General features: G+C 40.3%; 1 protein-coding gene across 3 annotated transcripts; it reads left to right on the forward strand.

The window, feature by feature from the left end:
- Positions 1–5,642: 5,642 nt before the first annotated feature.
- LOC121464323 (zinc finger protein 431-like) lies at positions 5,643–34,390 on the forward strand. Of its 3 annotated transcripts, XM_041677215.1 has the most exons (5): positions 5,646–5,760; positions 25,596–25,705; positions 29,979–30,105; positions 30,308–30,368; positions 31,532–34,390. In XM_041677215.1, exons 2-5 carry the CDS (start codon positions 25,667–25,669, stop codon positions 33,075–33,077), a joined length of 1,773 nt encoding a protein of 590 aa, XP_041533149.1. In that variant the 5' UTR covers positions 5,646–5,760; positions 25,596–25,666; the 3' UTR covers positions 33,078–34,390. The 3 variants fall into 3 exon arrangements, with proteins under 3 accessions (XP_041533150.1, XP_041533149.1, XP_041533151.1); XM_041677216.1 differs by lacking the exon at positions 25,596–25,705 and having other exon boundaries at positions 5,643–5,760; XM_041677217.1 differs by lacking the exon at positions 31,532–34,390 and having other exon boundaries at positions 30,308–30,372.
- Positions 34,391–72,089: the final 37,699 nt, after the last annotated feature.

The following is a 72,089-nucleotide window of genomic DNA, read 5'->3' on the forward strand; positions in this document are numbered from 1 at the left end:
TCACAGAGATCCACCTGCCTCTGCCTCCCAAGTGCTGGGATTAAAGGCATGTGCCACCACCGCCCGGCCCATTATTTTTTTTAATGTGCTTACAAAACACATCAAAAATAAACCAGCGATAATTTGAGTCAGGATAGAAGATGTTCTCTTTGGGGAAAATGGTTGTAAAAAGGTGTTCGTGTCACACCAAATGTCTTAGTTAGGGCTTCTGTTGCTATGAAGAGATACTATGAAGCCTGTCCTGGATATTCAGTGTTACTGCATTGGACAAAAGTACACTAGGTATAAGTGACAGTTCAGTTTTTAACCTTTATAGTAGTGTCTAGGTTTTCATTTGTTAATTCATTCATCATTTTTTAAAAAAATACAGCAAATTAAAATATGATAAGATGAAGCAAAAATTATCATCAAAGTTGACAAAACAAACTAATAGTGGGCAAAGATTCCAAGAGAAGTCACAGGGATCAGAGGCACACTCACTCACACACTCTGGAATCCCATAAAAGCATTAAATTGGAACCAATAATATGTACTTGGAGGACCTAGTGTAGAACCCTGTAGGCCCTGTCCATGCTGCTTCAGTCTTTGTGAATCCATAAAAGCTTTCCTCATGTTTATTTAGAGAGCATTGTTTTCTTAGTGTCCACCATTCCCTCAGGCTCATAAACTATTTTTCAACTCCTCTTCCATGGCGTTCCCTGAGCTCTGGGGGCTTGGATTTCATGGACATACCCCATTTTTTAGGGCTGAGTGTTCCAAGGGTTCTCACTCTCTGTGCAATATCTGGCTGTGGGTCTTTGTGTTTGTTCCCATCTGCTGCAGGAGGAAGATTCTCTGATGATGGCTGACCAAAAAAATTATAAGTGAGTATATTGTAATATTTCCTGGTAGCTGCCTCCTTGATGGAGAGACTAAAAATGACCATCTAAGTCCTCTAGAAACCTGGGGAATTTAGTATGTAAGTGGAAAGTGGTCCAGCTGGTTGGCTAAAGGCTACCACACGAAGAGAAAGAGATTTGGTCGGTCATCCTCATCAACTCAGACCACAAAACCCAATATGGACAAGTTCAACAGAAACACCTGGATTAAAGTCCCAGAATCTGACAGCCTCAGTACCTCCTGTCCTAAGTGCAGGACAAATGATACTTCTCTCTTAAAGCTGAAAGAGTAGAGGAGAGCTGATAGAAATGAACAGGAAAGGCACTTCCTCATGCTGAAAAGAGTCACCACAACAGGACCAAGAATAGGAGAACACTAAACACAGTTGGAGCAACTCGCTTGCTCATGCATAAGCTAAGTCACTTCAGGTGGGATATCATTGGATTGACAGAGTTGTATTGGACAGGAACACAGTGAATGCAAGATTATAAACTCAGATTGAGAGGGGAAAGACACAGCAGTTGTAGCTTTAGTGCTATCCAGTTTGGCCCCAAAATGCATGCTCAGGTACAGACATGTAAATGACTGAATTATATCAACCAGATTTCAGACAATGACATACCCAGTAACTATCATACAGGCTATGTGCCAACAACAGAAGCAGAAGATGATGTCATCAACAGTTTCTACACAGATCTACAGAACGAGGTCAGCAGGGTGCATAAGAATGATACTAATGATTATGGGTGACTTCAAGGTAAGAGTGAGATCTGGAGAAAGAATGGACTATAGTGTCATGGGAACATGTGGATTCAGATAAAGGAATGACAGAGGGAAATGGCCACTTGACCTCTGCTAGGAAATGATTTGTACATATCCAACACAAAATTCAAGTAGGCCAAACCATCAAGATGCTCGATGTGTGAATCCCCTGACAAATGCACATATAGTAAAATTGATTACATTCTGGTCAGCAGAAAACTCTTGTCTGGTATGGGATGTCCTTTTGTATATGTGTTGCTTTTATTGGTTGATGAATAAAGCTGTTGAGGGCAATAGCTTAGCAGAGTAAAGCCAGGCAAGAAATCAGAACAGAGAGAGAGAGAGAGAGAGAGAGAGAGAGAGAGAGAGAGAAAGAAAGAAAGAAAGTAGGTGGAGTCAGAGAGATACCATATAGCTGCTGAAGGAGACAGATGCTGGATGGAACCTTACCTGTAGGCTCCAATCTCAAGGCAATACATAGATTAGTAGAAATGGGTAAAAGCTAGCAAGGAATATGACTAAGCTATTGACCAAACAGTATTGTAATTAATATTGTTTCTGTGTGATTGTTTTGGTCTGGGAGGCTGGGAAATGAAAGAGCAGTCTCTGCCTAAAAAAATGGCCCCACAACATGGGCCAACTACATCCACGTAAAAACTGAGAGAGCTTGGGAAGAAATTCTAGACATACACACACACACACACACACACAGAGAGAGAGAGAGAGAGAGAGAGAGAGAGAGAGAGAGAGAGAGAGAGAGTTAAACACAACTTCTTGGTAGCTGCAGATTTTTTTCAGAAAAAAACAGAGGCATGGCTCTTTTTAAGAGAAGGCTTCCTGACTCAGCACTAGCAATAAAAAATGTATGGCTTCTTTAAGAGTCAGCTTTCTGGTTCATGCCAGCAGGAATGGCTCTGGCCTTTTTAAGAGGTCTTACTACAGAGCACTTGGGGTTTGTGAGCAGAGTGCTAAAACCTGCTGTGTTCTTGGAGCTGAGGAGGTGAGCATGGCTTGCAGAACTGGTGGTGAATGTACCTCTGCCATGTTAGACTGGGTGGAGACAAAAGGCAAAGCAGCCTTTTTCCTTGCTATGCCTGTTTAGCATTAAAAACAAAACAAACAAAACAAAGAAAAAACAGTGCTCTTGGTCAGAAAATGAACACAGATATGCAATAAAGACAGATTCAGACAATAAAAGACCTCTGAATGGATCACAGTGTTGGATAAATGCATGTAGGCTTGGGAGAGAGGGGATAAAAAATAAGGTTACAAAAAGAGGTAAATGGTTTTTAAAAAACAAAGTCTTTAAAAAGACAGTAAAAGTAATATTAAAGAGTACAGACAGTCATAGATTAAAGGAGTAAAGAAAAATAAGTCACATAAAGATGGAATATACACAGAGAGTCTAGATTATGTATATCATTGTGTCTTCTTTGACTTTTTTGACTGCAGGGAGATATTTGATTCTGGAGGCTGCTAAGCTAAACCAACATATATATTTTATATGAAATTACTTGGTGCAGATGAGAAGGAAACATGGAACAAGCAAAATAAAACACACTTAGGAGTTTATTAGAGGGGTTCTTACAGGCCTGGGGATCAGTGTGCAGAGAGAAAGAGAGGGAGATGGAGCATCCAGCTAGCACATGTGCACAGGGGGTTGCTGTGACTACGCCACATGCTGAAGACGCAGATGACGGGCGACTCACACATGCACACAAGGGTTTAGCTGTGTCATACATGGATGTAACCACACATGCGCATGGGTCATGCAGGGCCCTTTGTGACCAAGGGCCAGGCCACACATGCCTGCCTTTAGAACCTGGAAGTGCAGCCTTATCTATGGCTGAATAATTACAATCTTGACTTCAAAATTTGGTTCTAAGGATATGTTGCTTTGGAAAAGAAGTTCTGCTTTTGTTTCCACAGAAGATGAGAACCTGTGGATTCCTTCCAGGCTAATGTGGTTTGATGGAACAAGACCTCTCAAAAGGTCTCCATGAACCCGTAAAAACATTTCACCCAACAAAGAGCAGGAAGCAGTTTGAAGAGAACAACACTCAAATTCCCAAAATGAGTGTTTATAATGTTTATTTTCATTTAAAGGTGGTTGATTATAAGTGGTCAATGGTCACAGTCAATTTCTATAACAAACAAACGAACAAAAAAACACAAGGGAGATATGATATAGAGGTGAATAGTTTGCACTGGTATGGATCTTGGTCTATTAATAATTATTTAAGGTTGATTTTGTTACACTGTGTATATGCATTTCTGCTCTTGTTTAAAGAATTCTGTTTGGGCAGCTCATTTAAAATGTAATGTATAATTAAGAAATACAGATTAATAGATAGCCTGTCATTTGAGCCACCTGCTTTTTCGAGTGCTTCTGTCCTTCCAGGTGGTCCTGATAGGTGTACAGCCCTGCACAGACCTTGCAGTAGTGCATGAAAGGTGACTTATGGCCCTCTTTGAACTTTGGCAGCCAGTCCAGGGATGGCGGCACATCACTAGTAAAGCTGGGGGTCTCAGGGTCCCGAGGCCTGGTGGTCCAGGTCCACTGTTGCTTCTGCAGGACCCACTGGGACTTTGGTAGGTGGTCCGAGCAGTGGGAACTTGGGCCTGGCTGGCAGAGTGAGGCTGTAGCTGGCTGCTCCAGTGTGTCCTCACAATTCCTGATCCCCTTTGACTCTCCGGAGGCAGCAGGCAGGTGGATGCAGCAGTAGCCACGGGGAGAGGCCCCTGGGGCCAGCTGTTGATGTGGGGTCCTGGCTACCACGCAACTGGGAACACCTATATCCCACTGGCACTCCTCCTTTGGGTGCAGGCGCTGGCTGGCAGTGCTCTCTGTTCCAGGAGTAGACTGCTTTGTGTAACTGGCCCCAGCCGCTGGGACTCGGAAAGCCGAGGATGGCTGGGGGCTGTATGTGTGGTCAGCACCCCGTGCGAGGCCTGAAGAGTCACTGGCTGCTATGTCCACATCTTCCCCAAGCTCACTTTGAGCCTGAGGTCATGCTGGGTGTGGACTTGCCAGGGCTGCTGGCGCAGCTGGTGCATAATGCTGCTGCTGCCGGTGTATGTCCTTGGCTACCTGGGGTTGATCTTCAGTTGGGTGCTGCTGGTGCTTGGTCTTCTTGTTTGGTGCCACGGGGAGCCACGGCCTCAAGGCCAGCATCCTGTGCTATGCACTGGTGCTGTTGGAGGATGAGGAGTGATCAGTGCACCTGGGGGGTGAGCGCCTGCAATCTGTCCACCTGGGTTCATTTTCCAGACACCGAAAGAATAAAATGGCTAAATAAGATGGTAAAGCACATGTGGCCCTTTATTTGTCAAATTATAGAGACGTTCATTCAAGAAACCATAGAACAAACTGTGCGGCGAGCAAATGCCCACCTCAGCACCTTCAGTTTCACAAAAATGAACATGGGTCAACAGCCCTTTAGAGTCAAGAAAACTTCGAATGCAATGGAACCATCATCCAGCCTTCTGATGGGAGACAGAGCTGTTATTACGTTTTCTTATCTGATTGCTGCATTTGTCTCCTGGTTCTCTGAAGTACCTGTGACTCACAGGTCAAAAGTACCTTCACTTCACCTGAAGCCAGAAAACAAACATATCCTTTTGTGTCCTAAAATCTCTCTTTAAAATTGTTAATATTCTGGGCGCCCTTCCACTTGTGTGACAGGAAATCACTCCACTCCACATTTGAGGAAAGGGTCCTGCAAGCTAATCACAAAGTGTCCAGGAGGAAAATGCAGAGTGCCTGTGGAGCGCAGGAAGATAGCACAGTCAGAAACTGGAGCCAAGAGCAAGTGCTATTGAAATGCGTATCTCTGCAGATTTGGAAAAGATCTGGGTCTGGGGTGGAAGGCGAGCTCAGGACCCGCTGTGCTGTGTTTTTAAGAACAATGTAACTCTAAGGGAGGTGCTCTCAACACTAGCCAATCAGGGCCTCCAGGCCGAACTGCCAGTCAGAAGTAGTGCAGGGCACTTCCGGGAGCCAGGTTGCCGGTTTGGCTTTGTAGAGGAGCTGGTGCCAGTGTTTTCGTGTGCTGCGCTGCGAGTGCTGCTGCAGACTGCTGTGAGGGGGCCATGGGCGACCTGGGAAACCACGACATGGTGAGGGAGGGGCTGCTGTCCCCAGATGGAAAGAGCGAATGGGAAGTGCGGGAGCCGGTGTGGCGGGTCCTCCCCGGGACAGGACCTGGTTAGGAATCTGCAGTCAGATTCCCTGTCCTGTGAGTTCCCACGCGGTCTGTGAGAGTCCTTGGACTCAGGCACAGGCCTCTGAATAATTTTGCTTAGTGGGTTGCATCTATTCAGAGCATTGTGAGCACGGAGCTGTGTGTAGAAAAGTATTTGTAGTTAACAACTAATTTTCGGTGCTTCTGTGGAAGACAGGTTGCCAAACCTGGAGAGGCCTACTTTCTCCTGTATCTTCTAGACGTTAAGCACTTTGCATTTAACCTTTATGTGTAAGATCATTCACAGTTAATTTTGTGGAGGTCGTAAAAGGTATGCACTACACTACTTAGCTGATGTAGAGGAGTAGAATTGATGATATAAAGAAATTACTAATGCTTAGTAGATGGTAAATTTCACACGGTAGAATTTAGCTAAGGGAATGTTGCCCCTAAAACACCCCAAAGATAGAGATGCTAAGACTTTTTTTTTTTTTTTTTTTAACCAGGACTGTCCCGATATTTGGCTCCAAACCATTAGAAAGAAGCCACCCCTGATTTACAGTCACTAGGCCCATCTCTGTATCAAAGAACAGTCCTCTAACAAGCTGCTCAAGGTGGCATTACTGGGTCATAATCAACCTTAAGGGCTGGTGTGCCTTAAAGCTCCGGTTTTCTTCTTGAGAAAAGCAGAGTTCTGAGTGATGGGAAACATGACACCAGGTGACAAGTACTCAAAAGATAAAACACTATTGTGTTGAGGACTGGTTTGGGATGATCACATAGGCCCTCAAGCAGGGAGGTGGAACATTCTTGGAAGAGAGAATAACAGCCTGGGGCCAAGGCCTTGGGAATTTTCCTGTGAGGCCTTGGTACACTGATAATAAAACAGAGCACCTCTAAAATGAGGAATACAGAGGTGTTAATGGTCTGGGACAGGGCCTTTGTGGAGGGTTGCTTCTGATCCCTAGAACCCAAGATTTCCCACCAAGTGGAGCTATGGTTATCAGTCCCAAGGCACTGTCATCTTAGTATTGTTCTTGAGATACCCTGTGTTCCTGTTGTGCAGAATTGTTTGGTTAGCCTCCTCCTGAAATCGTCCCATTGTGTGATAGTTTCTGCTGACTTCATAGAAATTCCCCATTTCCTTCCACTGTCCCCCTCCTGGAAGTAGTGTGCAAGAAGGTATTCTTCTTACAAAGATTACTTGGCATGAAACAAAGCTAGTGTAAGACCTCCCACCCTAGCTCCTATCTTTTCTACCTTCTGCTTGCTCTGTCTTTCCCATTCACTGACACCTTTACCTCAGGACCCAGTCACTGAAGAATGACCTGTCGTATCAAGTCACTGGTGTACTTCAGAAATAATTCTGGCAATACCTTTGCTGTGTAACTCCTATCTGCTAGACTTGCAGTCTCCTTTCCCTCTTTAATAATTGTTCAAAACATAACCTGGAGCGTGAACCTAAAAGAAACTTAAGGATGATAGCATGTGTGGAATGCAAAATCTGTCTAGGCTGGCTCCTTTTTGAGCATTAGCCAAAGATAGATAAATGCTCTCATTAAAGAGAATTTTCTTTATTAATCTCCTAAGTGTCTGGAGTAATTTCTCCCTGGGAAGGCATATTAATTCTAGAAGAACTGAACTCCCACCCTTTTGGAAAATGCATTTCTGAGACAAGCTCTCTTCGTTGACTCAGGTGGCCTTCATTTCAGACTGTTCCATTCTAGGCCAGTGACCTTGTTGTCCTTTATATTCTCCCTCCAAAATTCTTAAATGACCATACCACCTCAGAATTTTAATTTTTTTCATTTGTGTAATGTAGTTGACTGTTCATTGCACTTAGAGGAAAAGAATTTGCATGTGGAACATTTCTGCCTTCAGACCAGAGTTGGAGGAATAGTTTATTGTGTACACTGTAGGGGGGCGGAGTCATCGTTTTAAAAAGTCACTTATAGGTATCAGTTTTTCTTAACATTTGCTTTATGTACATTATTGCTCTTATTTGTTTCTGTTCTCCAATGTTTCTTGGTCATTAAGAATTTTATTCCTTTTTTCTCAAGTGTTATCAATTTATTTAATTCTGTTTAGAGCAATATTACCCATAGCTATGAAGTTGAGAATTGAGAATTGCTTTGAACAAACACCTAATCTTGCCTCTGCTGCCCAGTGCTGGAAAGACAGTGCTGCAACTCCTTCCAGGTTGTGCCTGGACAGCTCAGGGAGAAGGATAAGAGACACCAGTGAATATGTGTCCTCCAATATCTCTGATTTTTACTGGGGAGTTGATTTCATTGATCAACTTTGAAGCTGGTGTAATCACAGTATAGAAAGAGAGGGGCGGGAAGGAGGGGGAGAGCTTTCTTGCTTTGGCAGTATTTGATATTAGCAATGTGGAGTCAGGTAATCAATTTTAGATGCTCCAAAAATGTCCTGGCTGGCCATTTCTTGAGGGCCACAGACCAAGGCAATCAAGAATCTAGGTAAAGGACTGAACTTATCGTGTAACCAAATTATTGCAGTTACCTTAGTTCAACCAAAGTAGAGAATCTTTGTAAAAAGTTGTGGCCCTGCCTAAAAGTACTGTTATTTTCCAGATTTAAGATGTACAGGCTGAGAGAAAAGCTTGCGTAATCATTGCTGTTCTCTCATACAAATTCCTAGTCTCTGGAGTACACGGCCCTAAAGCCTGTTTCAAATTCTCCAATAATTATTTGAGATAAAAACTACATCATACCCATAGTCTCTTTCTTGCCTCTGAGCCCTATCATGACTCCTCATTGCTTTTAATTCATGGCCTGTTTGTTGCCTTAACAACAATCAGTGTTTGAATGTGAGCTATGTTTGGCTGCAGGATTTCCCAGCTAAGAAGCAATGGGTTGGCTACATTGAACAGTGAGTATATAATAGAATGTGCACAAAAAAAGACCTTGTACTTGGCCGAAGAATAGGAAGTGTACTTGGAGAATGGAAGAATGTCAATTAAGATACAAACTTTCAAGTTGGGTGGTAGTGGCACATGCCTTTAATCCCAGCATGCAGGAGGCAGAGGCAGGTGGATCTCTGTGAGTTTGAGGCCAGCCTGGTCTACAAGAGCTAGTCCCAGGATAGGTTCCAAAGCTACAGAGAAACCCTGTCTCAAAATACAAAACAACAACAACAAAAAAAAAATTAAAAACTTTCTAGACTAGAGCCCTGTTTGCTGGGCTGGAAGAGTAGAGCTGGGAAGGTCTGTGCTGTGTGTGTCATTTGATCTCTGTTCACCCAGTATGGTAGCTGCTAATATTCTGAGGCCCAGCTGGGTGGCCCTAGCTTCTTCTTTTCATGATTCTTCTATGTTTCTGCTGTAGGGAGTTGTAAGGAAGATCACAAGCCATGCCATGGTGAATGTGGGGTTTCCAGAGCAGGTCTGCTGCATTGTCATTTCTACTGAGACGTCAATTGGCCATGAGCCAGACTGTGATTCTGTTGGTCTTCTGCTAACCTTGGCAGTGGCCCTTGTCCTCTAAGCATTCCTGTGTGGAATTTCCTGGGCAGGGGGAGGCACAGAAGCTTTGGCATGGGAGGATATGATGCATGTAATATCACTGTCCAGGGTGCAGTTGTTGCTTGTGGTGTGTGATTGGAAAATGATGGTCTAATTTCTAGACGTTCTGAATATTGCATTCCACTGTTAGGTTTGGCTTATAAGTGTTACAAATAGTTTAGCACCTGATAGAAAGAGGTGATGTGGATCATCCTTCAGCAAACCACCATGGTGTGATTCAGTGAAGTTCAGTTCCAGAGGACAAAGGGGGGTTTCTGATCTGCAGAGATTTCTCAAGCGTCCATGGTGCTGGGCAGGTAGATAGGGCAGATTTCACCTCTTGTGCAATAATCCATTTGGCAAGAAGCAGATTTTAAATTATTCTTCTCTGTTGTTTTGCTATTGGGCATCAGTAGGGATGGGTTTACCTGAAACTACAAGGAGCTATAGGGGGCTATAAATCCATAGCAAGAAATCACCTCCGTGATGTGGGAGTGTCATATATCAATCTGTTGATTTCATTGGTTAAGTAATAAACAAACTGCTTGGGCTCATAGCTTAGAACATAGGTGGGTGGAGTAAACAGAGCAGAATGCTGGGAGGAAGAGGAAGTGAGCTCAGACTCAACAGCTCTCCTCTCAGGAGCAGACGCCTCAGAAGAGACACCATGCCCGCTCCCGGGCAGACACACGCGATGAAGCTCCGACCCAGGATGGATGTAGGCTAGAATCTTCCCGGTAAGACCGGCGCTCACAGATTATTAGAGATGGGTTGATCGGGATATCAGAATTAGCCAGTAAGGGCTAGAGCTAAAGGGCCAAGCAGTGTTTAAATGAATACAGTTTCCGCGTAATTATTTTGGGTAAAGCTAGCGGGGTGGCAGGAAGCACCTCGCCATTCCTACTACTACAAATTTTCCGGATATCAGAATTAGCCAGTAAGGGCTAGAGCTAAAGGGCCAAGCGGTGTTTAAATGAATACAATTTGTGTGTTGTTATTTCGGGGCATAAGATAGCCAGGCGGCCGGGGTGCTGGGGATGCAGCCCCGCCGCTCCTAATAGGACAGAACGGCACCCAACGCTCCTAATTACTACACCTCCATTTGCAGAGAGAGTCCTAGAGCATGGGGCTTCTGTCTTTAGAAGAAATATCAGTAGCTGGAGGATTAGGAACATAACAGTTAAAGGGTCATTTTGAGTTAACTTTGTGGAAGTTGTGAAGTCTATTTTTATTTAATTTCTATACAGATAGAATCATAGGGAGCTGACTGACATTAGTTCAGATCACACTTTTCCTGACTGAGTTTCCTTTGGTCTTATGATTAAAAGTTGACTATATTTTCCTGTCTTTGTTCTTGGCTTTTTCTCTCCATGCCCTTTTTTCTTTCACAAATATTCTACACATTCTTGATTGTTGTAGTATTGTGGTAAGTATAGAAGTCATACTGTGTCAATCTCTGTACTATTTTTTCACAATCCCTTTGAACATTCTGAGTGTTTCCACTGTTATTGAACAATCGGCTTTCCTATTATAAATTGTTGGGAAATTTCTTTGGATTGCATTCAAATCATGCTGCAAATTTACTGTACACAGCATCCTATTTTGATGCATCATAGTCCCAAGGATCATTTATTTATTTATTTATTTATTTATTTATTTAGGTTTTGTTCTTGTTGTTCTTAATCTGTGAGACTTTTGGTTTATTGGGTAAAAAGTGCTATATGTCTTGGCAGGTGGCTCAGCACATATTCTTCTTGGGATGACCTGAGTTCAGATACCAACACTCAAATTGGGGATCTCATAACTATCTCCTAGTCACCTTTTATTCTCTATCTTTTTTTATTGATTTTTATTGAGCTCTACATTTTTCTCTGCTCCCCTCCCTCCCCCTTCAACACTCCCCCAAGGTCCCTATGCTCCCAATTTACTCAGGAGATCTTGTCTTTTTCGACTTCCTATTTCCCATGTAGATGTTTAAACATAAAGCAAAGAAAACAAACCACAATCCCAGAGAATTTAGACAACAATGAGGACACTAAGAGAGACTTACATAGATCTAATCTACATGGGAAATAGGAATAAAAGGGGATTAGGAGATAGTATTCAGGTACATTGGGTTATTCCACATTTTTTGTATTTGTTGAGATTTGTTTTTTTACTGAGTATGTGGTCAACTTTTGAGAAGGTTCCATGAGATGCTGAGAAGAAGGTATATTCTTTCCTGTTTGGATGGATTTTCTATAGATGTCTGTTAAGTCCATTTGATTCATAACATCTGTTAATTCTTTTATTTCTCTATTCATTTTTTTGTCTGACTGACCTGTTCAGTGGTGAGAGGGGAATGTTGAAGTCTCCCACTATTAGTGTGTGGGGTTTAATGTATGATTTAAGCTTTAGAAGTGTTTCTTTTATATATGAGGGTGCCCTTTTATTTGGGGCATAAATGTTCAGTACTGAGATTTCCTCTTGATGGATTTTTCCTGTGACTAATATAAAATGGCCTTCTTTGTCTCTTTTGACTGATTTTAGCTGGAAGTCTATTTTGTTAGATATTAGGATAGCTACATCAGCTTGTTTCTTAGGTCCATTTGATTGGTATTTTTTTTCCCAACCCGTTACTCTGAGGCGATGTCTGTCTTTGAGGTTGAGGTATGTTTTTTATATGCAGAAAAAGAATGGATTCTGTTTCCATATCCAGTCTGTTAGCTTGTGTCTTTTTATAGATGAGTTGTGTCCATTTACATTAAGGGATATTAATGACCAGTGATTACTATCTCCTGTTAATTTAGTTTTCATTGTTGGTGACGTTAACTTGTGCATTTTTTCCTTCTTTGGGATTTGCTGCTATGAGACCATTAATTGTCTGTGTTTTTGTTGTTGTAGCCAACTTCCTTGGGTTGGAGTTTTCCTTCTAGTACTTTGTGTAGGGCTGGGTTTGTGGCTAGGAATTAGTGAAATCTAGATTTGTCATGGAATACCTTGTTTTGTCCTTCTATGGTGATTGAAAGTTTTGCTGAGTATAGTAGTCTGGGCTGGCATCTGTGGTCTCTTAATGTCTGCATAATACTTGACTACGACCTTCTGGCTTTCATTGTCTCCAGTGAGAAGTCAGGTGTAATTCTGATAGGTCTACCTTTATATGTTACTTGGTCTTTTTCCTTTGCAGCTCTTAATATTCTTTCTTTATGTTTAGTGTTTTGGTTATTATTATTATTAGGTTTTACTGATGTTATATTGTGTTCTTACCTTTTCTACTTATCTTTTCCTCTAATAGGTGTGGTTGGGATGCCTGAGATTCTGTTGAATAATCTTCTAGGTGCCAGTGAATCCAAAGCTCAGATGGTTGTTCCTTGTGGTACAGTCGGTGTCACAGTTCTAGTTACCCCATTGGTTACTCCGTGTTCCTGGAGATAGCTCAGTGCTCCTGTACTTTGCTCTGCTCCCTTGGAGTTTGCTGTCTCAGGCCTACTTTGGCCTAAGTTGCTGACTTTGCCCTGTTTCTGTAAATTCTGGTCTGGAACCCCTCCTGCAATAGTACCTGACTTGGAGTTGGACCTGGAACAGTTTCTGGCTCCAGCCTACTTCCTCAGAGGTCCCAGGCTTGGGTGTACCTGGGATAGCAGAGGACCTGTTTACTCCCTCAGAGGTCCCAGACCCATGCTTAGCCCTGCTGATATTCTAGGTTCCTGCCTATTTCCTTTGATGTCCTAGACCAATGCTCAGATCCACAGAGGTCCTGGCTCAGGCCTACTCCCTCTGAGGACTCAGACTCATGCCTGGCCCCACTGAGATCTCTGGTTCCTGCCTATTCCCTGGGAGATCCCATGTTCACTCACGCCTGTTTTCCTTCCAGTTCCTGCAGTTGTTAAGTCCCAAAGAAATCACACAGAGGTCTATACTAACTATAAACTGATAGGCCCTTTAGCTCAGGCTTCTTATTAACCCTCATAACTTATATTAGCCCATTCTTGTCTATGTTAGCCACGTGGCTTGGTACCTTTTTCAGTGAGGCAGTTACATCTTGCTTGCTCTGTGACCAGGTCAGGACTGCAGAGAAAGTTTTCCTCTTTCGAGAATTCTCCTGTTCTCCTTGACACACCTCTACTTCCTGTCTGGTTGTACCGCCTATACTTCGTGCCTGGCTATTGGGCAATCAGCATTTATTTAAAATAGTTGACAGAATATAGACCATTTTCCCACACCACACACCCAGACTGGCAGAGGTCCTGGCTCAGGCCTAGCTCCTGCCCAGACCCACCAGGGTCCTGGCTTAGGTCTACTCCCTTGAAATACATACACACACACACACACACACACACACACACATATATACGCACACACACACACACATATATACGCACACACACACACTTCATATACTACATATATATATGTATATATATGTAGGTCTGTCTTTGTATCATGTTTTATTATTATTATTTTTAATGTTATATTTTGGTTTTTCAAGACAGGGTTTCTTTTTAGCTTTGGAACATGTTCTGGAGCTCGTTCTGTAGACCAGGCTGGCCTCGAACTCAGAGATTTGCCTGTCTTCCTCCTGAGTGCTAGGATTAAAGGCATGTGCAACCAATGCCTGGCTGTGTCTTTTTTTCCCCCAGTGTTGCCATCTATGTTGTTGATTTTATTCTGGAAAATGATGGACCTTCACCAATTTTTCATTCAGAAAATTTCTTGTTATGTGTTCCTTGAGTTTTTGTTGGTTTGGGACTTTCTGTGGAGAGACAGCTTTAGCTTTCTCTTCTTGATCTTAGAGGCTTGCTTCTTCCCATTTCCTGGTGTATCTGTGTTTTCCAGACGTTACTATCTTCATGTTTGGGTTTTTGCTGCTTAAGTGATTGATATCATTAATATCCTGTCTTTGGATATTTAAACCTCTTGTCTATTATTTCTCTCTTTCCTAATGAGACTCAGCTGTCAGTGTCACACATAGCTGAGGGTCATATGAGGGGACATCAATTGAGGGAGTGGCTAGATCAGAATATCTGGTTGCTGTTTCTGAGAGAGACTGTGTTGGTTATGATTGATGTGAGGAGGCTCTTCCCCTGAGTTGGTAATATCTCTAAGCAAGTGAGCCTGGACTGGATAAGAGAACTGGCTGAGCCTGAGACAGTGACAGAGCAAGAGAGAAAGCCAGGAAACAATGTTTGCCCATGTTTTGCCTTCAGTTATTTGCTTGATTTTCTATCCTATAAGCTCCTACAAGGAGGGGTTGTAACCTAGGGGTACCCACCAAATAAATCTGTTCATTACCTGGATTGCTTTGGGTTAGAGAATTTTATGACAGCAACAGAGAAGAAAGTTGGAACAAAAAAATGGTACCTCAAATGTTATTTTGTTGCTGCAAAGGACCTGGGAATATTGACTTTTGGAGGAATGTTGAAGATATTAGGACTTTAGAAGGCAAAAAACATAGAAAGCTGTTCACAGAGCTTAATCAGCTGTTCTGGTAGGACCTAGAAGATTGGAATGTTGAGAGTAATGGCAGACAGTGGAGGTCAAAGTCATAGGATTTTAGTGGGCAATAGGCTCTGCAGGGAACCGTGGATTTGACCTGGCTTACCTGCCTTGAGAGATATTTATCATAGATGTTTCCAGGTTAAACTCCATGGCTCCTGGGGCATAGTGTGCCTTCCAGTGTCTGAGAGAGTGATGTAACCCAATGGCAGTGAAGCATTCAGGTTGCTTTGTGTTTTTATGATTCGTTAGTAGTCAAGGAAGCATGGAAGGTTAATGGTACAGTTGGTATTAGACATTAATTTTGTGTACTGTGTATACCTTGCAAACTTCCTTGTGTCGTGGCAACTACGATTGTATTGATTCTGGAAATTGTTATTATGTTCTGTTTCTGATAAGGGTATAAAACATGTGGCTGCTGTCAATAAAACAATCAGAGCCTCCTCCCCTTGCTGTGGCCACTCTAACCAGAGACTGGCTCCATTCCTCATGGCTTTATCAGGTGACCATTTCCTGGTAAATAAGCACAGGCGCTTATAATACTCCACAAATACAGGTCATTTGTGTTATATTTTGGCCCCAAATTTTTCTTATTCTCTCCATGTCCCAACAAAGTGAGTAAAACAGTATTAAAGAGTAATGGGCTGATTTCTTAGAGAAAATATTGCTTCTGTTAGATGGTAATTACTGATAACTCATGGAGGTCTACAGTGAAAAACAAGTGGACTTAGAAAGAAATGAAAAGTCTGTGTTTTGTAGAGAAAGACAGAAGTAGGTAGTTTCAGATGGCAGTCAAGTGGTGAAAAAGAGGCAGGAATTTTCAAGAAGATTAGCACCATTAAAGAGAAGATACTTGCTCTGAATTAGAAGCCTAGGAAGGTGTCCCATTGGTGAGACTCCATTCAGCTAAGTCTTTAATTTATGGAAGGAGTAGGCAAAGTAGGCTTCCTAGTCCTGGGAAGCAACTTCATATAGAACCTGCAACAACTGTAGTCCACACTTGGTAAGGTCCATCAAAACATGGCAAAATCACCTATATTGTATTGATTCTGGAAATGAGAAAGTTGCGAAATGGGAAGGTCTTGAATTCTTCTTCTGTGGTCAGTTCATCACTAATATACCCATCTGTGTTTGGCAGAGTCAGAGCCTCAGTAAGGGAAGTGTGAGAGTTCAATATATGAAGCTGTGAAGATGAAAGTGGGTTGAATTTGAGACCACAGGATGTTCAGATAACCAAACTATGAGACATCTGCCGTGGAAAGCTGCATATGGGGTGTGAAAGTAACAAAAGAGAGATATGAAAAGTTGCAGAGATAGAGCCACTTCCCTTTAGAAAAACATAAATCTCTCATAGATATCAACTAGGCGTAGGTTTCTCAGTTAGGGTTTCTATTGTTGTGATGAAATCCCATGACCAAAAGTCAAGTTAGGGAGAAAAGTGTTTATTTGGTTGGCACTTCCAAATTGATGTTCATTACTAAAGGAAGTCAGGACAGAAACACAAACAGGCAGGATCCTGGAGGTGTAGGAGCTGATAGAAATGCCACTGAGGAATGCTGCTTACTGGCTTACTTCAAATGACTTGCTCAGCTTCCCTTTTATAGACTGCAGAATCACCAGCACACGGATGGCACTACTCGCAATGGTCTGGGCCCTCCTCCACTGAACAGTAATTGAGAAAATGCCTCACTACTGGATCTCATGAAGGCATTTCCTCAGTTGAGGCTCCTACCTCTGTGATGTCTCTAACTTGGTGTCAAATGACCCAAAACCAACCCATGCACGTGGTATAACAAGTTACAGTAAGACTAGGCACAGTCCATCATATCAAGGCCAGATAAGGCTACCATTTAAGATGAAAAGGGTCCCAGAGCAGGTAAATGAGCCAAAGACACCCTACACACATACTCCCACTTTTAGGTGTCCTACAAAAATACCAAGGTATGTGGTTATATACAGAGAACTTAGTACAGACCCCTACATGATCCATGATTGATGCTTCAGTTTATGTGAGCACTTATGACTGGGTTACTGAATTCTGTGGGGTGTGTTCTCCTTGTGTCCTCAATCCCTCTGACAGCTACAGTTCTTCCTCCCCCCTTATCAGCATGGGTTCCTGAGCTCCTTTTAATATTTGGCCATGGGTCGCTGCATCTGCTTCCATCAGTTTTTGAATTAGACTTTTCTGAATAAAATTGAGCTAGGTACAATTCTATATGTATAGCAGAATATCATTAGAAATCATTTCATTGACTTTTTTTTCATTTTTTCTTTCTTTTATTCTTTTTGCTAGTCTTTGGTTTTATCCTAGATCTCTGGGCTATTGAGCTTCAGATTCTTGGACATCCAAGCAATGTTTGGCATGGGCTCCTGCTTTTGGTTTTTTTTGTTTGTTTGTTTTTTTTTTTTTTTTTTTTTTTTTTTTCCGAGTCAGGGTTTCTCTGTGGTTTTGGAGCCTGTCCTGGAACTAGCTCTTGTAGACCAGGCTGGTCTCGAACTCACAGATGGGCCTAAAGTTAGACCTATTATTGTTTATCCACTCCCACAAGTTCTGAGCCACCAATAAACTGCTTCTTGCAAATAGGACTTAATTGTAGGTTGAAGGTTTTGTGGCTGGGTTGGTTTCCCAGTCCCAATACTGAAAACCTTGCCTGATTAGAGAAGGCTATTCAGACTCGTTATCCCCCTTTCCTGGGAGTCCTGACTATTGTTATTTTCATAGAGTCTAAGGAGTATCTGAACAGCTAGCTTTACTGCTTCTTTTAGAATTAGAAAGAAATGGTTCAGTCAATAAGACTTATATTACAGAGGCTGCACTGGGTTTTCATATCGACTTCTAAATGTCTCCTAATTCCAGTAGTTTTCCCCACACTCTCTCCCTTCATCCCTAAATGTAGCCTGCTTTCCCTTATTCCCATGCCCACCCATTCTCAGTCTATCCAGAAAATCCATCCTATTTCCTCTTTCCAGGGAGATCCTTGTGTTCCCCTGAGCCCTCCTTTTAATTAGCCTCTCAGGGACTATGGATTGTAGGATAAATATCTTTTACTTTACAGCTAATATCTACTTATGAGTTTATACTGTGTTTGTCTTTTTGGGTCTCAGTTATCTCACGCAGGATGATATTTTTCTTACCTATTGAAAATATTTATTTATTTATTATGTATACAGCATTCTGCCTTTATGTCTCCTTGCAGGTCAGAAGGCACCAGATCTCATTACAGATGGTTGTAAGCCTGAACATGTGGTTGCTGGAAATTGAACTTAGGCCTTCCGGAAGAGCAGCCAGTGCTCCTAACCTCTGAGCCATCTCTAAGTCCAGGATCATTTTTTTTTTCTAGTTTCATCCATTTTTCTGCAAATGATGTCCATATTTTAATAACTGAGTAATACTCTATTATATCAATACAGTACATTTTCTTTATTCATTCTTTGGTTGAGGGGCATCTAAATTGGTTCCATTTTCTGGATATTACAAATAAAGCTGCTATGAACATAGTTGAGAATGTGTCTTTTGGGTTGGATGGAGCATCCTTTGCATATGTGCCCAAGAGTGCTATAGCAGCATTTTGGGGTAGATCTATTCCCAGTTTTCTGAGGAACTGCCATTTTGATTTCCATAGTGGCTATACAAATTTGTTAAAGTTATTTTCCATATGGGAACCAGAGTGCTGTAGTTAAAGTATTGTAAATCTCATTCTATTCTGAGGATTAAGAGTTTTTCAGTCACTTGAAATTCTTAGCCCTGCTCTACTCTCCTGAAGAGAATCTTGCTGCTGTTGTTTTGTTATCTAGCCCAGGTTGGCCACCAATTTATGGCAGTTTTTATCCCAGCTTCTGAGTTCTGGGGTGCATGCCATGTACTCCTCTGAATAGTTAAAAATTACTGAGAGGTCTGAAGACCTTGGTTCACTGCTTCTTGTAGAATTAAAAGGGAAAAAGATTCAGCCAATGAGAGGTTGCAGAGACTGAGGGCATTTGTTCACATGCATTGTGCCACTCATACATTTGCAGGGGTTGATATGGAGAATTTAAAAACAGAAGGTCAACATGTGTAGAGTAATGGTAACCAAATTTGGCTGCCTATCAGGATTTTAAGAAGAGCTTACTAAAGCTTACTCAACAAGATCTGAGTTAATTTTAATCATAACGGTCAGGAGATGGAGGCTAGAAAGTGGAATTTTTTGTAGGTATTAGTAATTTGCAACTCTAGAGAGAGTTTCACAGTAGGAGGAAGTCTAAAGTGTTTCAAACTGGTGTTAGCAACTGCATAGACCAATGGATGTAGTGAATTTGGGTAACTGTAGCCACTATTGCTTTATAATATTACTTTACGCACTAAATTTTCCCCAATCATGAAGTTGACTTAGGTTGGTTCAATAATAAACTTGAGTTAGTTCTTGTATGTTTCAAAAGCGGTCACACAAGACAAGTATATTTAGATTGACTTTAGGTGCCAGCAATTATTCTATAAAGTTTATTTAATATGTATTTATGAGATCTTGAGATTGACTCATCAGATCAAAACATGTTACTGTTCACATGTAGAAACCATGGTAGAATAAAACCAAATCCTGAAAGTTGTCCATTGACCAGTACACATTAGGTATAGCATGTAACTGCACTCACACACACGTCAGATACTCATATCACACACGCCTTTCTTTCTCTCTCACACCCACATACACAAAATACATACAACATACACACAATGCATACATCACACATAAATATACATACAAATACCAACATTTACCCAAACAGAAACACAAACAAACATAGACACACAAATATACACACATCACACAAGCATATATCACACAAACCCAGATACACACTCATACACACAAAAACATATACACATATACACAAACATACACCCACAAAGAAACTTTCAAAAACCATATTGGTATTTAAAGAACACTTAGGTGGCAACTGGCAGTGAGGAACAAGTAGAGAGTGGGTTAGATAGAAATAAGGAGAATCTGGCTTGCCTCAGAAGGACAAAAGGGGGTAGGGAGGAGGCAAAAACCAGAATTACTGTCATTATTATACCAACATAAAAGGCATTTCAAACAAAGTTTGGCTTGGACAATGCCGACGTCATTTCGGAGAGTCCGCCATTTAATAAACAGACGAATATTTGTTGAAGGTGCAGATCCCCCCCCCCATTTTGTATTTCTGAATTTCCTTAGCAGAAATCAGGTATCCATGTGTGTTCCGATTTATGTTTGGGTCTTTAATTCCATTCCATTGTTTTCTTCCAATGCCATGCAGTTCTTTTATTGTTCAGGATTATTTTAAATATGTTTGTTTGTTTTTTTTTGTTATTCCATAGGAAAATAGGAACTGTCCTTTGCAGGTCTTTAAACTTGTCTGTTTTACTGCAAATACAATGAATGTAGTTTTTTTATTGTTCAAGGTTGCTTTAGCTGTTCTGTTTTTTGTTGTTGTTATTTATATGAAGCTATAAACGGTCCTTTCAAGGTCTTTAAACATTTGTGTTGGAATTTTGATGGGGATTGTTGAAACATGATTAATAAATCTCAGGGTCAGAAATTTGGGTTCAATTTGAAGATCCGAAAAAGCAAATCAGCCAGCATTGGCTCTTACCTTGACCTCAGTCTGAAATGGCAATCCTGCCTCTGGAATCTCAAAAGGAATCTACCCATCTGAGAGCTATCTCCACCCATCTTAGATTTTTCTCTAGGGCTGGGATTAAAGGTGTGTGTTACCATTACCTGGTCGAAAAGGCTAATTAGTGGAACTGTTTTACTCTCAGATCTTCAGGCAGTCTTTATTTATTAAAATACATTTGAAATGCCACTACAGGTTGTGGTGAATCTTTAGGTTGCTGTTGATAGGATAACCTTTTTACTGTGTTAATCTTACTGGTCCATGAGCATGGGAGATCTTTACATCTCCTGATATCGTCTTCAATTTCTTTCTTCAAATACCCGAAGCTTTTATCACACAAGTGTTTCAATTGCTTTGTTAGAGTTACTTGAGTGTATTTTATTATTATCATTATTTAAGGCTATTGTAAAGGGTGTTGTTTCCCTTATTGCTTTTTCAGTCTGTCATTTTTTTAGAGGAGGGTTACTCATTTTTTTTAATTACTCTTGTACCTAGTCACTTTCTTAAAATGTTTATCAGCTGGAGTTCCTTTGTTGATTTTTTTTTAAGAGTTACTTATGTACTATCATCATCTTCTAATAAGGATATTTTGACTTCTTCCTTTCCAAATTATATCCTACTGATATGTTTCAGTTGTTTATTTGCTCTAACTAAATCTTCAAGTACTCTATTTCATAGAAATAGAGAAAGTTGACAGCCTTGTCTTGTTCCAAATTTTAGTGGAATTACTTTGAGTTTGTTTCCATTTAATCTGTTCTTATCTATAAGCTTGCTTTAAATTTCCTTCATTGTGTTTATGTATGAACCTTGCATCCCTAATCTCTCCAAGACTTTTATTATGTATCATTTTTTTTCAGCATCTAGTAGGAAGAGACTTTTTTTTCAGTTTATTTTTATGATGGATTACTTTTTACTGATTTTTGTATTGCTTCTCTGGGATGAAGCCTACTCAATTGGTTTAGATAATCTTTTTCATGTGTTTTTGGAATCTGTTGGCAAGCATTTTATTGAGTATTTGTGAATATGTTCATGAGGGAAAATGATCTGTAATTCTCTTTTTATTTATCACAACACCAAAAATCTGTGCTGAATTAGGTTAATAATCTCAAGGTCATCCAGCAAGGGGCTACAACCCATTGAATACCTAAAATTGGAATTCCCAGAGTCTGTCAACCTGATTGCAAATGCCCAATTGTTAAGGACCAATCCAGAAACCTAACTTTCCACTGCCCCCTGTCTCAGGCTTAACATATCTGATGTAGCAACATCTGTTATAAGTTATCTGTAATGATTTAAAAACAAGAACCTTAATTTATGGGTATCTGTGTAATTGTGGCATCATAAAATGAATTGGATAATGTTCCTTCTGTTTCTATTTCATGGAATAATTTGAGGCGTATTGGTTTCAACTCTTCTTTGAAAAATCTGGTAAAATACAGGGCTAAAACCATCTGGCCCTGCTTTTGGGGGCGGATTTGTAATGACTTGTTGCAGGGCTGAAACCATCTGGCCCTGCTTTTGGGGGAGGGGATTTGTAATGACTTGTTGCATTTCACAGGGGCTATAGTTCTATTTAAAGTTTTATATGATATTGATTGGAGTTTGGTAAGTGGTACTTAACCAAGAAAATTATCCATTTCTTTTATAATTTGGTGGGGTACAGGTTTTTAAAATATGTAGTTATAATTCTTCAGTTTTCCTCATTGTCTGTTCTTATGCTTCCCCTTTTCAATTTTGATTTTATTAATTAGGATATTCTTTCTCTGTCTCTTAGTTTGGATAAGGGTTTGTCTGTCTTGTTGATTTTTCTCAAAGAACCAAATCCATGTTTCATTGATTCTTTGTATTTTTCTTTGTTTCTATTTTGTGAATTTTAGCCCTTAGTTTGATAGTTTCTTCCTGTCTACTCTTGTTGGGTATGCTTACTTTGTTTTGTTCTAGAGCTTTTATGTTTGCTCTTAAGTTGCTAGTATAAGGTGTCTCATTTTTTTCTGTATTTATGTAAGCCCTCAGTGCTATGAAGTTTCCTTATATCACCACTTTCATTGTGTCCCCCAAGTTTGGTTATGTTGTGTATGCATTTTCATTGAATTCTAAACAGTGTTTAATTTCCTTCCTTTATTTCTGTCTTGATCCACTTTCTTCAGTAAAGAGTTGTTCAGTTTCCATAAGTATGTAAGCTTTCTATTGTTTCTGGGTTTTTTTTTTTTAATATTGAACTGTAATCCATGGTGTTCTGATAGGATACAGGGAGTTATTTCAATTTTCTTGTTGAGACTTGTATTGTATCCAAGTATGTCATCAACTTTGGAGAAAATTACATGTGGTACTAAGAATATGTATTCTTTTTGTTTGGATGGAATGTTCTATAGTATCTGTTAGGCTCATTTGGTTTATAAAGTCTACTATCTATAATATTTCTGTTTACTTTCTGTATGGATTACCTATCTATTGTTGAGTGTAGGATATTGAAGTTTACCACTGTCAAACAATGTGTAAATTAATCTTTTTTTATGAAAGTCGGAGAGAAGAGAAGGGGGAAAGGGAGAGAAAATGGTTGCTTCTTCAGAAGAAGGACAGACACACACAGAGAGATGAGAAGAGAAGGTGTGAAATCAGGAAGGGTGAAGATTGGGGATGGGTGAAGCTTGTCTCTTAAAGGGACAGGGTACCCAGGTAGCAGGGAAGACCAACAGAATTATAACATGTCCATCTTTCTCTTATAATAAAAAGGCAAGGAGCTAGTCATTGCAGATTAAGGGGATGGAGCTGTCAAGTTCTCAAGACTGCTTCCTGCTTGTTTGTGAATGTCAGAGTCTTGGGGGACCTGAGAAAGCTAGGTGCTGGTCATGTCCTGCAATAGCTGATTACCTCACTCCTGTCCAGGATTTGTAGTGTGGAACTGTTCAGTATTTCTTGAACCTGGCAAGGTGTTAGCAGAGTAGAGAACAAGGTTAAGTTTAGGAAGAAAAAAAAATTCTTTAGGTCCTGGTAATTGAGGAGGAGGGTGTCAGGATCAGAAAATAGCAAGAGGGGTGCATCTGACCTGCTTAAGGTGAATCCTTCAATTCAGCTCCTGGGGAATTCTTTGTAAAACATAAGTTTTAGACACATAAATTGTATTAACAGCAGCATATTTGTGCCATGTGGAGAGAACTTAGGTATAGAGTTTATTTAATGAGTATTGGGAAGGCTATAAGGATAAGGAGATTATGGGGGAAAGAGATAGAGAAGGCGGAGATGGGGGAAATGGGGAAGAGAGAGAAAATTGTTGCCTCTTCAGAGAGTGAGAGAGAGGAGAGGAGAGAAGGCATGAGATCATCTTGCCTCTTTGGAAAGGGAGGGAGGTTGGGGGTTGGTGGAGCTCATCTCTTAAAGGGATAGGGTACCTAGGTAACAAGGAAGGCCAGCAGAATTATAACAGGGAGACCTTGTGTTTGGAACAAAGATATTTGTTTGTATTTTCATGAATATTTAAGAAATTTTCTTTTTAAGGGCTTCTATCATCTTCATGCAGTCTTTTTCTTATATTTCAGCTATGTTAGAATACTCAGGGCCTGCTGAACTCTTGTGGTAACATGCCTTGGCTGCTATTGATTTTATTTTTTATGCTAGGGCATCTGACTTTGGTGTGATTATGGGTCTAGGTGCTGGTTTCTGATTTCATCTTGGTTGGATGGGAGTTTTTTTTCCTGGAGTTTTTCTGTTTGGTCTCTGGAGTTTCAGAGCATGTATTGGCTGAGTGTTGCCCTTTGTCCTGGCCTTCTTGGCTGGTGTGTTCAAGGGAAAATGCTTGCTGGTGTTGGAAATTAGGGGAAGGGAAGGTCAGGAGAAATGATCTTAGGGATACAGAGGAGGCAAGGAGATGGGGGAGGGGAAGTTGCCTCTGGTGGTGTACTGCAATAATAGGGGCAACTGTGAAAATCAGATCTGGGGTAAGAGATAATGTGCTATATCTGTGGGCAGCTTAAATTGGTCTTCTGGCAGATGTGACAAGCAGTTAGGTGCTGGGATACAGATATGAGCTATGAAGGGAAGGGCAGGTGCAGATGGTTCTGGAATCATTAGGAGACATGGACAGGGGAGGATAAGCTGCAGCTGGAGTTCTTTTGCAGCCATAGAGGCAACCCTGAATATTGGGTCTTGGGTAACAGCAAGTGGGGAAGGTCCGTGGGCAGCCTACCTGGTCCCAATATCTTAATAATGATTCATCAAGTTCACAGGGATCATTTATTTGCTTCTTTATTTAGGTTTCTGTTGTTAATCTGTGAAAGACTTTTAGTTTGTTGGATAAAAAGTTACAGTATGTGGGCAGCCCATGTCACTCAACAAGTATTCTTCTTGACTTTTGTTCAGATACCAATACCCAAGTTTGGATATAATAATATTCTATTTATGTTTTAATAAATAAAGTTTGGCTGAATATCAGAAGGGCAAAACTAGGCCACTAGAGGTCAGGCAGTGGTGGCACGCACCTTTAATTCAGGATTTGGGAGTTGGAGGAAGGTGGATCTCTGTGCATTCAGGGCCACCCTGGGCTACACAAGATCAATATACAAACAAATCCAGGTGGTAGTGCCTAACACCTTTAATCCCAATAGTAGGGAGTCATACACCATTAATCTCAGCACTAGAGAGAATTTAAAATGGGAGGGAATAGAGGCTCTTGCTGCTTACTTTGCTTAGTCTGTAGTCACCTAGTCTTGATAGAGGTAAGACTTCTTTAGTGGCTTGGCTGCTTTGCTTATCTGGTTCTCAAGTTGAGCCCCAATTTCTGTCTTTTGGTTTTTATTATTCATGCTACATTGGGAGGCTCATAACTACTTGCTATTCCAGATCCAGGGGATCTGACACATTTTTTTTTTGGTGTGTCACCTGTACACACATGGAAAACATTCTCTCACACACATACAAACATGCACATAAAAATGGAGATAGACTTGTTTCCAAAAGTCTTTAAGACTTATAAAGCAATTAGAGGCAAATGGGTTGCTTTAGATATATAATGCAGACTTACACTTAATCATCAATCTTAGGAAACAAAATGTTTAATAAATGATCCTAATGGACATCATTTTCTTTATCAAAAGAGAATGAGATAGTTTTAGTAGTCAAAATTATTTTCTGCAATGTAGAAACATCAGAAGGCTTCAAGCAAATCTAATTTTGGTGGAACAATCATCTCTACCCCACCCATTTTCTATTAATGGCAAAGGAGAGAACTGGAGGAACTGGAGTGCACAGGGTGAGTGGTGGTCAATGATTTCTTTGATTCTAATTTTGGTTAGAATCTCTTAATCCTTGTTCAAAGGACCATGTTAAATTTGTAGGTCTGTCTTTGTGTCTCCTTTTATTAGTGGTACTATCTACATTGTATGATTTTTTTTTTAGTTATGATCTAGTTATATTGTTTCTCTGGAAAATGATGAACCTCCACTAGTTTTTATTTTATGAAAATTTACTATATAATATTATGAGTTCCTTGAGTTTGTTGGTTTGGAGACTTTTTGTGGAGTTTTAGTTTTCTATTCTTGATCTTAGAGGCTTGTCTCTCCTCATTTCTTCACATATCCATGTTTTCCAGTTGTTACTGGTATCAATTTTTGCATTTTCACTATTTAAGTTATTGATGTGGTTGATACATTGGTTTTGGGGTTTTTAAAACCTTCTCATATATTATTGTCTCTGTGTCTTAGCTACCTCCAGATGTCAACATGTCAGAGCCTACGGTCAGTCATCTGTGGGAACTGTTGAAAACGTGACCCCGTCAGAAGGGCTAGTTGCTATGTCTTTGAGAAACTTTGTTGATTGATGTGTGAAGGCCCACTGAGGGTGCAATATCCCTTAAAAAATGTTGGCCTGTGTTAGATAAGACAAGTGACTGAGCATGAGACAATGTCCAATTAAGTGAGAAAGCCAGGAAACACATTGCTCATGGTTTTTGCCTGCAGTTTCAGCTTGAATTTCTATCCTCAACTCCCACAATGGTAGATGGTGATCTGACAGAATCAGCCAGCTAAGTCCTTTCATAACCTGAGATGCTTTTAGTTGGAGAATTTAATCACAGCAGCAAAGAAACAAGTTAGAATAAAAATGGTACAGCAAAGGTGATTTTGTTCTTGGGCAGAACCTGGAAATGTTATCGTTTGGAACATGTGGAAGATAGCAGGACTTTGGATGGCAAAAGTTATAGAAAGCTCTATATAGAGCTTAATCAGCTGTTCTTAGTGGACCTGGAAGATAGGAGTGTTGAGAGTAATGACAGATAGTGGAGGACCAGGTCATAGGGTCCTTATTTATATAGATCAGATAGTTTTTAACGTCACAAAAAGGAAATCCCAGATGCTTCCTTCCTCCGGCCTGGTGTCTTTTGCTCCACATCACAACATTAGATATGTTTTACAAAGGAGACAGGATCTGTTCTGTAATTTACTAACAGGAACAATGTTATACTAATTGTCATCGCCAATGTTCTTTTGCCTGTCAAGGAGGAAGTCTACCTTTATCAGGGTAGCCAGAGACTCCTTCCAGGTTTTACAGAAATAAAAAGCCTCTGCTTTACCACTTCTCAGTGTCACACATTTGCCTCTGTGCCTCAGCAATGATGCTTGGGTTCAATGACTCCCAGACTCTTTACTTCCTGCCTCACACTCCTTTCATGAAAACTGGAATTGGGAGACACTATTCTATTTCCCCATTTTTGTCTTTGTCCTCTAGACATTTGTAATGAAAGCATAACCCCCTCCCCAGCCTAACCATTTTGTAAACAAATCTTTACAAAATATAAGAAGATTATTTCACAGCATTTCCCCCTTTTTTGTCTAATTAAAAGGAAGGTTTTAACTTTAAAATTGTAAAATTATATACAACAAAAGTAATTCTTAAGTAAGAATTATAGTAACACTATCTAATCTATTTTCATTTGGCAAAATTAGAGAAAGTACTTAATTGTCTTTCTTAGTGAGTCTAAAGTTTTTATCTAATTTACTTTCTATTATGACTAAGAAAGATTATAACTATTTAGTCTTCAACTCCATCAATGGCCCCAAAAAGGTGAATAATACCTAATGACAAGAACCTCAAGCTGCCTGAACAGTCACTCAAAGTTCCTTTGCAATGTTGGATATCCAGCTCTGGCCTACAACCCTAGCTTGTCTGACAGACTTTCCTGTGAAGCAGGGAATTTTGAAGGACTGTAGTACCTTGTCTTGTCAAAATCAGTAGTTACCTTTCTTGTATCCTGCTGGTCCAGTTTAGATAGTAACTCTCAGCTGATGTAAAGCATGTGTCCGCTCTCTTTTCTGGCTGTGGGATTCAGTTTCTGTTCTCCGTTTCAGCAGAGGATTTTGATTTGTGAGTCTACCCCTAAATAAATAACCATCTATTATTCTCAATTCTGAGCTAATGTGGGATTTCTTTTAAGCCATCCTTCTTCAGCCCTTCTTCTTCCCATCATCCTTAGTTTGGCTGTCTTGCCTATACTTTCTGCCTAGCTACTGGACAATCAACATTTTATTAAACCAGTTGAGTGACAAATCTTTACCATGTATAAGAGGATTATTCCACAGTAGAAGCCCGAGATATCTGGTTGCCCTGCTGTGTTTCAGTCTTGCATTGGTCCAATCTTCCTTCAGTATGTCTCAGTTACTCTCCTTTGCAATGGGAAAGAGCAGTCTGTGCTATTGTATGTTGGACAGATTTATTTAACTTGTTTTATAATACAGTCAAGAGATTGTCTTGAGTTTCAGAAAAGATTTTGGACATTTGAAGACTGTAGGGGCTGTTACAGACTATGAAGATCATTGAGGTGACTAAATGCATTTTCTTCCTAGATAACCATGAATCTATAGTGACCTGAGTCAGAATCTAGTCAAGTGAATGAAAAACTCTCAGACAGAATGATGTATTTGAACATGCATTTCTCCTTGGTGGCTTTCTTTGTGATGCCTGTGGAAACATTAGTTGGAGGAACCTTTCTGGAAGACATTTCTCATTGGGGATGTGATTTGAATATCTATAGTCTCAACCCATTTACTGTTCTTTGTTTCTACTATGTTATGATTGAAACTAATCAGCCAGCTTCCTTCTTGTGCTGTCATGACTTCACCACCATTATAGATGATATCAATAGATCACATAAGATACAACTAAAGTGATTGATATTCAATGATAAGCTATTTTGTTACCCTGATTTTATTTTAATTTTGTTGTTTTTTATTTTTCTGAAGACAAAGTTTTTCTGAGTAGCCCTTACTGTCCTGAAAGTTGCTCTGTAGACCAGACTGTCCTTAAACATAGAAATTCTCCTGACTCTTGTTTCCAAATCTGGTATTAAAGGTGGGACAACATCCCTAAGTTTTTAAAATATAATTATATATGTTTATATAATTGTATGATGGGTCTAGAGTATAGATTTTTGTTCACGTCAAACATACACTGGTTTACTGAACTGCAACCCCAACTGGAATTTTGAAATTTGGCAGAGGGTATCATTTTCTGTCCCAGGATGTCAACATTCATGACATTAATATTACCTGGGGATCTGAGTAACTGAATTACAGGTGTGTGACATTCTTCCTATTTGTTTTATTTTTTTAAATGAATATGGTGGTTTTATTGGCTGCGTACATGGATATACACAACATATGCATGTCCTCACAATAGTCAAAGGGTAGTCTTAGAACCCCTGAGCTTGGAATAATGGATAATTTGATCACTCACATATGTAGTGTCAATTGAGTACACCTATATGCAGGACTAGCAAGAGCTCTTAACTTCTGAACCATCTCTCCTACCCTGTGTTATTTATGATCAACGTTTACTTTGCTAATGTTTTCATCTGTCTATCTGTAACAGTTTAAATGCACAATTCCTTTTAATAAGATTTATTAAAGTTACAGTTTAAACTGAAGCACTTCATATTTCTGGAAGATGAATACAGAACTGGAATAAATGCATAACTCCTTGTAGGAACTTAAGTAAAAAACAAAACAAAACAAAACCCTCTAAGTTCGTCCTATTTTTTGTTTGATTGATGCTTTTTTTTCCAGGGGAGACAAGCTCTTAATATTTACTTCTTGCTGTTATGTAACTGAGTGCAGAGACTAGACTAACATTCATCTCAGAGGCAGATATACCTGCCTGTGCCTTCTGAGTACTGGAATTAATGGCATGAGCCAATACACCCAGCTTGGTTTATATTTTTTTGTAGTTAATATTTGTTCATACAGTTTCTGTGATGTGTACTCAGTGCTGTTTATCTGTTTGCTTGTCTTTCTTTGTCTGTTAATAGGCATTTCTCTTGTATCATGCTATCCATTTGAAAGGTTCAGAAATGATAGGGGTAAACCTCCTATTCAGTTTCCTTCTAAAGTGACTTAATTAAAATATTAAAATTCCCGTGTCATAGAGTAAGTGCAGGAAACACCAGAATTATAAGATTATATTGTCAAAAAAGTATACATTTACAATGTTGTCAGTGTCATGCTTTTTGTTATATAATGTATGGCATATTTTAGGATACAGTGACCTATAATGATGTGCATGTTGACTTCACCTGGGAAGAGTGGTCTTTGCTGGATCCTTCCCAGAAGAATCTATACAAAGATGTGATGCTGGAGACCTATATCAACCTCGCCGCTATAGGTAATACTGTGAATTTTCCTACATGTTTTAAAATAACAGGAAAACTATTTCTTACTTATCAATGCTTTTCTGTAATTTGGTTGAGAATGAGGAGAATGAGGTGAATAAATCAGGCATGGATCTAAGAATCACTGAAGATAGCAACTTAAATTTTTCACAGTTTCCAATAATATATCATACATTTCCTGGTGCTATATTTTAGGCTACAGATGGGAAGATCACAATATTGAAGAGCATTGTCAAAGTTCTCGAAGACATGGAAGGTAAATTTTTATATGCAAGCTGATACAAATGTGCCTCTGAAGATAATTTAATGTGTTTGGAAGTTTTTTTTTTTTAAAGCAACAGTGTTCATAAGCACAGCTCACAGGGCATTTATGATAATTAAATTCTCACAAAACACTATTCCTCAATGGCAGGTAAGTGAATTGTGTTTGCGAGTCATTCTTCTAAGAAGGAAGACAAGGAATCAATGCCTTTACAGATATCACCATTTTAATCATAGCTCCCTCAGAGCTATGCTGTAGAACTGCCAATCCATTTAGCTTCATACCTCTTATTTTACAAAAACATACACGTTGAATAGTGATAAGTGTATGTCCAAAACCCAGTAAGCAAATAGACTGCAGTAAACCTAGTGTGACTCATATAGTTGTTCTGTCTTTGAAAAGTTTAGTGAGATGTGTAGTTAGAGTCAGGAGTTAAAGTGGTTTGTTATGGAAAAACCTTAATTCCTATGCCATATGTCTGTGAGGAATAGAAAGTCAAACTCTGTGAATGCAATGTGGAAACATTTATTTGTTATTCTTCATTTAATAGGTATATTATATTACTCTGGATACACGCCATATGAGCATAGGGAAATGGAAAGAAACAATGTACCTCTCCCCACCTCAGAACAATTAGAACATATGTAATAGTCCCCAGGTTGAGTAGATTCGTTGATTGTGTGTCAAGATTACAAGTAATTAGTTTTCTAGCTTCATTGAGAATACATCAATGAACTCATTGCAAAAAAGCCCTATGAGTATTGGGAATGTGAATAATTCTCTTTGTCCTGGTTCACTTTACAAATTTAATATGACTCACAGTATAGGAAAATTTATCAATGTAAGTAGTGGAATAAAGATCTGAATTCTTCCAGTTCTCTTCAAATATGTGAAAAATCTCATAGAGAAAGTAGATGCCATAAATGTGAGCCAGTTATACCACAGGAGCCAGGCTCCTACCACCACAGGTTTCTTCAAATACACAAAACAACCCTTAATGAAGAAGAACAAAATGAGTATAAACAAAGTGATAAAAGATTAATTTCTGATTACTCTATACAATTAGACCAAATTGTAAAATTAATTCATTCAGATATAAAGATTCAACAGTGTTACGAATGTGGTAAAACTTTTACATGTGTCAATTAACCTTGCAGGCATGAAAGAAGTTATACGGGAGAGAAACCCTCTGAATATACTCAATGTGTTGAAGCCTTTGCCTATCAAAGTCATCTTCAAAGTCATAAAAGAATTCATACTGGAGAGAAACCCTATGAAGATATTCAATATGATGAAGCCTTTGCATGTCATAGTCGTCTCCAAATACATAAAGGAACACATACTGGAGAGAAATCCTATGAATGTAATCAGTGCATTAAAGGATTTGCATGTCACAGTCATCTTCAAATACATAAAAAAACACATACTGGAGAGAAACCCTATGAATGCAACCAGTGTGGTAAAACCTTTGCACGTCAAAGTTGTCTCCAAATACATAAAAGAATACATACTGGAGAGAAACCCTATGAATGTACTCAATGTGGTAAAACCTTTGCACATCCAAGTAATCTCCAAGTACATAAAAGAACACATACTGGAGACAAACCCTATGAATGTAATTTATGTGGTAAAGCCTTTATATGTCAAAGCCGTCTCCGAATCCATAAAAGAACACATACAGGAGAGAAACCGTATGAATGTAATCAATGTGGTAAAGCATTTGCATGTCATAGTTATCTTCAAATCCATAAAAGAACACATACTGGAGTGAAACCCTATGAATGTAATCAGTGTGGTAAAGGCTTTACATCTCCCAGTTATCTTCATATTCATGAAAGAACACATACTGGAGAGAAACCTTATGAATGTAATCAATGTGGTAAAGGCTTTACATGTCACAGTCAACTTCAAAATCATGAAAGAACACATACTGGAGAGAAACCATATGAATGTAATCAGTGTGGTAAAGCATTTGCATGTCATAGTCATCTTCAAATGCATAAAAGAACACATACTGGAGAGAAACCCTATGAATGTAATCAGTGTGGTAAAGCCTTTGCACAACACAATCATCTTCAAAGGCATAGAAGAACACATACCGGAGAAAAGCCCTATGAATGTAATCAATGTGGTAAAGCCTTTGCGTCTCAAAGTAATCTCCAAATACATAAAAGAACACATACTGGAGAGAAACCCTATGAATGTAATCAATGTGGTAAAGCTTTTGCACTTCAGAGTCATTATCGAAGTCATGAAAGGACACATACGGGGGAAAAACCCTATGAATGTAATCAGTGTGGTAAAGCCTTTGCACATCAGTTTCATTATCGAAGGCATGAAAGAACACATACTGGAGAGAAACCTTATGAATGTAATCATTGTGGTAAAGCTTTTGCACGTCAGTGTAGTCTCCAAATACATAAAAGAACACATACAGGAGAGAAACCCTATGAATGTAATCAATGTGGTAAAGCCTTCACTTGTCAAAGTAGTCTCCAAATACATAAAAGAATACATACTAGAGAGAAACCCTATGAATGTAGTCAATGTGGTAAAGCTTTTTCACAACATAGTAGTCTTAAAATACATAAAAGAACACATACTGGAGATAAATCCAACATATGTAATCAATGTGATAAAGCCTTTGTATCAGAAACCTTTGAAAACATAAGAAAAAAATCATGCTGCAGAGAAACCACTTAAATATAATCAGTGTTGCAAAGTTTTGCAAGTCATGGTAGTCTGTATACAAGAGTAAAAATTTAGTGTGTAATTTGTTAAAACCCCTGAACGTAAAATTAGACTTTAGGATTCTGACAAAACTCATACTGAAGGTACTCTGAATATAAGTGATTTGGTAAGATCTTTAGCCAATACATTTACATTCAGTTACACAAGATTATTTATTCCGGAGAAAAAAAACTGACAATATAAACAATCTGTTCAAGCATTATGATATTCCTCTTTATTTTGTTTACACATGAAGACTCAAATGGACAAAGGCCTATGAGTTTAATAAGATAACCCTTTTAGATTTTGTATTTCTCTTTAATTACATGAGATAATGAATCCAGGTATAAAACTTAATGGATGTGTATTGGTGCCTTTTCTGTTGCTGTGATAAAACTTCATGTCTAAGTGAACTTATGGAGTTTAATTTGGCCTTAGTTCAAGAGTGATACAGTATTGCTGTGAAGGTGTCATGGAAACAAGTGTCAGACATGACAGCTAAGGTGGGAAAGTAAGAATTTACATCCTTAATCTGCAGCATGAAGCAGAAAGTATAAACTGAATATGATGTGTAGATATAAACTCTTAGGTCAATGCCCAGTGATAAAGCAGCATTGCCTAAATCTTCTCTATAATACCACAGACTGAGAATGATTGATTTCTCTGACTTCAAGCCTACATGCTTGCTTTCTGTTACATGAACCAATTCATGATGGAGAAACACTCTGTGAGCCTTTAGGTGCCTCAACACCTATATGTTACAGGAATTACAAGAGAAAACATTCGTAAGTGAAACTTAATTTAAAGATTTGTTTTCATTTTAATTTTACTATGGCAGTGTATCTTTGTATGGTACTGCATTCTGGGTCCCAAGAAGGTTAGACCTTTAGGGCTTCTTGTAGCAGGAATTACTGGAAGTTGTCAAAAACCTAACCTTGGTGCTGGGAATAGACTTGTATTAAAGCCTCATCCATGTGTCTAGCCCTGTAAATATCTTAAAGTTTTTCTTTTTCACTTTGATATCCTTAAATAGGGAGGAACTCATACAATAGAAAAGCTCTATTCATGTAAATGATTTGGTAAAAACTTTAGACATCACAATTGTCTTCAGTTTCAAGAAAACAAAACTTGTCTTACCTCTTTTTCATTGTAACCTTGAAGTAAATAAATTATTAACTAAGTTCATTAAAGACTATTGTGTCACTTTGTGACTTCTGTTTTGCAACATTTGAAGTAGATATTAAAGTTTACTATGTGTGTAGCAAATCCATTTAATGAAGTTTATTTTGTGGCCCTTATAATCCTTCTGTGGCTTTTGTTAATCTATTGTGCTTTCACAGTGAGAGAAATTTTCTACTGCAATGCCAAGCATGTCTGAAACCATAGGGCTTTGGGAGGCAGAGACAGGAGGATTGTTGGGCATTGCTGACTGCCAGACTAGCTCCAGGTTCACTGAAAGATCCTTCCTCAGAAGACTACAGCTGAGTGATATAGGAGAACATAATCCAAAGAGGTGCACACCCACATGCACAGCAGCACACACTCACACATGCTCACACTCACACAAAGCCACAACACAGAATTTAGGAGCTAGAAAGCTGGAGAGATGGTTCTGGTGAAGAGAACTTGCTATTCTTGTGAGGGACCTAGTTCACAACTGGCTGTCACCTATTACTCTACTTCCAAGGGATCTGATGCTCTCTTTTGACACCTATAAGCCCTCGTCCACACAAGATGTACAAACATACATGCAAGCAAAACACTCACTAAATAAAAAGAAATAATTCCTTAAAATGAACATATTTTAAAAAAATAATAAACAAAAACTTTAAATTGTGGCCCAGGTTCAGAATACTGTCCAATTCAGAAATATAAAATGGAAAAGTACATATCTTAGCATTCATATAAAACACCTTATAAAACACTATTATGAGGAGCTGGAGAATTGACTTGGTAGTTAAGAGCACAATATACTCTTTCAGGAGACCCAGGTTTAGTTCCCAGCACCAAAATCGTGACTCAGAACCATCAGTAACTCCAATTCCAAGTACTGAATGGCCTCTCTGGCCTCTCAAGGTACTGTACTCACAAATGCACAAAACCACACATACAACACAATTTTAGAAATAATGTAACAAAAGTGTGTAGCCCCATCCCCTCTCTAAGGACAAATGGTTTTAGTCCTTTTAACCAAGTCTAGCAGGGCAATAGGTGTCTGGGCTGGCAGAAAATGGCTCCCTGGCATCATTGTTGTTTCTTATCCTTACAAAGACCATGGTCTGTAATAGTGAGCTTCTTTTCCCTATGATGATCTATTGCCTGACTGGATGTGGAGCAAAATACAGTTACTTTATCCCTTTCCAACCTCTAGTACAAACCATGGCCCTTATGTTCTAGATTCAACTACAAGATGCCTCTATTTGGGTACTGTGATGAATGGTTGTGTTTGTCAACTTGACACAAGCAAGAGTCATCAGAGAGGAAGGAGCCACAGTTGAGGTATGTTTCCATGAGATCCACCTGTAAGGCATTTTCTCAATTAGTTATTAATGGGAGAGGGCCCAGGCCATTGTGGGTGATGCTATCCCTAGTCTGGTGGTCCCAGGTTCTGTAAGAAAGCAGACTGAGCAAGTCAGGGGAATCAAGACAGTAAGCAGCAATCCTCTATGGCCTTGCATCAGTTCTTGCCTCCAGGGTTCTCCCCCATTTGAGTTTCTGTTCTTGACTTCCTTCCATAATAAATAGCAATGTGGAAGTGTAAGCCAAATAAACTCTTTCCTCCTCAATTTGCCCTTTGGTCATGGTGTTTATTCACAACAATAGAAACCCTGACTAAATAGGTACCTTTCCTAACCCAGGAGCCTACTCCTACCTCTGTGTTTCTTCCTCTGCCCTCGGCACAAATCCAACACAGACTCAAGCTCAAACATCTGCCTCTTCTACAATACAGTGACCAGGCAGGCAATGAATCTCCCAATCAGTATCTGAGACCTCCTCACTATATGTTCGGGAGGATAGAGGTATATGAAAACAGACTGTAAAAGAGGACATCAAACCACCAGCTGCTCACCAGATAGTGCTGCTGCCTGTCATGGACATGAAGAAGTAGCATCAGGAGTTGGCAAGTCTTCTTAAAGGATATTTGGAAAAGGGAATGTGGGACCTTCTTATCTCCCTTGTCCATGCAGGGAAAAGCAGTGAGGTACTTATCTATGTAATTTGTATAGGTAAACACCTATCCATAGTATTCACATGTGTAACATTCTGGAGATCTGTCAAATACAGAGAAGTAAGAGTGCTAGAGAATGTGCCAATCTTTTTCCTCCTCTTCACTTCCTCAAACAGGATGGGAAATAAACACACACATGATGCCGTGGTCTGGCTGCACAATGGCAGAAGAATCAGGGTTACAAGGAAATCCTTGGTTATATAAGGAGTGTGTGGTCAGAGTGTCTTAAAAAAGCCAATCCTAAGGGCTGGAGAGATGGCTCAGAGGTTAAGAGCATTGCCTGCTCTTCCAAAGGTCCTGAGTTCAATTCCCAGCAACCACATGTGGCTCACAACCATCTGTAATGGGGTCTGGTGCCCTCTTCTGGCCTGCAGGCATACAGACAGACAGAATATTGTATACATAATAAATAAATGATTTTTTAAAACAAGACATTGTAAGCTCTCCATGGCAAAGGGCCAAGAATGAGCATAAAAAAAAGAATCTGCAGAAAGAAATCTTTCTTAAACTTTGTGTCAGTCCACCTCTCTATAACAGATTGAAGCATTCTGTCTTTCAAAAAATCTCTTTAAACATGAAGGTAAACAACCTAGCATAGCTTCAAAAAGTGCCAGAAACTGACCATTTTCACCAGGCCCAACCAAGTCCAGAGCAAATAAAAGCTGAGAGTTGTACCCTGAAGGAAGAAAGCTGAGCTTGACAGAAGCCACTGAGACCACAACGGTTGCCTGGAAGCAGCAAAAAGCAGCCTACCTACCACCTGGAAAGACACTCTCCCATCTAGTGAGCTGTTGATTGCCTTGGCGGGTTACTTAGTCTAGGGTTAGTAACCCACCTAGCAGTTCAGTTATTCCAGGGTCCCAGAGAGGCACTACCTGGAAGATATGAGCTAGGAAAGAGGAAGGAGGCTAAGCGGGGGTTCTTGTCAAAGCCTCAGTTTATTAGAGACGGGGTACAACTTATATAGGGTAAAGAGTTGGGGGATGGGCACAGGGGCCTGGGCTCTTGCCGCATGGTTCACGTTGGTCACATAGTCCGAGTTGGTCACGTAGGCAGAAGGTTATCTTCGGTCAGGTCACTGTAGGCCAGGAAGTCACGAGTTGGCACACCTAACTCCCTAGATAGTTTGGAATGTGGGGTAGGTTCCACTAACAGATAGCTCTCCATAAACAGCCAATTTGGGTGTGGGGTAGGCTCTGTCAATAGAACGATTCCTAACACAATTAAGGGTGTGGGGTTCTCTGCAGACTCCCCAGGGTGACGGTTCCTATAATGATTTTAGGAGGAAATTGGCTCCTGACAGATCCCCCTTTCTTTTATAAAGACCGGCAGCTATTAAGTGGAGGGTATCAGGTCAGAGTCCAACCATGGTGTCAGATCTAAAGGAGAAGGGACTGGGACAAGGAGAGACCCTCCTCTCGAATGGTGAAGCAATTTACCTCTCCTGGGAACAGAGGGGTGCCTTATGATTCTTAGGTCGAGTGGGGACCAGGTCTTTATCCCCTTACCCGTCCTAGGATTCCCAGTATCCTGTCTTAGGTTGGGGGATTTCCTGCCACAAGTCACCCGTCCTTGGAGCTCCTCAAATGAAAGGTATCTAGCGAGATTTAAAGTAAGCAGATAACAGGGCACCCTGTCTTAGGCCATGTGGAGTGCACCCCTCGTGCCTGGTACCATGCCATTTTGAGCCGGTTTCTACAACCTCTGTATGGTGTGCTGTTCAGGTGAGGGCTCCACAATATCTCCCATCATTGGGCCCCTGCATCTATCATTAATGAAAAGGCTGTGAGGAGCTCCTCAAACAAAATATAATGATATAATTTGGGCACCAATAACTCCATCTTCCAGACAAGAAGAAAGGGCGTTTTCCAAACCCAGTATTCACCTTTTAATCTGGCCTAAGGTACATCCTCCTTCCTAAATGCCTACTCCACAATAAGATTATGAGTGCTGCCTGCCAAACATTTTTTTCCAGGGATTCCAGGACCTAAAGGGTTTGGGATGTGTAGCAAGGGTGGAAAATTGGAGAGCAGCTGAAGGTTGCTCTGTCTCTGGAGTTCTGAGGTCCTCCATGGAGCCTCGAGTGTTCAGGCGATGGTAAAGAACAGCTATGGAATCCTTTGTTATTTCATCAATATTTCATAATAAAGCGGGTTAGTTTTTTAAAGGCCCAAGGGCCAAAGGATAATAGTAGTAATAGTCCCATAAGAGGGCCCAATAAACTAGGCAAAAGTGTGGACAGCCAGGGGGAAGTGGAGAACCAGTTTTGGTACCAAGACTCCTGCTTTTCTCTGTTTCTTTTTCTTTCTTCTAAACTATTTTTTACCTTCTGTATGCTATCCTGTACTAAGCCTGTTTTATCTGAATAAAAGCAACATTCTTCTTTAAGGGCAACACAAAGTCCCCCTTCTTTAAGAAAAACCAGGTCAAGGCCTCGTCTATTCTGCAGAACCACCTCTGACAGAGAGACTAATGAATCTTTTAGGTTTTCCAGACCCTTTTGTAATTCCTGGATGTCTCTGTCTACTGCCAGACTAAGTTGAGCATATTGCTGTTGGGAGGTGATAAGAGAGGCAATCCCTGTTCCTGCACCTATGGCTCCTAATCCCAAAACAACAGCCAAGGTAATGGCTGAAATAGGTTCCCTCTTGTATCGGGGCATAATAGCGCCCTGTTCCCAAAAGTGGAGGAGATTCTCTGACTCATGTATCGTCAGACGAGGTACCAACCGCACTAGCACACAATAATCCTCATTGATCAAAAAGTTACTGGTAACTATATAAGTGGTGAGGCCCAAGGAACAGGCAAAATAGAATCCTTCAGGTGCAGAGATATAAGAAAAAGAAATATTGACAATAAGTGTTTGATTGTAGGTCTGCTGCAATGGTTGAGGGAAGCGCAAGGCTGGTCCCCTAAGGCATAGCCCTATGCCAGAGACCTGGCTTATCTATCGTAAGACCTTCACCATCAACCGGATGCCACCTTAACTGCTTTGTTTCATTAGTTAAATTGGGGGAGCCAAAAGCAGCCACACCTTCATAAAAGGGGGGCTTTGGTGAAAAGCAAAACCAGCATTCCTCATATAGGGAATTATTAATAGCCTGTAAAGCAACTATGGAAGCATTAACCAAAGATAGAATAAGATCAGCAGAAGAGGGAAGTCCTTGGGGCAAGGTGGGTTGAAAGGGAGGGTCCGATACAGAGAAACTATTGGTCAGAGTTCCTTTGTGAGTTGAAGGACGACTAAGTTGTTCGCTGGTCAGAAAATGCAATGCCTTATTGGGGCCTACCGCGGTAACAGTGGATTGGGGGACTGTTTTTAGTAACTTTATTTTAAAAGTCACCCCAAAGTCTCTTCCACTCCTATAGAGACGGAGCCCCCATTCTACTCCTCTAGAACTGACCCAATCAAACCTTTTTCCTGCTTCTGTAAAGGTGATTACTAAGGGGTTACACCATCTGTGAGGTGCACATCGAGCAGCTAAGCTTTGCTTTGGGCCTTTTCTCTTAACTTGAATATAATCCCAGGAAGAAGAGGGATTCCAATATGTATCCCCAGTAGTTTCACAGCCCCATGAGGCACAGAAATAATCAGGACTAAATCCACATTTGGAGACCAGGGAGCGATCTCTGTGGGAGGCTCCGGGTCAAACATATATTGGTGTAAGAGCGAGGACGCGCCTGCTAAATCTGGTGGTACAGCCAGGCTGCTTCGTGAAATCTAATGGAATTTCTGGAGCCCGTGTTAAAGGGAGAAACTTATCGTGTACTCCCCAATCTGAATGGCCTCCCAAAGCCAATTTGCAGAGATCTACTTCTAAAGGGCCCCAATCAGGAGTTGCGGCTATAGTGGAGGAGGAGTTAGCGATGTCACCTGCTTCATTTATGACTTGCCAGGTAAAATTGAAAAATTGATACGGGGGTGCTGCTCCTCCGAGATGACGGGCCCAAATTAAGAGGACCCATAGCCAAGGTGGTGTCAAGATTTTTGTCAGCATCTGAAATAAAACACAAGAAGGGAAATCTTCTCAGGGCTTATTTTCCCTGGTTGGATTATACAATTTTATCAGACGCTCAGGGAGTCATCTGGCATCTTGAGCCTTGGTATCATAAATACATGCATGGCCTTTTCCCCAAATAAGCACAGGGTCAGGGCCAGCCCAGGCACCTGACAAGGGATCCTTCCAAAGGGCTTGTGCATAGGTAGATTGGGTAGAGGGGTGCCACAGTCTGTCTGCAGCAGACCTCCCCTGATTATCCAATGTTAGGAAATTGAGCACAAAGAGAGCATGGGCCAAGATTATCTTAGCATTACCTTTTATGGGGTAAAATGTCTCTTGTGCCATTAATTTAAAGATGGTATGCTTAAGTGTCTGATTGGCACGTTCAACAATGCCCTGGCCTTGTGGATTGTAGGGAATACCAGTACAATCTTATATTTAACTGGGCACAAAATTGTTTACATTTCTGGCTAGTATATCCAGGTCCATTGTCAGTTTTAAGTATTTTGGGTTGTCCCATTACAGAAAATGTAAGAAACAAATGGGCAATAACCTGTTTAGTGGCTTCCCCCGTCTGAGCAGATGCATATAGGAAGCCACTATAAGTATCAATAGTAACATGAACATATTTAAGTTTACCAAAGGAAGGGATATGAGTAACATCCATTTGCCATAGTTCCCCTGGGATCAGGCCCCGAGGATTGACTCCCCAATGGGGTTCAGGCAAAAGGGTCACACAATTCTTGCAGTTTTTAACAATTTTTCTGGCTTGTTCTCTAGTTACACCAAATCTAAGACGCAAGGTTGAGGCATTAAGATGATGAAGCAAGTGGGCAGCCTGGGCCTCCTTCACCGGATCCTGTACAGATACCGAGGCTACTAAACGAGTGCTCTTGTCTGCCAATTCATTTCCCCATGTTAAAGGTCCAGGCAAACCCGAATGTGCTCGAATATGGCCCACAAAAAATAAATATGAGCGGTCTCTAATTAACCTTTGGATTTTGGAAAATAATTGAAATGTAGGTGTTGAAGGCTGAATGGTAGGCACCATTTCTAGGACCTGAAGGGCCCTAACAACATATTGGCTATCAGAGAACAAATTAAATTCCTGGTGGCTGATCAATTGGAATATGGTGAATGCTGCATACAATTCTACCATCTGGGCAGATCTATATGGGGTATCAATAGAGTAGGCCTTATCATTAATAACATATGAGGCTTTCCCATTTTTTGAACCATCTATAAAAACAAGCAAGGCATTTGGGATGGGCCACAGGCATGTGTTCTTTAAAAATGTAAAAGATGTGATATTAAGAAATTGGATAAGCTTGTTCCCTGGCATGTGAGTGTCAAGCTTTCCGTGGAATCCAGCAAGTAACACAGCCCATTCATCATGCCTCTGCTGTAGCCAGGCGATTTGTTGTCCCAAATATGGGGTGACAATAATGTCAGGGTCGCGGCCAAAATAGCGAACTGCAGTCTTAATTCCTGAAAACAGGATTTGGTTTACCAAAAAGGGATAAGGGGCAAAACTTTGGATGAGGTAGCAGGTGCATGAACCCATAAAAGTGGTTGCTCCTCTTGCCACAGAAGTCCAGAAGGCATATAGTCAGTGTTAAATACCAACAAATAGAGAATTTTTGCAGAATCAAAGTATCCTATGCCTTGCTGAGATATAGTTTCCTCTACTTTTACGAGTGAAGCTTCTGCCTCTGGTGTGAGACTCCTGGGAGAGCTGGGATCGGGGTCCCCTTGTAATATGTTAAACAATGGTTTTAAATCTCCTGTTGTGAGTCAGAGATAAGGGCGTAGCCAATTAATATCGCCTAAGAGTTTTTGAAAATCATTTAAACAACTTAATTTGGTTCTTTTAATATGAATCTTTTGTGTATGAATCAAGGTTGGGTCCAATTGGAATCCCAGAAATAAAAAGGGATAACAAGTTTGAATTTTCTCTGGAGGTATAATAAAACCTCTATCTTGTAAGGCTAAAACTAAATCCTGAGCTATTTGATTTACTACCTCAATCTTATCAGCAGCTATCAATACATCATCTGTATAATGAAGAATATAAGCAGTGGGATATAGCAATCTTATGGGATTCACAGATTGAGCTACAAAATGCTGACACAGGGTGGGCGAGTTAGCCATGCCCTGGGGCAGGACTCGCCATTGAAATCTCAGATTTGGGCCAGCATGATTGATAATTGGAATAGAGAATGCTAATCATTTACAATCAGCGGGACGCAAAGGGATAGAAAAAAAGCAGTTTTTGATATCAATAACAATTTTATGAAATCCTTTGGGAATAGCAACCAGTGACGGCAGGCCTGGTTGTAAAGCCCCCATGGGCATCATGGTCTTATTAACCTCCCTTAAGTCCTGTAACAGTCTCCAGTCCCCATTTTTCTTTCTAATAACAAAAATGGGGGTGTTCCATGGGGATGTGGAGGGCTCAAGATGTCCCTGCTCTAGTTGTTCCTGCACTAACTGCAGGGCAGCCTGAACCTTTTCCTGAGGCATAGACCACTGATCAATCCAGACTGGGTCATTAGTTCTCCAAGATATCCTATCAACCTGGAGTGTAGGAGGATCAGTGATCTTTATGAAAAAAGGTCCACACCTAAGCCTAAGTGACCTGGGCATTGTTTAACAGCGATAGGGCCTGTAGGCCCCTGTTCTTCCTTCCCTAATCCTTTACCAGGAAGGAATCCCATATTAAGCATCTGTTTAGTGACAACTTCATTAGGGATAAGCATAATAACTCCCATTTGTTTTAAGATGTCCCTTCCCCAGAGGTTAACCGGGAGGCCTGGGACTATAAAAGGCTGAATGGTGCCTGAATTGCCCTCTTTATCCTTCCAGGTTAACAACTTGGAGCTTTGCAGAGTACTCTGGGTTTGTCCTATACCTTGTAAGTGGGTGGCGGTGGAATCCACAGGCCAGGCCTTAGGCCAATATCTAGATGATAGAACAGTGGCATCCGCACCCGTATCCAAAAGGCCTTGAAATTGTTTATTATCTAACCATAATGTCATCATTGGTCGAGTATCAGAAAGCTGTTGCACCCAATATATATCAGAAGAGCCGGGGCTCGAGGCACCACGCTTGTTTCCTTGGCAGGAGAATTGTCCTATAATAGGCAATGGTAGGGCTTGTGCTATGTGATGTCCAGCTCTCAGAGTTAGGGGGCCCTCGGTAGCAGTGGCAAGTAATTTAATTTCTCCTTTATAATCAGCATCAACTACAGAGGGGATAACAGAAAGCCCCTTTAGAGAGCATGAAGCTCACCCTATAATGAGATAAAACATGCCAGGAGGAGGGGGGACCATATAGACCCGTCTCTATAATTGTGGTCCCATCCTCGGGGGTTATAATCCGGGTGGAGGAGGGACACAAGTCCAATCCTGCACTCCCTAGGGTGGCCCGGAAAAGGGGTTTTGACGTTAGGTCATCTCCCTTATATTGGGTATAAGGGGTTTGAGCTGGCTGGTACAAAGTTGGTGAGTAAGGGCCCCCAATCGGGGCCCCTTTCCCGTTTCCCTGAACTGCAGTAGCGGAGGAAGGGATTAGGGGGTTGCCCAATACATCAGCCTTGGATTTGCACTCACTTGCCCAATGTACACCCCGCTTGCATTGGGGGCAGGGTCTCGGGGGATCACCCCTTCTATTTCCAGGACCATTTCGATTATTCCCAACCATTTGTCGAGAGGGGCATTCCCTTGCAAAATGTCCCAGTTGACCACAGATGAAACATGTCTTCCATTGGGGGCGAGAGTGTCCCCCTTGTCCCTGAAATACTGCGCCAATGGCCAGGCTGATTGACTTTGATAGCTGATGGCCAAAAGTATCTACCTCATTACACACTTTAATCATACCAGAAACATCAATGTCCCTCATTTTTCCCCTTAATGCACCTTTGGATGCAGCATTTGCGTTTTCGAAGGCTAGTTGTTTGACCAAAGTCCCTTCCATTTCCTCAGGCCCCAAGATCCTTTCTGCTGTTTCTTGGAGCCGACCCATGAACTGGGCATATGGCTCCTGGGGCCCCTGAATGATCTTAGTGAGCGGGGTAGTAGCGCCGCTAGTGGAGGGAACTGCCCTCCAGGCTGCCAGGGCTGCCTGCGCGAAAGTATTCCCGGTGACAATCCCCTTTGTTTCTCCTCATCTGCAAATTAACCCTGGCCAGCAATTTTATCAGCTGTCCAGGAGGCAGTCTGACTTAGTGGGTTTTTTTTTTATTGTTATTAGCAAAGGCCTCAGCCCTATCCAAAAACTCAATCTTCCAGATCAGATATTGTCCTCTAGTTAGCACCGACTGAACCACCCTGCCCCATTCTATGGGCAACATAAATCCGTCCCCTGATAATCCCTCCAATATGGAAAGAGTAAAAGGTGCATGTATTCCATAGTTTTTAACAGCTGAGTGAAGGTCTTTAATATGTTTAATTTTTAATTTTTTATATATGGGCTGAGAGGTGTCACCTTCACTTTGTTCGGGATCCTCCTCAGTATCAGAGGTCTCCTGAACTTCATCACAATTCTCCTGGTCTTCTGCGGTATCAGGGTGGAGCTCAGCGGCGTTTGCCTGTTCAGGCTGTGCAGTGTGCTCCAATTTCTCAGGTGTTGTAAGTTGTCACCAATGCTGGGGTGGGCTTTAGTGATGCAGCTACCTGAATAATTTCTGCTCAGTTCCTTAGATGCAGGCTTGCTCTGCCCATTCAAATAGCCCACTCATAATTCAGAATATGCCTTTCCAGACCAGACCTTATGTGGGAAGATGCCCATCAATCTCACAAAAATGCCTTTGAGAAAGGTTTTTATTTTTGTTTAAAAAGTTATCTCCCTGTTTAGTCACCCTAGACTTTAACTTGAAATTACGTTGCTTCAAACTCTCAAGTATCAAGATTACGGAAATGAAACACTATGTCCAGATCTATTCTTTTTTTAAAAATAATCTCCCAAAACATTGATCATGGCCTGGGGTGTACAATACTTGCCTGGCAGGCTTAAGGCACTGGGATTGTTTCCATATTCATCACAGCAATGGAATAAAACAAAAACATTGCCATATTAACAGAAAATATAGGAAGTTAGTTGAAAGACTTTCCAAAAATTATCTTTAAAAGATGCCTTCCACACATTTTATAAAATGTGTCTTTGGTTGGGTGTGTTGGGGTTGTAGAAGCCTGGAATTCTATGATATCCTAGTCAGCCTGGTCTACTTTGTGAGTTCTAGGACAGCCAGTGCTACATAGCAAAATCCTGTCACAACTATCAATTAATTAGGTACAATAAATTATTTTTGTTTTATTTTATCTCTTATTATTAAAGTATTATTAAATTTTATTACTATTTATTATTATTTTATTACTTATTTTTTATTTAAAAATAAAAATTAATTTCAAGATTGGGCATGGATTTACATGCCTATAATCCTAGCATTGGGGGTTGGATGCAGAAAGATCAGAAGTTCAGCTATCCCTGTCTTAGGCAAAAGAACAAGCAAAAAAACTAATGAAAGACTGGAGATCAGTTCATTGGCACACATCATTGTAGTATTCTAACATAGTCTGAGGACTTAGCACCAATCTTTCTCTAAGAACACCAAGTTACAGATGCTCATCCCTACAGTGTGTTCATGGTCTTCTATATCATTGTCACTCAAATATGTCCCAAGAAACAGCAGCATCCCCAGGAAAATGGAAAAGATACATGCAGTCTTAGCTCTAACTCTGTAATTTGGTCTCCTGGATTTCAGCTGGAAACCTTTAGGGAAAGACACCACCAGTTCTTATGCAATTAGATTCTCACTGGGCCAGGCAAAAGATGACACACATTGTCAATGGATCCAGACAGCTGCTTGTCTTGTTCGGTGACCTGAAGGCTCATGGCAATGCCCAGAAATGCCCCATAGCAGTTTCCATACCACATGAGCATTTCCTCATCCTGGTAGACTGGTTGCAGCTCTCATTAAATATCTGCCCTTGACGTTGCACTGCAGCTTGGGCAAGCATGCACAGCTGACATAAGACAATCCAGTTTCCAGAACTATTTCTGTTGATAAAATGGCTCAGGTGACCATTTTAAAGATTTAATTGAAATGAGATAGAATGTATATTTTTGTTTATTTATTTACTTATTTTTGAGAAAGGGTTTTTCTGTGTACTTGACTCTGCCCTCAAACTTGTGCCCATGCCTCACCTTTCTGAGACAATAGGAGCATATTGACACCCCCAACTAGGCACAAACATTTTATTTTTACTCCTTTTCTTGTGTCTGATCTATAAAATACAATAGTACATATTTCTAAAAATCTTATTTTCATAGAAGAAATTACATATCAATTTCCTTAAAACTAATTCAACTCTTTTTTTAATTGACAGGATCTCATGTAGCCCACGTGGGACATTATTTTACAATACATTCTAGTCCACCTGCTTCTGCTTCAGCCTCTGAAGGGCAGCTATGTGCCACCATACAGAGTTATGTGGTTCTGGGGATTAAACTCAGCTTTTCTAGTTCTCTAGTCCCTGGATAGTTTATATAACAAATTACTTTTTTAAATGATTCATGCCTTTTTCTCATTTTTGATCCCTTAGTTTTTATGGTTAACTGTAGTAGCTGGCCGCTTGTTGCTTCCCAGCTGCTCATGCATGCCTTTAATCTCAGCACTCTGGAAGTAGAGGCAACTGGATCTCTGGGTTCAAATTTGGCCTGATACACAGAAAAAAAAAATCTTAGACCATAAGTTCTACACATTGAGAAACACTGTCTCAAATAAAAATAAAATAATAAAAAAGAGACCTTAATGGCATGGAGCTGCCTGGAGCCCAGGGCTTACTCCTTCCCTCATAAATCAGATCCTCAGCACTGCTGTTCCTTGTCTGATTGATTGATTGATTGATTCCAAGAGAATTATATTTCCGTTTATGACCACTTAATTTTATCTTTTTATTGTTTTGTTTTCCGTTTTTTGACAGTCTATCTGTGTCATCCTTGCTGTCCGAGAACTCGCTCTGTAGACCAGGCTCTGCAGACCAGGCTCTGCAGACCAGGCTTGCATCCAACTCATGAGTCAGCCTGCCTCTGCCTCCCCAGTACCACCGCCCAGTCAATTTTACTTTTCTTCTTTCTTTTCTTCTCTTTCTTTCTTTCTTTCTTTCTTTTTCTTTCTATATTATGTCTGCCTACTCTAGAGAATACAAAGCCTCTGGCCTCCCTACACAATTAAAAATAATTAAAATTAAAATAATTAACCTGACATTGATAAAGAAATGAATAAAAGAAAAAGGAACTTGTGCCGGAGAAGAGATGAAGCTTCAGGTGTTGGGTTGGAAAGTTGAGCTAGTATAGGGTTATGATCTCAACCATCTGTGTGCATATGCTGGGGTTCACTGCAGCACACAGAACAAAGCTAGGGTTAGAGGTTCTTGGGACTTGGGGTAGCGTGAGAAGCCTGGATGCTGACTGATTGCAAAGTGAGCCTTTCTTTCTTTCTTTCTTTCTTCTCTCTCTCTCTCTCTCTCTCTCTCTCTTTCTCTCTTTCTCTCTCTCCCTCCCTCCCTCCCCCTCCCTCCTTTTCTTTTTTAATAAATAAAATAAAATAAAAGGGACTTCATGGAGCTTCCATTGTTAAACTCATATGCACAGGGGGTTTAGAAGTCACCTGCCCCCCATCCCTACTCCATGACTGCAGTATCATACATCTCCCACCAATGCACACAAGCAAAACACAATTAAAGAATCAGGCCTGGAGAGATGACTCGCTTGTTAGGAGCATGGGCTGCTTTTCCTTCTGAAATTTCCAGAAACTACAAGGTGGATCTACTGCCCTCTTCTGGTAAAAGGTCATATGTGCAAATAGAGCAATCATACATAAAACCAATACCTACATCTTCTTTAAAAATTAAAGAATCAAACAAATCAGAGTGCAGTGATCTGTGATTTGAACATAAAGATGGGCATTATTTTTTTTTGCAATTCACTGAGTTCTAAAAGAATTCAGTGATTATGAAAGACAGAGACAGGACCCTGAGGGCTCCTTGTCTAATGAGCAGAGTTATGCTGCTAGAAAAATCACGCTTATTGAAGGCTGAATAAAGCAATCATTTTTGAAGAAGCGCTCTCTCTCTCTCTCGCTCTCTCTCTCTCTCTCTCTCTCTCTCTCTCTCTCTCTGTGTGTGTGTGTGTGTGTGTGTGTGTGTGTGTGTGCGCGCCTGTATATCTGGATACAGGAGTATGAGCTCCTAAGTTGAGTTCAGTCATCATGAAAGAAAGATACAGGATACTGAGGGCACATCTAATGAGCAGAGAAACATATTTAACCAAAATTTGCAAGAGTCTTTCATTAGGCAACATGCTGCTGGGAAAATAAAGAAAATGCGAACTCATGGGGGTGGGAGTGGGGCTGATTCCCTGATGGGGAAAGCCTTGTTAGCCAATAATTTTTAAGAGGTGGGTCTTAGTTAAGGAGTGGCTTCGCTGGAACCCAGGTAAAAAGGTGTGAACCTCAGTGTGTGTGCTCTCTGTGCTTTTTCCCCCACAGGACATTGCTGTGCTTGGATTTCTCATTTCCTGTTTTGTGAGTTTTCCCCTTATAATAAATAAAATATAATTGTTTTATCCTTAGCTAGCCTGGTTATTTTTACAATTCCCCTCTTTCCAGCTGCTGAGTTCTGTGACTGCAGGAATGGAGCAGCACACCCAGTTTATGCAGTACTAAGAGGATGGAATGCAAGGCTTCCCCCTCCCCTCATAAGTCAGAACCCCAGGACTGCTGTCCCTTGCTCTTTTGTTTTATTCTAAGTTAATTGTATATGTTTTTAAAATCCTGCGTTTCTTTTCTTTCTTTATGCCTTTCTCTTTTTTTCTCTATTATGCCTTCCCACTCCGGTAAATCCAATGCCTCTGGCCGCTCTGAGCACCTGTACTCATGAGAGTGAAGCGACATGCATGTACACATACAATTAAATGTAATAAAGTGATCAGTTAACGTGGTATTAAAAGACGTAAATAAAAGCATAGGAAAACAGAGCTGGGGATGTTATGAGGCTTCCAGTGGCTTTGGGCCAGGGACTGAGTTAGTTTAGGGTGTCCCAAGCACTGTCTTCTATCCTTAGCAGTGTTTAAACTGTGGTGCTGCCACAGCACACAGAACAGTTATTGGGGGATGGAGGTAGGATGAGAAAAAAAACCTGAGTATTGGTTGCAAGTCTGTTTGTCTTTCTTTCTTCTTTTTTCAGGGTTTATTTGTGTGCACCTGGCTGTCCTACAACTCATTCTGTGGCCCAGGAGGGCTCTCAACTCTCAGCCTCAGCCTTCAGAATGCTGAGAACACAGGTCCGAGTGATCACCAGTGGTTAAAAGTTGGGAGTTTTGTTGTTGTTTGTTCTTCAGTACACGGGACCCAAATCAAATAGTAACAGAAGCAATCAGTAAATCATTTGGCCCTCTGCCTTAGGGTCTCTGTGGCCTTCTGTTTTTCTGTTTTTGTTTTTCCTGTCTCTAAATCCACATTTCTTTCCTTTTCTTTTTTCCTCTCACGCTACACAGGAAACTAAATCTTTATGTTTTTCTTTTCAAGTAGAGTGTACCATCTCAATCACAGGATTCTGAACGTGCAAATTGGTTTTCAGTTCTGGCCCTCTAAAGGCTAGAAAACACAGAGAACAAAAAGGACCTTGAAAAGTATGTCGCATGGTCGCTTCCATCTTGGTGAAAGCAGACAAGAAGGCTGCTATACACATGAATGCTTCCATCTTGGTGGGGTCAAGGGTCAAGCTAAGTGTAGTTACTGAAAAGTTTTGAACTGTGACTTCCTCAACCACCACACACACACTTACACACACACACAGTCACACCTAGAGACACAGACATAAAATTTGAAACTAAACTAAATGTGCAATAAAGTAACAGAACAAGGAAACATGATCTGGTGGTGCTTGACTTTTATCTCATCATTCAGGAGACAGGCAGGTGGAACCTGTGAATTGGAGGCAGGTCTGATCTACGTAGTGATTTCCCAGACTTTATAGAGATATCCTGTTACAACTAATTCATTGAATAGAACATATTTACAACTTGGAATCAACCAAATAAAGAAACAAACAAATGAAGAAAAACGAAGCCATAAGCCTGGCTTATGGGGGAGGAAGAAACTCTTGCCCAGACGCCCAAAGTCCTGGTCTCCATCCTCTGAACTGCAGAAACTCAGTCTTCTGGCCCATGTCTGTGACATCAACATTCAGTAGCTGGAAATAAGCAGATGGGGTGGTGAGAAGCTGCTTTCCAGAGTTGATCCTTTTCAGTTTTCTGAGGAAACTTCATGTTCCTCTGTCTTTAGGGTATTTTTGATTTTACTCAACTTTTAAAATTTGATCTGATAGCCGGCAAGCCCTATGAATTTTTCTCCAACTCCAGGTTGAGGGACCTGACACCCTCACACAGACATACAAGCAGGCAAAACAGCAATGCACATAAAAACAAATAAATCTGAAAAATAAAAACATAAACATAATTAACTTGGAATAAAACAAACTGTTGACAGGAAACATAAGACAGTATCAGGAGGGTATTTCAGGAATTACTCAGACCCTGGAATCATCTGTGTTTATTTTTCCACAGCTTTTATACCCAACATAAACTTGGGGAGAAGGTAACAAAAGGCTCCATTAACATGATACAAAAGATTAGCTCACACAGCCAACTCTGTGACCTCCCATTGTCAGCATTCTGTTGCCTAGGTAGCGAGATGCCCCAAGTCAGGTACATTGAGTCACTACCTTAAAGACAGCAGGTGACCTCACAGTTACAGTGAAAGAAGCAGAAGACATTTGTATATCCTGATGACCTGTCAGGATGGCCTGAGCCATTTTAACTTCAAAAGGGGCCAGGCGACCACCTTCTAAGTTAGAAGGGGCTGTCAGTCCCCAGACGCAGTGAATCCTGTTTACTTAGGAGCCAGACAAAGAAACACAGACCGAACATTTGACTGTTTTACTCTTTGGGACTCAGAACTCATTTTGGCAGTATGTTATTCAGTCTACATTAAATTAGAACATTGGGACCTGAGAACTGAGACCTAAGCTTTCCCCTCAGGGGAAAAATAACTCTATAAGGAGTGACTAATAGGCCCTTTTCAAATATGAGGAGCGTTCTGCTGCTGCTCAGAGACTGGACAATTACTAAAACAACAATGCCATTGGACTCTCACCCTTCAGAAAAAAAAACCATACTTGGAAGAGGACATTCCCAACCCTGGTGATCCTCGTTTCCTTTAATTAGGAGACTCTAGCCATTGGGAGCTTGATTAGTCACAAAACATTATCTAATTGCAGATAGACTCCCTTGGCTAAAAGGTAGGCTCTGAGATACAGAGCCCAAAAATATTTTTTTTTCCCTTAATCTCCTTTTGTTTACAGAGGTCGGCAGTCAGTGATGGATTTGATCCTTCTTCCCTCTCGGTTCCTAAGACATGGAACTTGCATATTTAGAATGTCTGTTCCGAAGACGGGTAAGTCTGGAAAAACGAGGAATTCTTCACCTGAGGCAGACACGATCATCTGTCCTGTTGCAGAAACACGGGCTTTATTAAAATGAGTAAGAAGGGAGGAATTGTGGAGGCCAAGAGTCTGAGTACTTACAGACTGACAGACTTAATGGCACCTTATAATTCAGGAGGTGATAGCCTGGCCCATTTTGAAGTTAAAATAGCTGAGCACTATCATGACAGGTGGTCAGGATATGCAAATGTACTTCTGCTCTTTCCTTCGTAACTGTGAGGTCACCTGGGGAAGGGCTATCTCCAAGATAGTGACTCAGTGTACGTGACTTGGGGCATCTCGCTACCTAGGGAACAGAATGCAATGTATGTGACTTGGGGCATCTCGCTACCTAGGCAACAGAAGTCACAGGGTTAGCTGTGTCAGTTAATCTTTTGTATCATGTTAATGAAGCCTTTTGTTACCTCCTACCCCCCCCACCCTCCCAGTTTATATTGAGTATAAAAGCTGTGGGAAAATAAACATGGGGGATTTCAGGATCTGAGTAATCCCTGAAATACCTTCCCAATACTGTCATATGTTTTCTGTCTTATTATTTTATGTGTCTTCTCCAATTCCCATGCCCCTACACTGGTAAGTGTTAGGAATATTTCCTAAGATGAGCTGCTCTGCCGGTGCAAAGAAATCTAATCAAACCAGATAAGGCAAATTAAATTGCTCAGGTTTAATAAATGTTGCACTCTCGGGTGGCCGGGAGAGCGTGGCAAGGGAGAGAGAGACACGGGGGGGGGGGGGGGGGGGGGAGGGGGATCCATGCAAACCCAAAAACCAAGTGGTCTTTCCAAAGCAAGCCTAAATAGCCTGGGGGAGTGGTCCTGACCCTCCCCAGGATCACTGCTTGGCAGGCTGGGAGTTGGAGTCCAAGCCAGGGCAACTGCCAGGCCAGGGACTTGCAATCAGTAAGAGGTGATTTTGTTGAGGCTGGTCCTCAACAATAAACAAGGAACAGCAGCCCTGTGGATCTGGTTTATGGCCTAAGGTATCTGGAGCTCTGGGCTCTATCCTCTCAGTGCTGCATAAAGTGGGCATGCTGGCCCATTGTAACCCCAGCACTCAGGAGGTAGAAAGAAGTGGACCAGCCCCCACCCCACCTCACACCCCCATTGAATATTTCCTCTACTGTACTGAGTCCAGTATTTCTAATGCTCCATTCCTTTCCCTGACATCCCCCTCCCAAACCCAAAAAACCGTTATTCACGCATGGTAACCCAGAGCCCACACAAGCCTAAATACAAGAAATAAATAAGTAAATATCTCTCTGTAACACAAAAATGGGGTGTAGGCTCCTTGAGAGAGGCCAGGGGCACTGGCTTTCCTGGATTGGGCAGGCACAATAGGTAAATAAATAAAGATAAATAATACAATTAAAGTAAAGCAGATAAGTATACACATAACTACAATTATGTTGAAATAAAACAAACAAGGGGCAACAGTGCTGGGGACTGACTTATGGGGTGAGGAGTTAAATCCTGGCCTAGGTACCCCAAGCCCTGGGACTCAGGCAGCTCCATGCCATTCAAGTTTCTTTTTTAATAAAAGAAAGACTCACTTTGCAATCAGTAGCCAGGCTTCTTCTCATGCTACCCCAAGTCCCAACAACCACCAGAACTCGCTTTGTTCTACCTCGTAGCACCCTGGTGCTGCCACACTGTGAACTGCTGAAGACAGAGCCCTAGACCAGTTCAGCTTTCCCAGCCCAGTTCCTTTTGCTTTATTCATTTCTTCTTTTTTTTTAAAAAAAATGCCAGGTTAATTATTTTAACTTTGTTTTTAATTGTGAAGGGAGGCCAGAGGATTTGGATTCTCTGGAATAGGAGGACAGACATAATAGATGAATAAATAAATAAAGATAGATAGATAGATAGATAGATAGATAGATAGATGATAGATAGATAGACAGACAGACAGCTGGGTAGGGCTCATGTATGCTTTTAATCCCAGCACTCAAAAATCAAAGGTGAGCAGATCTCCGTGCATTATGGGCTCCCCGATCGACACAACAAGTTAAAAGACAGCCTGAACTACACAGTGAAATCATGTCTCAAAATAAAATAAGAGAGAGAAAAAAAAGAAAAGTAAAATTAAATGATGAGACATAAACACACATATAATTGAAGGCATACAAGTTTGTTTTTAATATCTTGTTCTGTTACTTTTATTCTACATTGACCTCACCAAGATGGAAGGGAAAGTCAGTCACACAACTGAGGTCATTGGAGGAATGCCTGGGTCCCTGTACATTCACTGCTCTGGCCTTTTCTCCAAGACTCTTCACCTTCTCTTCCTCCTCCTCCTTCTTGTTTCAGGTTTTCAAGACAGGTTTTCTCTGTGTGGCCGTAACTGTCCTGGCACTCAATCTGTAGACCCGACTGGCCACCAGACTTGCCTCCAGAGTGCTGACAATAAAGGCACGTGCCAAAATTCCCTGATCCAAACTGTTCTAATGTTTACCCTTGATACAGTGACTCTTCAACTAGAGTCCGACAATGCTACGGGACCTACTGCTGTCTCAGTGTACTCCAGGCTGCCTCAGTTTCCCTTTCTGACTGCCTCAGTGCCCCATCACCCCACCCTTGCCTCAGCACCCCCATCTGCATCAGTCTTCCCCCAGCTGCCTGTCTCCCAATGCTGCTAAGTTGCCCTCCTGCTCCTCAATGTCCTACCCCCTAAGTGCCTCAATGAACCCTATACTGCTTCAGTGTCCTCCTGGTGTCCCCCCAGCTGCCTCGGCATCCCCCAGGCTGCCTAGTGCCTCCCCCACTTTCTCAGTATACCCCACCCAGCTGCCTCAGTGTCTCCATGACTGCTTCAGTGCCTGGTGTTCCCCTGGCTTCCTCAGTGTCTCCCAAGCTATCTTGGTTCTGCACCTGACTGACTTGGCGTCTTTCCCAGCTGCTTTGGTGTCTTTCCTAATTGCCACACTTTCCCCCAGGCTGCCTCGGTGTGCCCCAACGACCCCCCTTAGTGGACGCCAGGCTACTTTGGCATTTCTCCCAAGTCCCTCATTGTTCTACAAGTACCTCAGTGTCCTCCTTCGGGGTTCTTCCGGGTGCCTTCATGTACCCATCAGATGCCAGTGACCAGTGTTCCAAACCGGATGCCTCGGTGCCCCCGCCCCCCAGGGCCCCAGCGTCCCTCTCTGCTTTAGTGTCTTTCTTGGCTGCCACAGTCCTGTCTTCCCCTGCCCCTCGCCTCAGCGTACCCACCGGGCTGCCTCAGTGTAACCTGGAGGTACACACAGTGAATAGTAGTTGTCCACTCTGTCAGGGCACCTTCAGACTGGCCCATTACAGATCCGGAGGTCCACAGAGACTGGCAGGTCCATCTATGCACAGTAGGTTGTGCACTTCTATGTCAGCACATGAGCAGTCTGCCTGTTATAGACCAGGAAGTCCACAATGACTGGCAGTTCAATCTGTGCACACTAGGTCGTCCAGTCCTGTGGAAGTCATGCAAGTCTTGGATCAGCATATGAATGCCTGTCCAAGGAGTCACCAAGAGGAAGCCTGTGGATTGTGTGGCTTGGAGGCTGTTTTCTCTTTCATTGTGCTGTTGATTATTTTGGTGGTTTTCAGTTTCACTTTGTCAGTCACGCCGGCAACAGTTCCTTGAAAAAACGGCCATAGAAATATCGTTCTTTCTCCAGTGCCTTCACCTAAGATTTATCCGGGAGCTAATGCTTCTCAGATTTCTTGTCTGAAATTACAAACTGCAACTCCTAATCCTGGGGACCTTACTGACTCAATTGAGGCAGTTAAAATTAATGGGGGTGATGTTGTCATAATTGTTCTAAGGAAAAGGTAGATCGCACCATCTTGTGGAGAAAGGGAATCATAAACCTGTAGTGCTGGGAAGTTAGGGTACATAGGGAACAACACCAAGAACATTAACCATGTCTCACAGTTCTTGGTAGGAGATCAAGGTGATGCATACACAGTAAAGGGAAAAGGCCTCAGGGCTATACATGTACCAACTGTTGAGAGTAAGTTTACCAGTCAATGGCAGGAACTATTGTATGCTCCAAGAGGAAAAATGCAGTGCAAAATGTGGGAGAGATAGATTCACCTTTACCATACACAGAAGCTTATATTGGTGGAAGAGGAATGGTATGGTGGGATGGGAAAAGAGTACCTTATCAATGTCTACCCTTCATAGAAAGATTGAGATAAATAGGACCCACTTGTACTCCAGGGAAGTATATAAAAAGCATGCCTTAAATACACGAAAGAATTGGGGGGGGGGGTTGAATATTGTTGTCTTTAAAGCAATGTACCCATGCATGTCTATTACCTTTTAACTTTGTACCAGCTCGTATAAGTGCTGCAAAAACAGGATGTGCTTGGCTTAATAATTAGTCAAACCTGCAAAAATGCTGAACTCTATGTTTAGAATGAGGTAATGTAGGGGGTGAAAAAATGTGTTTGGGAAAGTATAAAGGGAAACAAGGGGGGATACTTTTATGATGACTGTGATGTTATTCTTAGAAATTAAAAATAAAAACCAATGATAAAGCTGCTCAGGTAAACCTTGTAGAACAAGTTCTGTTAAAGTATAACTAAAGATGGCTCAAGCTATTCGGAGATACTTGTGTGCAATCCATCTGGTTGTCAGATTCTTATTTTGCACCAACACCCCTTCCATGTCTCAGGACCTGAACCCAAGCTGAGGTTAAAAATGGAATCCTATTGTGCTCATAGTCCAGGGATTCAGAGCACTGACTGCTTTTCCAGAGAACCTGGGTTCCATTCCCAGCAATGCCCTCTTCTGACCTTCAAGGGGACCAGGCATGCATGTGGTATATAAAAGCAAAACATTCATACACATAAAATAAATCTAAAAATAAATAAGACATCCAACATGCTACCTTCAGATTCAACAAATATCACTTTTTAAAATTCACAACATGAGAATTTTAAGCCAATTTTCATTTGTTCCAGTTAAAAAAAAATAAGCAAATACCTACAAAGTAGACAGATATTTTTTCTTAAAAAAAGGCTATTAGATCACTGTTTTTCATAAATTTCATAAAGGTTATAAATTCACTAAGGTGTGCTCTAGACCCAGAAGAAATTTAACATGGCATAGAATTAGCCAATGGTAGAAACGGAAGAATGATGTACACTCAGGCTGAAAACTCCATGCCTGCAATTCATTTTCAAATAGGAGAACTTCTTCAAAACATTTAATCTTTTCTCTAATTTTCAATTTCTCTATATTTATATGATTTTAGGCCTACAACCTAAAATATACAATTTAAATGGGGGTATAAAATGTAAAGAGCTAGAGATGCAAGAAAGCTCTGTATAACAACAGCATACGGTTCTAAATTTAGATGTCAGTATTAGACACTGAAAATTGGGCTTTGCCTCCACTCTGAAATCTGGAAAACACTGTAGGTAACGGGTAGTCTGACTTCCTATCAACACAGAGTCCAAATGCACTATCTTTAAGAAACAAAATAAGCATCCTGTTGTGAAGATTAAAAAATTATCAACTGAAAATGAGCGTGATAAGCTATAGCTACCAGAAAAGGTAAGTGCAGTTTCATGCCATTAGAGTGTACCTGTGTGTACTCACCTTGAACTGGAAAAACACTTTTTCCAGTAAAATGGCATGTATCTAAAGGGCTGGCAAATATAGCGCCTGAAGTAAAAGCATGACAACCTGTGTTCAATTTCCAGAACCCACATAAAAAAACCAGGCATGGTGGCTCCTGCATGCAGGCCCAGTGCTTGAGAGTTTGCTTACATAATGATAATATATTTAGCCCTTAGTAACTACATATATAGAAATTATTAGTCTAATAAATTTTAGAGATAAGATATTAAGTCAGAGTGCTGATCAACTATTCTAATATTTTAAACGCCTTCTTAAAAATTCATGGACACCAAGCATATTTTATTAAAAATATTCAGTAAGTTAGAAGAAGCAGCCTTCGATTGCTACTGTCCTACAGAATCTATTTAGTTACTTAAACAAGTACAAAACTGCCATATATAGATGGTGTAAGAGGTCCTTCTGTTTATGTGTTGCTTTCATTGGTTAATCAATAAAGAAACTGCATGGCCTGATAGGGCAGAACTTAGGTAGGCAGAGAAGACAGAACTGAATTCTGGGAGAAAAAAAGCAGAGTGAGACAGCTGCCATGGAGCTGCCAGGTCAGACATGCTGAATCTTTCCTGGTAAGCCACCACCTCAGGGTGATATACAGATTAATAGAAATTGGTTAAATCAAGATGTGAGAGTTAGCCAATAAGAGTCTGGAGCTAATGGGTCAAGCAATAATTTAATTAATACAGTTTCTGTGTGGTTATTTTGGGTGTAAGATATCTGGGTGGCTGGGATGACGAGCAGCCTGCTCTTCCTGTTACATTTAGATCCATCACTATGGATCAGGTACAGTATTGGGCATTTAGTTCATTTCATTAACATAGCCTCACACTATCATCTTAGGGACATCTAATAAATCCAAAGCTGAAACTTGAATCTAGTTAGACAGTGTTAGCAGAACTTTGTGAGTGCTTTTTCTTGTGCCAAAGAATAAAAGTTAAACAAACAAAAAGGAGATGATAATAAAATGCACAAAAGTGCCTCCAGCAATTAAAAGCAATGATTTGAATACAAGGAATACCTCTTTGCTCTAATGCCAAGATCTGACAGTTTCACTCCCTACAGAAAGTATATCTCACTGACATATACTTCTTATACATGCAGGGCTTTTGAAGAGTGTTTTTTGAAAAGTTTTTATGTGTATGCATGTTTTGTCTGAAAGTATGTAAATCCACCATGTGTATATGGTGCTCTTGGCGGCCAGAAGAGGACATCACATAGCACTAGAAACTGAAGTTATAGAGAGTTGTGAACCACTATGTGGGTGTTAGAAACCAAACCTGGTCCTCTGTGAGAACAAGTGCTCTGAGCCATTTCCCCAGGGTTCTTTCTCTAAGATCAAACCTGGAGTCATCTCTCCAGTTGTTCTCTCCAGGACCAAACCAGAGAGAGAAAGAGCACTGAATCTTCTTTCCAGTCCATGAAGAATATTATGAAGAAGACCTCAGAATTTAAAATCTCAACCGATATTATACAAGCAAATTTTTAAAATGACAACAAAGGCCAAGAATCATGGTGCACACCTTCAATCCTGGAACTCAGGAGGCAGAGACAAGAGGATCTCTAGGAGTTTGAGGCCAGTCTGTTCCACAGAACAAGTTCCAGGATAATCAGGGAAACACAAAGAAACTCTCTCTTGAACCACCCCCAAAACAACAATAAAACTATTTTGTAGATGGAAATTTCTGTCCTGCCTAGTCCCACAGTCATTCACTCCCAAATAAATACACAGAGGCTTATATCAATTCTAAACTTGTTGGCCTATTGATGTGGTATTCCCCTCTGTATGCTGTGAACACCATTGGTTAATAAAGTAACTGACTTGGCCTGATAGGGTAGAACAGAGCTAGGTGGGGAAAACTAAAGTGAATGCTGGGATGAGGAAGGTGGAATCAGGGGAGAAGCCATGGAGTTACAGCCAGAGACAGATATGACACATAAAGATAATTATCACATGTACTCACTCATAGGTGTTTTTTTTACACTTTTTTTAAAAAAGATTTATTTATTTAGTATGTGTACAGCATTCTGCCTCCATGTATGCTTGCAGGCCAGAAGAGGGCACCAGATCTCATTATAGATGGTTATGAGCCACCACATAGTTGCAAGAAATTGAACTCAGGACCTTTGTAAGAGCTGTCAATGCTCTTAACCTCTGAGCTATCTCTTCAGCCCTCATAGGTAGTTTTTAAACATAAAGCAAAGAAAACCAGCCTACAAACTACAATCCCAGAGAACTTAGACAACAATGAGGACACTAAGAGAGACTCACATAGATCTAATCTACATGGAAAGTAGAAAGTAGAAAAAGACAAGACCTCCTGAGTAAATTGGGAGCATGGGGACCTTGGAGGAGGATTGAAGGGGGGAGGGGAGAGGCAGGGAAGAAAGCAGAGAAAAATGTAGAGGTCAATAAACATCAATTAAAAAACCAATCAGTGACAGTGGGTGTTGAAACATCATTTGAGAGAATTTGCACTGTTTAGTGTATTAATTGGACTCTTGACTATGGTGATGAAGCGTGGGTAGGAGAAGCAATTTCCAATTGTAAGAGAAGACATCAGAATACCAGATGTTTTAATTGTGGTAGAATGGGACATCTGTAAAGGAATTGTAGACAATGGATTCCTAGGAATAATGTCTCCTTTGGGATTGGCAGAAATAGGAGGACTCAGCCTTCAGGTATATGTAGGTGGTGTGGCAAAGGCTGACATTGGACCAATGAATGAGAAAGGGACAACAGCAGCACAGAGACATTGGATAATAGAAGAGTCTTCTGAATTAAATCAGCCAGTGTATTTCATGAATGTGTTGACCTCACAATGGAAGCCAGGAGATGTGCTATGTTAGGGAAGGGGTTTTACTCTTGTTTCTGTAGGAGAAGAAAAGCTATGGATAACATCAAAATTAATAATGATTTGGCTTGAAAAAGAGAAACCCTTTGAGAAAGAGAAATGACAACTCATCCACAACTGTGACAACAATACAGTTGGTAAGGAAACCATATAGGGTTGGGTCAGAGTTCTGCTCTTGTCTTTACAGCAAAATACAAATCTTCAAAATCTCAAGAGACCCTGGATATTTGGATCCTGACAGAAGGAAAAATAACTATCCAATAAGGATCTTCCAAGAAAAAGCAATATAACTTGTAAGGACAGGTAATCAAAAGTATATACATGCACACACATACACACACACACACACACACACACAGACACACATGAGTGTATAGAGCTGTTTTGGAGTTGGGCAATGGCTCTGTCCTTCTCTAAATCCAAGTGTGTTGTTAAAAGAAAAACTCAGAGTTTCTGTCTCATGTCAAGAGTAGTCTGGTATGGGACAGAAAGAAGAAAGAATTTAGAAAAAAATTTACTTTTCTTCATACCTATTTTTGTCTCTATCATACCATCATCCATTGAATATATATGTCTGTATATGTCTATATAAATAATATTTAAGTTTTCCACAATGAACAATGAATTTTCCTGTAGTAATCTTTGAAGTTTCCAGGAAGAAGATGGGGCCCCACAATGACTCCACCTGGTTGATATGACATCTGTGATAGTGATAGCACTACTATAAAACCTGTTTTAGGTACCAGCTGCTCAAAACGGTTTCAACTTGGTTAGCTGAAATGGTGCACTTTTTTTTTTTACAATGTTCTGGCCAGAACTCCAAATAGGAATCTCAGAAAAACCCTACTGAATACTCAGAGACTATTGGTACTTATACCAGACAGTAATCTTGGAACTTAACCATTGTTTTACTTTCACAGGATCCCATAGAAATAGCATTGCCCCCATAACAGCTGGAAGTAATTCTAGAAGACAACATCCCTCTCCCAACAAAGTTTGTCCTCAGGGTTAGGGATATCACTTAGGGATTGATTATAACTGGTATAGGGTTGGGGATTGGGGAGGGTAATTATGTAGGATCAGGGATCTTTTTTTAAAAAAAGAGAGAAAATTGCATGGGATAATAGATTAGTGTGAGCTTACTCACATTAATAATAATAGTGATTATTGTAATAGTAATGGAGTAAATACTTGTGAGCTATTATTTATAGTCAATTTACATTGGTTTAGATTCCTGTATATTGATACAAACTTAAATCTTATTGAATATGTTCCTATTTTCATCTATAATATTTGTGTTCCTAGGCAAAGTTATTTTGTCATATTGTATGCATGCATGCTTAAGACATTTTGTATATTGGTACAATTTTAGGATATATTTATCATATTGTAATATACATTTCTACCTCTGATCAAGATACTTATACATTGTTTACATTTTGAGATCATTGTCCTCATTTGTTGCACAGTTGTTTAAAGATTGTTTAATATTCTAATATGAAGTCTTAGTCTTTAAGTTATATAGGTATTAAGATTTATAGATCAATAGTCATCCATGTTTGTCATCCTTATATGTAGACTAATCAGGTTCTTTAGATACATAGAGATTGTATTTTGTCTAGATAGGTAATCTTCAACCACTTTAAAGAGCTGTAGAATATGGCATTAAATAACTTAGGGTTCTGTTTAAGTGAAACACGATTGCTCCTGGCAGCACTGATCTATTCCCAAGAGAATGTTGAGCACCTAAGACACTTCACTTGGAGCTTGTTTTCTTCTGGGCAAAACTGGTCTTTGGGCAAGGAACTGCCCATGCATTGACCACTGACAAAATGCACAATTTCCAGACAGGACAAGCAGGATACAAGAGAAAAGACTGTCAAATCTTGCCAAGACAAGATAAGATGGTTTTGAAAATTTTCCTACCTCTGAAAATGGTCTGTCGGTTACTCTAGGCCTTAGCCAAAGTTGGTTGCTCCAATGCTGCAAATGAGACTGGGTGATTGCCCAGGTAGCCAGTTGTTTCTGTCATTTGTTGCACATTTTGGAAGTTGCTTGATTGCACTTCCTGCTTACCCAAGTAATATTAGCTCCCTTCTGGGGTCCTTGTTGGGGTTGAAGACTAGATAGTTTAGTTACTTTCCTTTCATGACTCAGTCAAGTTATTTATTATACAAGCCTTAAACTCATTAGGATAGGATAATTATTGAAACATTTATTACATGTTTCTTGCTTGATATTGTTTATGCTGGTTGTAATTCTATTTTTCACACCTGATATTTGTTCTTATTATACATAAGTTTGCATTAGGCTTAGAACTTTCTTATTTAAACAAAAGGGGGGTGCTGTAAGAATTCCTGCTGCCAGTAGCCTTTAAGTTACCTGCCCACTTGAGATTGGCCTCTTATACTACATATGCTGATGTAAAGCGCATGTCTGGCCTTTTTTATGGCTGCAGGATTTGGTTGCTATTCCCCATTCCATCAGAGGACTGTGATCTGTGAGTCTAAGTCTAAATAAATAACCCTCTATTATACTCAATTCTGAGCTAGTGTGGGATTTCTTTCATGGGTCCATCTTCAGGTATGTTAAGCCCCAGCATTGTTCTTTTTACTAAGCATTATTTGGTTCTATATAGTCTTTAGAATTTCTTTTTCTATTTTTTAATAATATCTTGTAGATTTTGATTAGGATAGAAAGGAATCTGTTAAATGTTTTTGTTAGGATGATCATTTTCACACTATTAATCCTACCAACCCATGGGTCTGAAATATTTTTCTGTCTTCTGATGTTTCCCTCACTCTTGTTATTCACAGACTTAAAACATTTCTGGCAGAAAGTTTTTACCTCCTTGGTTAGTTAAATGGCTAGTTGTTCTCATTAATTTTGAGGCTATTGTGAAAGGAAGTGTTTCTGTGATCTACTTCTCAACACGCTAGCTATTGTCATGTTCTGTGTGAATATTATTGATTTTCATTAGTTAATTTTGTATCTTACCACTTATCTGAAAGTGATTTTTCTATATGTTTTCTGGTAGAGATTTGTAGATGTATTATATATCATTTGCAAATAGGGAAAGTCAGATTATTTTCCATTTAGTAGTTCTTTTATTTCTTTCCTTGTCTTATTTCTCTAGACAATTCTTTAAGCATTATATTGGAAAGGAATTGGAATAGTGGACACTCCTGTCTTGTTCATTATTTTAATGGATCTCTAAGAATTTTTTTCTATGTAGGATAATGTTGCCTGTGTTTGTAACCTACAGCCTTTATCATGGTGAATTATGTTACCCCCAGTAGCATACTTTCCAAGACTTTTGTCATGAAAAAATGTTGGGCAATGTCAAAGGTCTTTTTTAAAACAACCATTGAAATGATCATATGATTTTTCTCTCCATGTCCATGAGTATAGTTCATATAGTTCATATGTTGACTTATATGTGTTAAGTAATCCCCAAATCTCTGGGATAAAGTAAATTTGATTTGGATGATGTAATTTTTTCATTGTCTATCAGAGAAGACTAATTTTGCCTTCCTTATTTAAAAAAAATGAAAATTTAAAAAACTGTATGTTGTAGGAGGCAGCTTGTTTGTTCTTAGTTGCTCAGGCCTGAAATAACCACACAGAAACCATATTATTTGCAATACTGCTTGGCCAATAGCTTAAGCATATTCTGGCTAACTCTTATATCCTAAACTAACTTATCTCCATTAGTCTGTGTATCACCATGTGGCTATGGCTTACCAGGTAAAGTTCTGTCCAGTGTCTGTCTCTGGCGGTGGCTACATGGTGTTTCTCTGACTCCACCTTCTTTCTCCCAGAATTCAGTTTAGTTTTCCTCGCCTATTTCTATGGTGCCCTGCATAGGTCCAAGACAGTCCTTTATTAACCAATGGCATTTACAGCACACAGAGGGGTATCCCACATCAAATGTAATCACATCACTTACCCCTTTTCCTTTCTATGTAAAATTCAGTTCTATTTCTCTAATCAATGTCCTCTTTTTCTTTTATTATTATTGTTATAGGTACATTAAGAAAGAGAAAAGAGATTTTTACAAATGTGTAAATACTACCTGTTGAGTCAGTTTTTGTTGTTTGTGAGTATATGACAGGACAATTTGTATCCGATAGCCTGCTAGGAGTCTTATCCCTGGAAAAGGCTAATTCTCCCTCTCTCAGCAGTTCTTTGTCTAGGGCAATGGTTCTCAATCTTCCTAATGCCACAATCCTTTAATTCCTCATGTTCTGGTGACCTGCAACCATAAAATTATTTTTATTGTTACTCCAAGACTGCAATTTTGCTACTGCTATAAATCATAATGTAAATATCTGATATGCATGATATTTATTAGGAGACTCCAGTGACAGGAGCATTTGCCACCCCCCCCCCCAAAGGGTTGCAACCATAGGCTGAGACTAGCTGATCTAAGGGTTAATATAGTTAAAATCTTCCCTTCTGCTTTAGCATCTCTATTGATATTGCAAATGTATTCCCAACAAACTTCACAGGCATGATCACTGGCTAAGAATAATGACTGTTTCTCTTACTTGTCAGTTTGCATATTATTTTATGGTACTATGGCAGCTAGATAATATTTTGATATATTCATTTTGATGTATTCATTTTGCTAGTATTTTATTTAGAATTTTATTCTTATTTTTGGTTTTCTGAGACAGGGATTCACTGTAACTTTGGAGCCTGTCCTGGAATTAGCTCTTGTAGACCAGGCTGGCCTCAAACTCACAGAGATCCTCTGCCTCTTGAGTGTTGGGATTAAAGGTGTGTGCCATCACCGCCTGGCTTTATTGAGAATTTTGCGTCTATGCTTTTTAAGGATATCAGCCTATAGTATTCTATTTTGTGTTTGTCTTTACCTGGCTTGTGCATTCAGATTAATACTGACTTGAAGAATGCATAGGGAAGTGCACCTCCTATTTCTGCTTTTAGTAGAATAATTTAAGAAGTATTTGTTGTAGTGCTTTAAAAGTTTGGTAGACTTCTCTTGTGAATCCTAGATGAATGTCTTGTACTGAATATCCTGTACTCCAGAAGATTGTCAATATTGTTTCAAGATTTTTATTTGTTTTGGGTCTGTTTAACTTAATGATCTTTTCTTGTTTTAGTATTAGTGTTGGGTGAAGTTAGGAATTTTTCCTTTTCCTTAACATTTTCTAACTTAATAATAGATAGTATAGAATTCTTAAGTATTTTCTTATAATGTTCCAGTTTTCTTTAACATCTGTCATAATGTTTCCCTGTGGAGTCAGCCAGAGCCTAGAAGACAAGCTGTGTATGCTGCACTGGGTAGAACTGTAAAAAGAAGTGACCCAAGGCATTGGAGGAGCCCAGAAGATTGTGAGTAGATCTCAGACACTAGATGGTTTGAATTTAGTTTTGTTTTGATTTGAATGTGACTGTGCCAGGACTTTTTCCATCATGAATTAGTAAAGTATTTTTAAAGGAGCCCACAGATGAAAGACTTGAACTTTTAAAAGCGATTGAATATTTTAAAGGGATTGAAATTTTAATGCATTTGAATTTGTAAAAACATGTAACTTTTAAAAGTATTTACGATTTTGATGTGAGATCTTGGGGATGAATAAGGAAGGGTTGTGGCTTAATAGTGATGTGTTTGTATGTCAAGTTGACAAGGAATCAGTTGTACTGTCTGGTTTTGTGTGTCAGCTTCACACAAGCTGGAGTCATTTGAGAGGAAGGAGTTTCAGTTGAGGAAATACCTCCATGAGATCCAGCTGTAAGGAATTTTCTCAATTTGTGGAGGGGGAGAGTGCAGCCCATTGTTGGTGGTGCTATTCCTGGGGCTGCTGGTCCTGGGTTCTATAAGAAAGCAGGCTGAGCAAGCCAAGGGAAGCAAGCCAGTAAGCAGCACTCTTCCCTGGCCTCTGCATCTGCCTTTAGGACCCTGCTCTGTTTGAGTTCCTGACTCACTTCAGTGATGACCAGCAATGTGGAAGTGTAAGCTGAATAAACCCTTTTTCTCCCTGATTTGCTTTTTGGTCATGGTGTTTGCTCTCAACAATAGAAATCCTAAGACATATTTTAAGGACACATTTTCAAAGTGAGTTTCATTGTAATACTGTTCTTTTAACATTGTCAGTGTGTCCCTGAGATAGTGGACTATTATGGAGTTACTAATGTGTTTCTGGAGATGAAAAGTGGCTACTTTTATGATTATTATTCTTTGTTAATATTGTTGAACAGGTCCAAAATTTTTGTTCAAGGTTAGAACCACTGACTTTAGAAACATCAAAAAGTGCACTACATGAGCCCATGGTCAAATTTTTCATGGAATATACTACTTAGGTAGTTTGTTAAAACATTGCCAAAGTGAAAGGCCAGGTGGCCCATTTCTTGAGCCTTAAAGGAAGTTTATTAAAACAAAGTCACTCTCATTTGTTTACTTTTGTCCATGGTTGCCCTACATTAGTAATATTGGATAGCTGTGACAGAATACACACCTCACAAATTATCTTTGCTTACAGGAAGAAATACTTGCCTATTACTAAACCCTATGAAGGAAAAGTATTCTCTATGTACACAGATGGATCTTTTAAATTAGAAAATAATCTCAAAATATCTTTAAGATACCAGGCCACACACCAAATATCTAATATTTTCCTCTTTTACAGGGCCTTCAAAGACAAAATCTATCTATTGCCATTCATAGGCACTGATAACAGGGTCAGTAACATGTAGGCTATAAACAAAGGTACCCAAAAAATAAAAAGGCAAAAGTAGAGAATTAATTATATACACCATGATATGGTAATTACAGGCAAGATTTTAAAGGAGAGTCTTTGCACCTCAGAGGGGTGAGTCAAAGTCCTCAGCATCTGTAGTGAGTTTGTTTGGTATTTTATGCGTTCTTCTTGCAGATCCATATCTAAATAAACAGGCTGACTTCTTGCTCTATTGTTAAAAAAATTACAGCATCTCAAAATTAAACAATACAATTCTCATTAAAGGGAATAAAAATAGTATATTATGGGGGCAATTATTATTGAACATGACCAGGGAACATAGATTCAGATTACCTGATGACTAAGTACTCAAATATATAAGTTTATGGGGGTCATTCTTATTCAAACCATTATACCCACCAACATTGAATGAGTGCTGAGTTTCCCAGAATCCCCTTAAGGATTTGTTGTTGGTTGTTTTGTTAATATTTGCCATTCTGTCTGTGGTAAAATGCAATATGAAAGTTGTTCTAATTTTTATTTTTCTAATTCCTAGAGACAATGAGTATTTTGTGAGATAATTCTTAGCCATTGTTTTTCTTCTTTTGAGAACTCTATGTTCAGGTGCAAGGCCCATTAGAAAAGTAATGAACCATTTGTTCTTTTAATTTTTTTAGTTTTGTTTATTTATTATGTATATAAAATTCTGCCTGCATATATGCCTGCAGGCCAGAAGAGGGCACTAGATCCCACTATAGATGGTTGTGAGTCACCATGTGGTTGCTGGGAAGTGAACTTAGGACCTCTGGAAGAGCAGCCTGTGCTCTTCACATCTGAGCCATCTCTCCACCCCTGTTCCTTGTTTTTATTGCTTTGGTGTTTTAGTTGTTTATATATTCTAGATACACATCCTCTGTCAGTATCTAGTGTCATAAGCCACCTTTTGTGGGGTGACTTCTGCCATGGTTCAGCCATGACGAGTTTGTACATTCCAGGGTAGAGACATGTAGATTAGAAATGTTAGGTAGGTACAAACCTATGAACACCTCATTTTTGATAAAGGAGCCAAAAGTATACAATGGAAGAAAGAAAGCATCTTCAACAAATGGTGCTGGCACAACTGGATGTCAACCTGTAGAAGAATGAAAATAGACCCATATCTATCACCATGCACAAAACTCAAGTCCAAATGGATTAAAGACCTTACTATCAGTCAGAACACATTGAACCTGATAGAAGAGAAAGTGGGAAGTACCCTACAGGAGATGGGCACAGGAGATCACTTCCTATGTGTAACCCCAACAGCACAGACATTAAGGGCAACATTGAATAAATGGGACCTACTAAAACTGAGAAGCTTCTGTAAAGCAAAGGACACTGTCACCAAGACAAAAAGGCAACCTACTGACTGGGAGAAGATCTTCACCAGCCCCGCAACAGACAAAGGTCTGATCTCCAAAATATATAGAGAACTCAGGAAACTAGACTTTAAAATGCTAATTAACCCAATTAAAAAATGGGGCACTGAACTGAGCAGAGAATTCTCAGCAGAGGAAGTTCAAATGGCCAAAAGACACTTAAGGTCATGCTCAACTTCCTTAGCAATCAGGGAAATGCAAATCAAAACAACTTTGAGATACCATCTTACACCTGTCAGAATGGCTAAAATAAAAAACTCCAATGATAGCCTTTGCTGGAGAGGCTGTGGAGAAAGGGGTACCCTCATCCATTGCTGGTGGGAATGCAATCTTGTGCAACCACTTTGGAAATCGCTGTTTCGGTTTCTCAGGAAATTCGGGATCAACCTACCCCTGGACCCAGCAATACCACTCCTGGGAATATACTCAAGAGATGCCCGATCATATGACAAGAGCATTTGTTCAACTATGTTCATAGCAGTATTGTTTGTAATAGCCAGAACCTGGAAACAACCTAGATGCCCTTCAATGGAAGAATGGATGAAGAAAGTGTGGAATATCTACACATTAGAGTACTACGCTGCGGTAAAAAACAATGACTTCTCAAATTTTGCATGCAAATGGATGGAAATAGAAAACACTATCCTGAGTGAGGTAACCCAGACCCAAAAAGATGAATATGGGATGTACTCACTCATAATTGGTTTCTAGCCATAAACAAGGGTCACGGAGACTACAATTGGTGATCCCAAAGAAGCTAAGTAAGAAGGTGAACCAAAGGAAAAACATATAGTTGTCCTCTTGGCTATGGGAAGTAGACAAAATGGCCGGGGAAAAAATTGAGATCTTGGGGGTGGGGTGGGATGGGGGTAAGGGGAGATGGGGAGAGAAAAGGGAGAAGGGGAGAATGGGGGGAACTTGGGGAAAAAGGAGGATTGGGATAAAGGAAGGTTGGATAGGGGAGCACGGAGGCACAATTCTTAGTTAAGGGAGCCACCTTAGAGTTGGCAAGAGACTTGAACCTAGAGTGGCTCCCACATGCCCAAGCCAAGGTCCCCAGTTAGTTCCTTGGGCAGCTGAGGATAGGGAACCTGAAATGACCCTATCCTATAGCAATACTGACGAATATCTTGCATATCATCATAGAACCTTCATCTGGTGATGGATGGAGATAGAGACAGAGACCCACACTGGAGCACTGGACTGAGCTCCCAAAGTCCCAATGAGGAGCAGAAGGAGGGAGAACATGAGCAAAGAAGTCGGGACCACGAGGGATGCACCCACCCACTGAGACAGTGGAGCTGATCTATTGGGAGCTCACCAAGGCCAGCTGGACTGTGACTGAAAAAGCATGGGATAAAACTGGACTCTCTGAACATGGCGAACAATGAGGGCTGATGAGAAGCCAAGGACAATGGCACGGGGTTTTGAACCTATGTAATGTGCTGGCTTTGTGGGAGCCTAGCCAGTTTGGATGTTCACCTTCCTAGAAATGGACAGAGAGGGGAGGACCTAGGACTTACCACAGGGCAGGGAACCCTGACTGCTCTTTGGACTGGAGAGGGAGGGGGAAAGGAGTGGGGGGAGGGGGAGAAGGGTGGGAGGAGGGGGAGGGAAATGGGAGGCTGGGAGGAGGTGGAAACTTGTTTTTTTTTCTCCTTTTCTCAATAAAAAATGGAAAAAATAAATAAATAAAAAAACATTTACTTAAAAAAAAAAAGAAATGTTATGTAGGAGGAATGGAGATATGAAAGAAATCCAGAGACACCGGATAGTATCAGGAGGGCATCTCAGTGAATACTGAATTGGTCTGTCTACACATTTATTTTTATATGCCTTTATTTTCCAAAGGTGGGGGAAGAAGTCAAAAGACTGCTTTAACATGACACAAAGGACAACCAGAACAGTTACTTGCTTCAATACTTGAGACATCAAGCCATTATTTCTTGAGTCTTGAGCAGGATATGCAGTGAACAAACCCTAGATCAAGTACCCTGTAGGGAGTCACTCCCAATGTCAAACCTCCTAGTTAGATGAAGGAGCAGGAATATGAAGGAATAAATTGTCTGGCCTTTGGTCATGGTGGAGCGGATCCACCTCTATGGATCATCTTAATGTACAAAACACCAAATAACCACATCCTAGGTGAGTGTGTGTAGCCCTATCTGTTGTCAACAACTTTGAAAGAGCAAAAATTAAGCTCAAACTCTCTGACCTCCAGTCAAGGTGGAACAGGTTCACATTTGTGATCCCTCACAATCTAACTAGTAAAGATTGTCTCCCATTTGTTGGCTTCCTCTTCACAACATTGATTGTATTTTTGCTGTACAGATTTTTTTGTTTCAATTAGTCCCACTTGTCAATTCTTAGCCTTGATTCTTGGTAAATGGTGTCCTGTGCAGAACTTTATGCCTATACCATGTGGGGTGCTACCTATGCTTTCTTCTAGCAGCTTGAAGGATTTTGGTTTCATGCTTAGTTCTTTGATCCATTGAAAACTAGTTTTTGTGCTAGGTGAAAGATAAAGATCTAATTTTACTTTTCTGTGTGTGGATGTCCAGTTTTCTGAGCAAATTTGTTGTAGATGCTTTCATTTTTTCCAGCTTATGTTTTTGGTGTCATTGTCAAATATTAAGTGGATATAGTTTCCTTTACCTATGTTTGGTTCTTCAAATTTGTTCAGTTGGATTATATGTATATTTTGTGCCAATACCATATTGTTTTTATTACTATGGTTCTGTTATATATCTTAAGATCTGGAATTGTAGTTCCTCAACATTGTTCTTTTTGTTCAGGATTACTTTGGTTATCTAGGGTTTTTTGTGGTTTCATGTGAATTTTAGGACACCTTTTTTTTCTATTCTGTGAATAATAAAAGAGGATTTTCATTGGAATTGTGTTGAATCTGTACATACCTTTTGGTAGAATGGTTATTTTCACAATGTTAATTCTACTAATCTATACATCTGGAATGTCTTTCCTTTTTCTAGTGTTTTTCTCTCTTTCTTCAGAAATTTAAAATTTTTATTATCACGGTATTATATTTCTGAGGTTCGGTTTAGTCCTAGATACTGCATTTTCTTTGAGGTTATTTTTTAATGGTTTTGTACTCATGATCTTCTTCTGCGTATCTTTGCTGTCATTATATGGGGGGAAACTACTGATTTATGAAAGTTTATTCTGTATGCTGCTTCATGCTGCTTTTATTTCAAGGAATTTTCTGTAAGAATATTAGAGGTTTCTAATGTATATGATCCATGACATCTGCAAATAGGGATTGCTTGACTGCTCATTTTATTATTTGTATCCTCTGATTTCTTTCTCTTGCCTTATTTTTTCAGTCAGTATTTTGAGAAAAGGAGTAGGGATAGTGGACATCCCTGTCTCATTCCTTACTCCAGTAGAGTCGTTTCAAGCTTTTATCCATTTAGGATGATATTGGCTGTGGGTTTCTCATATATAACTTTCATTATGTTGAGGGATGTTCTCTCTACTGATAGAGGAAGGTCATTGGTTAATTAATAAAGAAACTGCTTGGCCTGATAGGTTAGAACATAGGTGGGTGGAGTAAACAGAACAGAATGCTGGGAGGAAGAGGAAGTGA

The sequence above is a fragment of the Microtus oregoni genome, unplaced genomic scaffold (assembly GCF_018167655.1).
Source record: "Microtus oregoni isolate MIOR12 unplaced genomic scaffold, Mior012 000028F_ref0000031, whole genome shotgun sequence".
NCBI classification, from domain to species: domain Eukaryota; kingdom Metazoa; phylum Chordata; class Mammalia; order Rodentia; family Cricetidae; genus Microtus; species Microtus oregoni.

Excerpts from the sequence above, each read along its gene's own strand:
- LOC121464323 (XM_041677215.1), top strand. The coding sequence starts at position 25,667 with ATGGCAAAGGAGAGAACTGGAGGAACTGGAGTGCACAGG. Across the intron at positions 30,106-30,307 it reads TATCAACCTCGCCGCTATAG|GCTACAGATGGGAAGATCAC; the intron begins GTAATACTGTGA and ends GCTATATTTTAG. Across the intron at positions 30,369-31,531 it reads AGTTCTCGAAGACATGGAAG|GCATGAAAGAAGTTATACGG; the intron begins GTAAATTTTTAT and ends TTAACCTTGCAG.